General features: G+C 35.4%; 2 protein-coding genes across 2 annotated transcripts; both read right to left on the reverse strand.

Moving 5' to 3' along the window:
- Window positions 1-10,745: 10,745 nt before the first annotated feature.
- LOC140508995 (olfactory receptor 8G50-like) lies at window positions 10,746-11,678 on the reverse strand. The gene has a single exon (XM_072616909.1). The coding sequence runs from the start codon at window positions 11,676-11,678 to the stop codon at window positions 10,746-10,748; it is 933 nt and encodes a 310-aa protein (XP_072473010.1).
- Window positions 11,679-19,221: 7,543 nt separating this feature from the next.
- Window positions 19,222-23,298, reverse strand: LOC140508996 (olfactory receptor 8G50-like). Its single transcript, XM_072616911.1, has 2 exons — window positions 23,290-23,298; window positions 19,222-20,145 (listed from the first exon to the last, which is right to left on the reverse strand). The coding sequence occupies exons 1-2, from the start codon at window positions 23,296-23,298 to the stop codon at window positions 19,222-19,224; spliced, it is 933 nt and encodes a 310-aa protein (XP_072473012.1).
- Window positions 23,299-72,089: the final 48,791 nt, after the last annotated feature.

Genomic DNA, 72,089 nt, shown 5'->3' on the forward strand with positions numbered 1-72,089 from the left:
GCACTAATCACTTCTGTTTTCACAGTGGAAAGAGGCCATGTCCCTTCTTCTTCCTTCTTTGGCTGGGTGTGTCTGAAGCAAGGGGCAGCAGTTTCTCCTACTTCACCTTAGGGCCAGGGGTTTGACCAGGTGCTGTACTATGTGCTTTGGATGCCACAAAGCCACACAGCACGGCTACTTTTTGGTTCCTTTCCACAGGTCTTGGCTATGGGCCAAAGTCTGGGGCAGGTACAACCTGGGTCCCCCTAAGCCCTCCCCCCACTGACTAGGTGCTTCTGGGAGCCATGGGAGAGCTGAGGAAGTGGAGCAGGCTCTTGGCAGAGTTCTGCCTTTCCTTTGTGGGCTGGGAGTGCTGCCGTTCTCTACCCAGCTGGCACTTAACAATGTGAACTGTGCCACTGCTCTGTGATCACTGTCACTGGCCACAGGGCCATGGAGTTTCTCAGCACCATGGGACACTCTCTTCTTTCCTTCCCACCTTCCCCCAAAGGGACATGACTAGCTTAATTTTATTCATTTATATTATTTGGAGAAAAGTGGTATCAATAAAGCCCAAGCCAGCCCCAAGGCCCTTCTTTGGTGTGAGCTGAAAGAAAAAAAAAAGATTGTAAGCTTCTTGAGGTCAGGGACTCATTTTATTAATTGTATCTCTACTGCTGAGTGCGATGTCTGGCACATAATAGGTGCTTAAGAAATGTTTATTGGATTGGAGAGATTGATGGTTTTTTATTTGGTGTTCAGCTTCAGCCTTCTTTAATTTTCTGGGAACTGGAATGCTCTGCATGTACTGTACTCCTTGCAAGACTTTGCCCATAGAGTCTGAAGTCTTCTCTGCCTGTCTCCCTTTGATGCTCTGGGTTGAAATTTTCTTTAACTTCACCAAACACAATTTCATTTGGTCCGTTTCCTAGATACTTATGGAGGAGGTTTGTTTGGTGTCTGGGCTGTACTACTTTCTTTCACTCCCTCATATTGATTCAACCACTTTTCCTTTTCTGCTTAGGGTCACCTAGGCTCAGAAGTTATTCTCAACTTTTCACTCATCCATAATGTGCAATCTATTGTTTTTACTTTCATGAAGTCTCTTAGATACCTGTCTCCCCATCATCTGTCATTTGGACAATTTAAATAACCTTTTAATTAGATTTTCAGCTTCAAGTCTCTCTGAAGGGGATGCTTCAGTCCAACAGTTCAGCTGTCAAAGTGATTCTTTTTCTAAAAATGATTGCATGCCTTTAATGAATAAAACTCACCAACTCCTTATTACATGTAAGATCAAATATAAAGTCCTCTTTTTGGCATTTAAAGCTCTTCACAACCTGGGCCCTCCAGTATTTTTAGTCTCCTTATACTTTACTACTTTCACAAATTCTGTGAGCTAACTATACTCTCCTAATTACCATTCCAAACACAGGATACTTCATCTCCCCATCCATGCCTGTGCATTGACTGTCATTTCCCTGGAGTGCTTAGAATTCTCTTCTTTTTGAATTCTTCCTTTTTGTTCCCTTGGATTCTTTCAAGACTTAGCTTAAATTCCTTTTGTTGAGCCATTTGCCAGTCCTTTTATCTGCTAGTACCTTCCCTTTGGAGATTAGGTTCCATTTATAGAAGCTAATGTAACACTTGTGTCGTTATTTCCATGTTGTCTTTCACAGTAAATTAATTGAAAACAAAGACTGCTTTTTTTCCCTTCTTCACATCTAGTACTTAACACAAGACCTGGCACATACTAAGTACTTAAGAAATGCTTGCTGGAGAACTGGAAATTGAAGGGGATGCCCATCAATTGGGGAATTGCTGAATAAGTTGTGGTCTATGAATGTAATGGAATACTACTGTGCTATAAGAAATGATGAACATGAGGACTTCAGAGAGGCCTGAAAGGACTTATATGAACTGTTGCTGAGTCAAATGAGCAGAACTAGGAGAACATTGTACACAGTAACAGTCACAGTGTGCGAGGACTGTTTCTGATAGACTTAGCCCTTCACAGCTGTCCAGGGACCTAAAAAATATTCCCAAAGGACTCAAGGCAAAATGCCATCCACATGCAGAGAAAGAACTATGGAATAAAACACAGAGTGAAGAGACTATTTTCTCTTGTGTTATGTTTTGTTTTGTTTTGGTTTTCACATGATTTCTCCAATTCATTTTATGCAACATGACTAATATGAAAATGTATTTAATAGGAATGTATATGTAGAAGCCATATGATTGCATGCTGTCTCAGGGAAGGAGGGGGAGAAAATTTAAGACTTATGGAAGTGATTGTTGAAAACTGAAAACAAATAAAATAATTCTAAAAAAATAAAAAAAGAAATGCTTTCTTCATTGCCTAAAAGAAATACATGCTCTTGTAAATGGAGAGATGAGTGACAGTTCAGCTTTTGTCCTCCATCAGTACCTAGTGACTTATATGTGGGAGTCATATTAAGGAGACTGAATTAGTTTTTGAGGTATGCTTCTATAGAAAGATTTGTGCCACAGTGAGCCAAATATACTTCACTTTCATTCCCAAAGTTTTCAAAATTTCTTCTCTCATTTTTTCTTTCTTTCAAATTTGAGTACATATTTATTAGTATGGAATCTCAGCATTTGGGGGAAATTTTTCACTCTTTTACACTGAACTTTTTCAGAATTTATATTTACATTCAGATTTATAAAATCTTTTTGACTTTGAGGGGATAGAAGTCTACTTTTCAGACTCTGGATAAGGATAACATTCTTATTTTGACTAAATACTCCCACGAAAACATCATCAGAACTTAGTAGTTCACTACTAGAACTTATTGTCAAAGATATTAGCACAGCATGACTAAAGAAATGCATCAGAAGATTTTCTAGGGAATTCTTCCTGGAAATAGGATCTATCAATACATTAATTGTAGAATTCACAGATTTAAGGCTAAAAGGCACTATTGAAGTCCAACTCCTTAATTTATAGGTAAGGAAAATAATGCCAAGGGAACTTTAGATATTTTCACAATGTGACGTAGGTTATATGTAGGAAATGATTTCTCACAAAGTTTTATGTTGCACTAAAGCAAGATTTCTTAGCTCTTTTTTCTCATAGACTCTTTTAGCAGTCTAGTGAAACCTAGAAACTTCTCTGTTAGAGAAATGATAATATTTTATTTATTTAATTTATATTCAGTTTTCAATATTCACTTCCATAAAATTTTGAATTTCAATTTTTCTCACTATCTTCCCCCTCCCCCAACCCCAGGATAACATGTATTCTGATTATCCTGTCTTCTAATCCACCCTCCCTTCTGTCACCCCTTTCCACTCTCTTATCCCCTTCCCTTTTATTTTCCTGTAGTGTAAGATAGATTTCTACATACCATTGCCTATATATCTTATTTCCTAGTGGCAGGTAAAAACAATTTTTAACATTCCTTTTTAATGCTTTGAGTTCTACATTTTCTTTCCCACTCCCATCTACTCTCATTGAGAAGGCAAGCAATATGATGTATATTATACATGTGTAGTCATGTAAAACACTTCTATAACAGTCATGTTGTAAAAGACTATATTTCCCTCTATCCTGTGCTGTCCTCCATTTATTCTATTCTCTCCTTTGACCTGTCCTGCTTCAAAAGTATTTTCCACTTCTCCCAATCTGCGATGTCTTCTTATCCCCCCTCTTCTATCTACTCCCCTCTACTTTCCTGTAGGGTAAGACAAACTTTCATACTGAATTGAGTGTGTGTGTTATTCCCTCCTGAAGCCAAATCTGATGAAATTAAGGCTCATTTATCCCTTTCATTTTCCCCTTCCTCCCTGACATTGAGAAAGCTCTTTCTTGCCTCTTTTATATGAGATGATTTACTACATTCTACTTCTCCCTTTGTCTTTCTCCTAGTACATTCCTCTCAACTTAATTTGCTTTTTTAGATATCATTCCTTCATATTCACCTTATCTTGCATCCTTTGACCCCCTTTTTCTCACTTTCTTTCTATAAATATATATAATATATATACATATACATACATATATACATCCACATACACACATATATTTTTATATACATATATGTACATATATATATGTATGTGTGTATGCAGATGTATTTGCATATTCCTTCTATCCTAATACTGAAAAAGGTCTCATGAGTTACAAATATCATCTTTCTAAGTAAGAACATAAACAGTTCAACTTTAATAAGTCCCCTTTGGTTTCTCTTTCCTGTTTGCCTTTTGTATCCTGCAACAGTAGCCAGAAAGAATTCAAGTACTAATGAGCCATAGTCAGCATCACACAAGACTTCTCAGTGACAACACTATAGGAGAAAAGAAATTGTAATAATATATTCAAAAAGGCAACAGATAAAGCCTTATATCCAAAAATAACCTACCCAACAAAACTGAGTATAATTCTATGTGGGAAAATTGACCTTTACTCTCTCTCTCTCTCTCTCTCTCTTTCTCTCTCTCTGTATATATGTATATGTGTATATATGTATATGTATGTATGTATGTATTCATATGCATATATATGTGTATGTATATGTATATATATATATATATATATATATATATATGCTGGAGTCAAAATAAACACTAAAAATTAATGAAAAAGCATAAGAGTCAAAACAAGGATTGACTGTTTTCATTCTAATAGGGGGAATATAGCATCAGAACATTATGATCTTCAGAGGTCATAGAAGAAGCATAATTAGACTCAGTGTCTGGTGTCTCTAAAAATAATAGAAAAGGAAGAAAAAAGTAGTATACTAGAGGAAAAGAGAAGGGGAAGATATTTTCCCATATTTTGGTATGACAGTAGGGCTCCATTCAAATGAAAAGGAGTAGTAGAGCAGTAGGTGACACAATAACCTCATCCTCATCTGGACTGGTCAACAGAAGACTGCACATCAACAGTTGGGGAAGAAATATATTTCAATTTATAAGGAAGGAAGAGAAAAAAGCAATTAATGAAAGGGTGTAACAAGAGGGAAGATATTTTAAGAAAGAGATTAGTATTAGGCAAAATAAACTCTAAGAAAGACAAGTTCTGAAGATGATTTAAAAGAAAATAAATGAATGCTGAGAACCTGTGATTTGATCTTAAGAAAAGGAAAGATAAGGGCAGGGAACAGAACCACATCACACCAAACAAAGGACTCATACTGTGCTCACTCATCTTTCATTAACTTTTTCTCTATAAATAGGATGCAGAAAATAGGGAACAAAAAAAAAAAGTACAGCAGAATGGGAAGAAGGGAAGCATGCCAATAAAAAACCCTATCTATGAAAATGAATGGGATTAACTAATTATAAGAAAAAAAGACAACAGAGAAATGAATTAGGAAATAGAATCTAAAAATATGTTGTTTGTCAAATGTCTCAAGAAAAACACACTTTAAACAGAATGGTTCACACAATTAAAATAAGATGCTGCAATAAAATCTATTATGCTTCAGGTAACGTAAAAGGGCAGAGGACAGCAATCATGATATCAGATAAATAAACAGCAAAAGGTAAATAATTAAAAGACAAAAACAAGGAAATTACACTTTGCTGAATGGTCCTATAGACAATAAACCAATCCCTATGCTAAATATATATGAAACTAAGTATATAGTATTTAGACACTTAAAGGAAATTTAGATCTTTAAAGCAAAAGCTCAATGTGTGATAGGAAGAAAAAGCACCATGAAAACAGTCATACCTCAATTTACTCTTTCCAGACCTAGATAAATCTAACCAAAATATTCTAGCACATTTCTGAATCATGAAATACAACAGACTCTCCATATGGGAGACAGAACCAAAGCATTTATTCAGACACCAGAAAGCGAAATTCATCATAGTAACCAAAATCTATAAACAATAACAATGCAGAGGACAGCATTTTCTCCAAATCATTCCCCTGCATGGCTTCCTACAAACCAGGTCACTTAAACAAATCACCAGCAGGCTCTCTTACACAAAATTACAAACAATCTCTTTCACTCATGCTAGCCAGCTACCTGTTTACCTGTATCCTTCCTTGCTCTGGCTGCTCTCATGACTCACTTCCTTTCAGCTCTGTACTTGCTCCACCTCTTCCTGTTCTACCCTTCCTGCTCCACCACTTCAGCAAACTCTTCCCACCACAGGCTTTATGTGACTCAAACTCATGTGATTTAGGCTTCCATGCAATTTGAGCAGGTCATATGGGTCTATTAATTTAAAGTATCATTACAGTATTTTATTTTTTCCTATTATATATAAAGATAGTTTTCAACATTCATTTTTGTAAGATTTTGAGTTCTAAATTTCCATATACCCATGACAACAAGCAATCTGTCATAGGTTATACATGTACAATCGTGGTAAACATATTTCCACATTAGCCAGGGTATGAAAGAAGAATCAGAACAAAAGGGAAAAAACAAGAGAAAGAAAAGAACAAAGTGAAAATAGTATGCTTTGAACTCCATTCAGACTCCATAGTTCTTTCTCTGGATGTGGATAGCATTTTCTATCATGAGGCTTTTGGAATTGTCTTGGATCATTTTATTGCTGAGAGGAGATAAGTCTATCAGAGTTGAACATCACACAATGTTGCTGTTACTGTATACAGTGTTCTCCTGGTTCTATTCAATTCACTGAGCATCAATTGATGTAAGACTTTCCAGGCTTTTCTGCACTTCACTAGCCCATTATTTCTCATAGCACAATAGTATTCCATTACATTCATATACCACAAGTTGTTCATGCATTCCCTAACTGATGAGGATTCCCTCAATTTCCAATTCTTTTCACCAAAAAAAAATTGCCATAAATATTTTTTTTTTTGCATGAGGGTCTTTTTCCATGTTTTATTATCTTTTTGTAATGTAAACCTAGTAGTGATATAGCAAGATCAAAGGGTATAAATGATTAATCCTTTGGGCATAGTTCCAAATTGTTCTCCAGAATGGTTGATCAGTTCAAATTTCACCAAAAATGTATTGGTGTTCCAATTGTCCCACATTGTTTTCCTTTGCTGTCATATTAGTCAATCTGATAGGTGTGAGGTGGTAATTCAGAGTTGTTTTCATTTGCATTTCTCTAACCAATAGTAATTTAGAAGATTTTTTCATATGAGTATATATGCCTTTAACTTTTTCTTCTGAAAATGCATGTTAATATCCTTTGACCATTTATCAATTATGGAAATACATGTATTCTATTAATTTGACTCATTTCTCTAAATATTTCAGAAATGAGTCCTTTATCAGAAACACTGGCTATAAAGATTTTTTCCCCAACTTTCTGCTTTCTTTCTAATCTTGGTTGCATTGGTTTTGTCTGTGCAAAATCTTTTAAATTATTGTAATCAAAATTACTCATTTTGCATTTCATGCTGTTTTCTCTCTCTTGCTTTGTCATAAGTTCTTCCCTTCTCCATAGATCTTACAAGCGAACTATTCCTTCCTTTCCAATTGGTTTAAGACCTTTTATGTCTAAATCATGTACCATATGTGGTAGGAGATGTTGGTCTATGCCTCATTTTTTACCATATTATTTTTCAGTTTTCTAGCAGTTTCTGTCAAATAATGAGTTCCTAATCCAGAAACTGGACTCTTTGGGTTTATCAAATGGTAGATTACTACAGCTATTTTCTTCTCTGTCCTGTGTACCTAGCCTATTCCACTGATCCACCATTCTACTTCTTATCCATTACCAAAAACTTTCAATGATTGCAGGTTTATAATATAGCTTTAGATCTGGTATGGCTAGACCACCTTCCTTAGGAGTTTTTCATTAATTACCTTCATAGACTTGACCAAGATAGATATTTTATATATAAAATATGTCTATTTCTACATACATACATGCATATATACATGCATACACATATTTGTGTGTATATACACACAAATGTATATGTGTATATTTCTCAGATGTACAAATATTAACTACACACACACATTAGGACATAAAATCTTTATAAAAGCAGAAAAGTCAAAATATTAAACATTACTTCCATAGACCATAATGTAATAAATGTAATAAATAAAGGGCTTTCAAAGAAAAAAATAATTAACTATATACTGTTATCCTAAAAAATGGTTTGCGTAAAAACAAATTATAGAAATAATAAAGAACTTAATCAGAGATATTTAAAAAAATGACACACCATGACAAAATTTTTACAACACAGCCAAAGTACTTCTTAGGGGGGAATTTAGACTTCTAAATACTTTCTTCAGGAAAAACAAAAACAATAACAACAGTTACATAGAACCTACTATGTACAAGGCAGAGTAATAAGAACTTTAGAAGTAATATATCATTTTGCCCTCATAGCAACTCTGGGAAATACACAAGAAAAAGAGCATGCAACTAAAAAAACTGGGAAGCCAATGAATTATCTCCCTCTCAAATTAAATACGAAAATAGAAATCTTAAACATGAAAAAAAATGAATATTTAAATTGAAAATTTAATTATCAAAAATATTTATTTATTGAAAATAATTCTTTAGATTAGTAAGTAAAACTAAAATCTTAAAAACAATAAAATAGACAAACCATTACATAGCTTATTTTTTATAAAAGAAAGAAAACTGAATTACTGATATCAAATTGAGAAAGGTTAATTCATATTAATGAAAAATTTTTTAAATTAGGAAATATTTTGCCCAATTATAAGCAGTAAAATTGACAATTTAAATGAAAAAATTATAAAAGTCAAAATGCCCAGATCAACAAAAAAAAAAAAAATAAAAGATAACCCAATTTTAGTGGAAAATACATCCAACTGTATGACAAATAAACTCCCAGTGTGAAAAAGGAAAACCTCTAGGACTAAATGGATTTTCAAATAAAATTTATATGCCATTGAAACATAGAGTCTCAATATCAATATGAAAGAAAGGAGAGTGGGGGAGAACAATGGATAAATATTCCTAATAATTGAAAACCAAGTATATTAAAATTTTAAATAAGAGAGTATTGCAATTCAGCACAAAGATTATAAACTATGGTGTAGTCAGATTTATACCAGGTTTGTACCAGAAATCAGGTTTGGTTCAGTGAACATAACTGACCATATTAATAAGAACAAATCATAAGTTAATGTCAAAAGATGCAAAAAAAAAGGTTTTGACAAGATACTGTTTATGCATTTTAAAAAATTAGAAAATACATTAATAAAATAGATATTTCCTTAATATAACAAGTAAAAGGGCAGTATTTTCTGCCATGGATATAAACTAGAGACCTTTCCAGTAAGATAAAGGGAGAGGCCAAGATTCCATTTAAAAAAAGCCAGACTGTCAGAATTCCAACAATGTTTGTAATGAGTACTTTCAGAAAACAGGAAAATGAAATTGGCATGCATCTTTCTTCCATTCATTTTTAAAGACTGTTTTTGCCTCTTTATCTCATGAGTATAGCAAGAAGTCTTCTTGTGATATTTTAAAGAGAGAGAGAGAGAGAGAGAGAGAGAGAGAGAGAGAGAGAGAGAGAGAGAGAGAGAGAGAGACAGAGAGAGACAGAGAGAGACAGAGAGAGACAGAGAGAGAGAGACAGAGAGAGAGAGACAGAGAGAGAGAGACAGAGAGAGAGAGACAGAGACAGAGATTTGGGTATCTCACAGGACAACTCGCTCTTTTCAATAACTATCTCTACTCTGTATAGCAGCTAGGAAAACTTCCCACTTAGGATCATATTTGGAGGTGGAATGTAATTTAAATGTTGCCTACCTGATTTCACAGATGAGGAAACAGAATCAAAGAGGTTGCTTGTCCACAGCCATACTGGTGGAAAGTGGCCAAGCTGGCATTCAGTCCAGTTACTCTGACTCCAAATCCAGCAGTATTTCCTCTGAACTACATTGTCTTTCTGTCCAAATTTTGTACAGTAAGGGAGCTGTGTTAAGGTAATTTTAGGAGCTATGTCTGGCTAGATTCATGTTACAAGTGACTGAGAAAATTTCCCCCTGCTGTTTTCTTGCTTATTGAGAGAGAAGTCTGGTGACTGACAAAATGTGTGTGTGTGTGTGTGCGTGTGTGTGTCCCCATCATTCTTCATAAAGCTAGAAACATAATTAGTGGAACTATATGATTGTTCTCCACTGCACATGCTGTAGGTTGGAGTATTATATTTCTACATAATGTGATCTGTATTTAGCTCTAGTAAACTTGTAGTAAAAAGCCTGATGTAATAAACCTTATGAACAATTATTTGGATTTTTTTTTAATCCTGATTAAGAGCAAAAGCATGAATGGTAGAATGTAACCCTTGACAGACGTAGCCTCAATGCCCACTTCTGGGGCACAAGTACATTCAATAAGGTTTGGGGGAATACAGGGCTATAAATATTTTTAATGTTAGCTAGATATTCCTGCTCAAGAGAATAGCAAGGTGATTGAAATTCCTGGTCAACAGGGTATGAAAGAGGGAACTGGGGACCGAAAGTAAAAGTAAAGCCTGGAAATTGTAACAAGCCTAGAATTGATAAAATAGGATTACAAAATGGTTTTGATTGTATATTGCACACGTATAGCTGCACAATAATTTTATTCTGAAAATATCAAAAAGCCTATCAGACCCAATGCACAGAATGTAGATATCACCTCATAAGTAGGACCAATCATTATTATTCCTCTTCCGAAATGCATTGAATTGTTGATGGAAAGATATGAGGGGGATAACAATAAAAAAAAAGGACTATGCTCACAATGGACAAACTCTCCAACTCTCCAGATATTATCATTGCATTCTCTAATCTCCAGTATGGTTACCCTCACATTTCTAATCTTCATCAGAATTTTTTTTTCTCCAAGATTTTCATTAATGCTACTTTGACATCTTTGTTCCTCAAGCTATAGATTAAAGGGTTCAGCATGGGCACAAGAATGGTATAAAACACAGAGGATACTTTCCCCTGGTCCATGGAACTAACTGAAGAGGGTTGTAGGTACATGAATGCTGCAGAACCATAGAAGATGGAAACAGCAATGATGTGGGAACTGCAGGTGCTGAAGGCTTTAAACCTTCCTTCAGTTGACTGGATGCGTAGGATGCTGGCAATGATAAAGAAGTAAGAGCTAAGGATGTATAGAATTGGAAAGATGATGTTAATTACACCAAAGCATAGAATGATCACTTCACAGGCATAGGTACTATAGCAGGAAAGCTCTAAGAGAGGATTGAGATCACAGAAGTAATGGTTGATGATGTTGTCTTTGCAGAAAAATGATCTGAGTATGCAGCCTGTCTGAGCAGTGGCAGCAACCAAGCCTATTATGCTCACTCCACCCAATAGCCATGAACAGACCTGATAGGACATGATGACATTATACAACAGAGGGCTACAGATGGCAACATAACGGTCATATGCCATCACTGTCAACAAATGACACTCAGAAACAATAAAAATGATAAAGAAATAGAGTTGAGTCATGCACTCATTGTAGGAAATGTTGTTCTTCTCTGACATAAAGTTGACAAGCATTTTGGGAGTTATGACAGTGGAGTGACAAAGATCAATGAAGGACAAACAACTGAGTAAATAGTACATGGGGGTATGAAGGTGGGAACTTAACCTAATCAACGTGATCATGCCCAAGTTTCCCACAACAGTCGCCACATAGATGCATAGGAATAAGAGAAACAGGAGGAGCTTGAGCTTTGGCTGGTCCGTTAATCCTGCAAGGATAAAGTCAGTAACTGTGGAATAATTTCCTGTGGTCATTTTCTGGATGGTATTTCTGAGGACAAGGGCAAAAACACATTAAAGAATATGGTGATGATTACCTGCAGACAAAGACGGTTCTCAAAACTGATAAAACTCATTAATTAAGGCTTTAATTTTTCTTTCCAATCTATTATTTTTTATATCTAGTGCCTCTTACTATCTCACAGTCCTATGGGCCATTCAAACACAAGAGAGTACCATTGCTGTCTTTCCTTCTGAGCGCAAGAATAAAAACTGTGGTGTTAGGTTAGTGAATGCACCACTCAGAGAAAGGGGCTTCTTTTCTACCCTTCTCCCCTTTTCAGAGAATCATCTCATACAACAAAAAACATTTTAAAGATAAAGAGAATAAAAATCACCAGCAATTCTTGAAAGTCATTCATCTTTTTCTAGCTCCTTCATGTGTATTAAGCTTTGCACAAACCACCTAGTAGTTACAATCCTGTTGACTGCAAAGGCAGTCATATCTGCCATTGTATGAACTATAGCTCTTCTCTCTGTTTTAGAGACAGAAAAATATTGTTGGGGTCAGGGGTGTAGTTCTGTGGCTTTCCAATGTATTTTAGGGAAACAGCTGTTGGCAAACAAGTCATCCCTTTTGACAAAGGAGTCATCTGGTATAGATGATACTATCCTAAAGGATTAGAGCTACTGCAGTTTCATACATTATTCTCAGCCTAAATGCTTTACTAACTCCAAATTAGTCCAACTTAATTAAAGATGTATTGAGCAAAATATAAAGGTATTTTTTGACCAAACTCTATAATACCATGCCTAGAGTTTTGGAAGGACAGATCATGAAAACTGTGTCAAACACTCACCATCCAGTACTGTATTTTCTATACTTTTTATCCACTTTGCCCCTGATTATCACCTCAAGCATATATCTTCTTGCTTAGTGGAGGTAAACATTGACATCAATTTAAAAGCAATTCCGAGGGTTTTGAGGTAGAGATGATTAATCCTAATTATAGCTTTGTATATAGGGTCCTCCACAGATGCAACAGATAAAACATAGCTTCTTAGTTGTAACAGAGGGGCTGGCTGATGTTACACGTGGGTTTTAGTCTCATTTTGAAGATTTTGGTGACTTCATTAGGAACAACAAAGATTGAGGCTTCCCCAGGGACTGACTTCATCTGGGATCCAGCTCAGTGAGGAAGACTCCCTAAGTATTTACTTTTCTACTCCCTTTGCTTTGATAAATCATTTAATACCCAATTGTTTTCCAGAATTCCTTGGGGAATAGGGAAATGGGGCAGTAATGCAACTCTACCATATCTCCCATGATGTGTTTTGGGTTAGACTCAGATAACATCAGAGTTCTAGGCCAAATGCTTACAATTCCCTTCCTAAAGGTCCTACTTAAATGAATTTAATTGATTTGAAATACATAGGAGTATATTAAACACATATTAAGAACAAGATGAGAGGAATTTTGCCGTAATCAATAGAATTTATCATTGTAGTCAGGAAAACTTGGATTCAAGGCTGCCTCTGTGACATTCTAGCTATACAATCCTGACCAATTCACTTAACCTTCAAAGCTGCCAGGGAAGCTTTAAAGCTCCAAGTTTTAAATCAGGTACCAATTTTACTGAGAGAGGGAGTTTCTTCATTAGAGTTCCCTGTATTGATGAAACCATAGATCTGGTCCACTTGAAAATGCAGAACACATGATGTATAAGGCTGGGGATGCAGATGAAAACAGACTCAGTTCCTCACCTAAGAAACTTATTTTCTACTAGGAGGAATACATATATGCAAATATAAATTAAATGTAAATATATTCAACAACAAGTATTTATTAAACAACTGTGATGCATTAGACACTGCATTAGGTTGGTTACTGGGCATTCAAAGACAAACATGAAAATAATCCCTACTCTCAAGGAACGTACATTTTACTGGGAGAAAATAATGCATGCCTAGGTAAGTAAATACAAAACAAGTACAACAAATACAAAATGTTTTCAAGGAGGAGTAGTTATGTAAGAGTGACCAGGAAGAGTATTGTGAGAGAGGCAACACTTGAACTAAGCTTTGAAAGAAACATAAGGATATCAAAAGGTAGAAGTGAAGAGGAAGTATATTCTAAGCATGGGAGATAAGTGTTCTGGGAAAATCTGAGGAAGCCAGAATAATTTCAGAAGAGAAAAACACTTTAGTCTAGGTCATCATGAACCCTTGAATACTGAACTTTTAATAATAATCTCCAGTCACATGAAACTAATTCACTAAATTTTATACATCTCCTATATCAATACATATTCTAGTATATATTCATGTAACTAAGTGCTGCCATGTTTTCTAAGATTTAATTCACTATCAAAATATGATGGAACATATTTATCCTACTCTAATATATGACATGATATGTTTGTCATGTATTATGTGATATATTTATTATGCTCCAATTACCATAAAAATTAGTCAGTCTTTCATTTTTGCTTTTAAATTGGGTCCCTGACTGACAGTTTTCCCTACAAACATATTCTACTCCAGAACAATTTATAAGTAGGCAAATAATTAAAACATTTTCAAAACCAAAATTTGACATATTAGTTAAATCTAAATTGTTAAGATTTATATTGTCAATTTCAAAAATGAAATAAGCAGCATATTAAATAGATCCAAAAGTAATTCACATCAAATGAAATGGAATAAAATAATTTTAAATATAAATTTTTGTGTAGAACTTTTATCTATTACATTTACAATAAATACAAATTTCAAATTCTAACTAGAACAAATTAAAAAAAATGTATGGGAATGGACAGCAAGAGAGAAGAATGACCATTCTGTTATAGAATTCATAGTACCAAGCAGAGGACAGTCATAAAATCCCAAAATGTACCCTCGATCCTAAGTATTGATTTTGAAGGATATAGAAAAAAATAAAGAGGAATCAATGGCCAAATGTTCTGAAGGAGAACCTCAAACAAAACTCTCAAAAATCAATCTAGCAAACTTACTCCAAGATAGAGGGACTTTAAAAAAATTCAATAAAAGCATGTATCTGAATCAAAAAGCAAGACTCACATACAGTGGGTATACTCTAAAATCCTTTCCAACAGATATGGGAGTTAAGCAAGCAGCTATCCCCACTATCATTTGATATGGTTCTGGAAACTCTAGCAACAGAAATGAGAAAAGAGAAAAAAAATAAAAGAAGTAAATGTAAGTAAAGAGGAGATAAGAGTATTTCTGTATGAAATATGGAAGTTTACTTGGAAAGTCTTAGGGAATCAACAATGAAGCTAATCAGGGCAATTTATAGCTTTAGCAAAGTTGCAGTGCACAAAATAAATTCTCAAAAATTAATAGCACTCTTTTGCAATGATATCAAAAGAAAGGAAGAAATAAAAAAAAGGGAAATCCCTTTCCAATTAACTAAAAAAATACACATCTTCCAAAGCTCTCAAAGTCTTATATATATTCAATTACAAAGTGTTCATTAAAGAAATAAAGAACAATTTAAATAACTGGAGGAATAGTCAGCACTCCCCTTCATGGAAATGGGAGATCCATGGGGTTTACATATGTACATGTTTGGGGGCTTTTTCATTGCATCAATCAGTTAAGGTGTCTTTTTTTTACTCTCTAAAAAAGTGATATTTATTAAAAAGATGGCTATGTGGGAGAGGATGAGGGATACTTGGGATAACTATGGTGATTTAAGAAACAGAAAAAAACAATAAAACTTATTTTTAGAAAAAGTAAAATAGCTACTAAAAGCACAGATTGCAGTATTGTAAATGGAGTTCTATCTTCATGTTAAAAAAAACAAACCCTCTGTACTAAAGTAAATGTAAATTTCATCTTATTGGATTTTGTCTGCTGTTGTAGTCTATCCATATAATTTTGGTTGCAGATTCTGTCATCTTTCCTTTTATCTATGCAGCCCAGTCCTATGTCAACTTTATGTTTCATGAGCATGACATCTATACTTTCCTATCAGTAATTGATAAAATGTTGAATGGAACATGGTCAGTGATAGATCTCTGTAAAACTTCACTAAATCCTAATATTCATAATTCCATTAATCATCATACTTCACTAGTTATTTTTACCACTTCTGGACACATCTAATTGTGCTATCATTTAATCCACATTTTTGTTTCTTTTCCACATGGAGACCACTAAGAATGTCAAATGACTCACTTAAAGTGAATTATTGTATATTTTAGAAAATATCCATATTTACCCTTCTAAAAATTTCTTCCAAAAGAAAAAAAAAGTGTCTCACATGCATTTTTCTTTTTAAAAAATCAATATATTTTGGATCATAGTGACCATGATTTCCTTTTTTAAGTATTTTTGAAACCAGGTGCTGTATAATTTTGCCAGGAATTGATTCCAATCTCCCTGAATTATAATTGAAGGATACATTTACTAAAGAATTCAATTTAAATAAAATTAGTTCAATTCTAGAAATGAATTCTTCCATAAAAGGACAAGCCTTATGCACAGATGAAATGTAGATGACTCCCGTAAAAAAAAAAAAAAAAAGATACCTTAATCACCCTCCTTGGAGAAAGACATGGCCAGACATGCCTCCTGTGCTATAAAAAAACTATTGATTGTTTCACTGCAGAATCCTCTCATGAGATCTGGTGAAGACAGATGGAAAGTTCTGTATTACCATGGAGTTCTCAATCACTGACCATGTTTCTTTGTTTGTCAAGTGGTCAAAAGTCTCCAGAATGCTACATTGTCTTAAGTCCCTGAAGAATCCCCAAGTTCAAAGCTGTGTCTTGACATTTCTTAGCTTCCACTTAACACATTCTGTCATCTTTCCTCACAGAGAGTTTTAATGATGAATTTTGCTTTTTTTACATTATTAGTATTTATGGGTTATATTAATTCAGTGAAAGTCTCTGTAGCAAAGTAAAATTATTAAGCAAAATTAACAATATATTGACTACATCTGAAAATGCATCCAATATTCTCACATCTGTAGTACCTCCATCTTTACATTTTTAGATCATTTATGAACATAACTCTATTTTTCTTTCTCTCACATCTACCTAACTAGAAAATTGACAAGCAAATTTCTGGCAAAAAGTATGTCTTGTCAAGTAAAACAAAACAGAAAAGAAACTAGTTCTATATAAATATATGTGTACACATTATATATTTGTGTGTTTATATATACACATATGTATATGCACATACTATATATTCATATAGTGTGTATATATGATGTGTTTGTGTAAGAGTATGTATGTATTATATAAATGTTCATCTTCTCTTTCAGGCAATGGATAGTATGTCTCTTCTTCATTTTCTGAAATCATAGATGGTCATTGCATCATTGGATCGTAGTTCTTATAGCTCAAAAATTGTTTCCTTTACAGTGGTATTACGATAGTATGCACTGTTCTTCTGGTTCGCCACATTTCATTCTTCATCTGTTCAAAAAATTTTCAAAATTATTCATCTTATAAAATTTATGATATATGATGCAAATTTTTCATATGATCCTGCTTGTATCACACTGTACCAGGTTTTCTATGTCTCTTTGAAATCATCTATTTCCTCATTTCTTGCAGCAAAATAATAGTCCATTGTATGCATATACAATGAAGATCTCAAAATAAGTTGTATTACTTCACCTTAACTGAAACAACAAATTGTGTAATGCACAACTATAAGAGGTTTGAGACAGTACAGTCATGAAGTAGGTAGAAAGGGATAATCTAGAAGAACTCAAACATATTAGAAATATTAAGAATCAAAAGTCTTAGAAAACAGTAAGGTTTAGTGAAAATTGATTTCACGATTGGGCCTGGAAAAAGTCTGCCTCCATAGTTGCTGCATGTAGAGAGAAGAGATGCTTTTCTTTTCCTATTCTTTAGATTTCCAAAATAGTGGAGCTCATTTTTTGGTAATCCCAGAGAGTTAGTAAGTTTTTTTTTTAAAGTCTTAATATGACCAGCATTTAAAATAAAGCTTTTCAAATTCCTGTGTCTGAGGCTTTTTTTAAAAACAAAGTTTATGAATACCACTTCTAGGACTGTATCCTCAAGAGATCATAAAAATGGGAAAGGGTCCTCCATGTATAAAAATATTTATAGCACCTTTCTTTGTGGTGGCCAGAAACTGGAAATCAAGCTGATACCCATCAATTGGGGAATGGCTGAATAAATCATGGTATATGAACGTAATGGAGTACTATTGTGCTATAAGGAATGATGAGCAGGAAGACTTCAGAGAGGCCTGGAAAAACTTATATGAACTGATGCTGAGTGAAAGGAGCAGAATCAGGAGAACTTTGTACACAGCAACAATACAATGTGTGAGGAAATTTTCTGGTAGACATAGAACTTCATTGCAATGCAAGGACTTAAAAAATTCCCAGTGGACTCTTGAGGCAAAATGCCTTCCACACCCAGAGAAAGAATTATGGAATTTGTTTGCAGAATGAAGCAGAAGATTTTCTTTTGCATAATGTTATGTTTTGTTTTATGATTTTTCCCATTCATTTTAATTCTTCTATGTAACATGACCAAGGTGAAAATGTATTTGATAGGAATGTATGTGTAGAACCTGTATAAAATTGTATGTCATCTCAGGGAGGGAGTGGAGAAGGAGGAGGGAAGAACAGGGATTGATAAGGAAGTGATTGCAGAACACTGAAAGCAAATAAAATAATTTAACAAAAAAATAAAGTTTATGCTACTACTCTGTCCATAATTCTCTAATACTTTCAAAAAAATGATAACGGAGATTCCAACATTAGGGTGCCCTCTGTGTGATGTCCAGAGACAATCCTTTCTCAGCACAGAATTTCTACAGTGGGGAGCCAACTTCAGTGGTCACACTTCATAAGCCACCATAACATGCAGCTCTTCACACAACAAGACTCTAGTCAGCATTGTAGTATAAGAGAAAAAAGTAGCTCAAGAATCAGGGCCTAAACTTCTTCATTTGTAAAATGAGGGGTTTGGATTAGGAGACAGATTAGTGGTATATCCAATAGAACATTAGTCATTGAGTCAAGAAGATGAGTTCAAATCCAACTCAACACTTACAAGTTCTGTCACCCTTAGGAAGTCATAACCACTGTGTGCCTCAGTTACCTCATTTGTAAAATGGGAATAATAGTAGTATCTACCTCCAAAGTTGCTGACAGAATAAAATGAGATATTTGTAAAATTATTATAAACTAAAATGTTATCCATTTCTGCCATATAGCTGTCATAAAAATCCAGACAAGCAACTGCTTAAAACAAAGGAAAATTATATACTCATGGGGTGGCTTCACAGTTACCTTGCTCTTTGATCCTAAAATTCCAGTAATTCATCTCTTTAATACATGACATTATTATTCATCATTAGAGCTTCTAATTGTGATTCAACCACAAGAGTTTGCTTGCATAAGAAGGGAAACAAGCGGTTGGGGAGATAGAGGAGAGGGGTTGTGAGGAAGGGCATGTGAGTAGATCCTGTCACTTGAGAAGACAATATGATCCAGCCCTTTAAAAGGAAAACAGAACCAGCAAAGCCTATAAGTCAATCACTAGTGACCCACTGTTCATGAGAATACTCTTTTCTCTAGAATTTTCTTCAGTGCAATCTTGACATCTTTATTCCTGAGGCTGTAGATCAGGGGATTCAGCATGGGGATCACTATGGTATAAAACACTGAGGACACTTTCCGCTGGTCCATGGAGTTGGTAGAAGGCTGCAGATACATGAATGCAGTTGATCCAAAGAATAAGGAAACAGCCATCATATGGGAGCTGCAAGTGCTGAAGGCTTTAGACCTGCCTGCAGTGGATTGGATGCGAAGAATGCTTATGAGGATGAAAATATAAGAGCTAAGAATAATTAAGGTTGGGACGAAAACATTAAATGAACAAAAAGCTAGAAGCACTACCTCATTGATGTAAGTACTGGAGCAGGAAAGCTTCAAGAGGGGAAGAACATCACAAAAGAAATTATTGACAATATTGTCTTTGCAAAAATAAACTCTAAGCATGCAGCCTGTGTGAACTGTGGAACCAACCACAGCCATTGTACCCACCCCACATACCAACCAAGAGCACAATTGATAAGACATAATGACATTATATAGTAGAGGGCTACAGATGGCAACATAGCGGTCATATGCCATCACTGCCAACATATAGCATTCAGCAATTATAAAAATGATGAAAAAATAGAGCTGAGCAATGCACTCAGGGTAAGAGATGATGTTCTTCTTTGACACAAAATTCACAAGCATTTTGGGGGTTATGACAGTGGATTGACAGACATCAGTGAAGGATAGACAACTGAGGAAATAGTACATGGGAGTGTGAAGATGGGAACTGAGACCAATTAAGATGATCATTCCCAGGTTCCCTACCATGGTGACCAAGTAGATCCCTAGGAACATGAAGAAAAGTGGAACCTGGAGCTCTGGTTGGTCTGTTAAGCCTTCAATAATAAACTCAGTCACTTCAGAGTGATTTTCCTTCTCTTGATGTTGGACCTGTGAGATTGAAAAAGAAGTAGCACATTGAAGAGGATTTTACCCCTCCCTTCCTCCACACATAAAGGAGGTGTATACAGAATGAATCACTCTAAATCCTGGAATCTGGACTGTTTGGGTCTTGGGGGCCTATCGCCCCTATCACTGGTCACTATGTGAGAGTTTCAGCATCATTATGAGCATATCTTATTATTACTGTGATAGGATATGTGAACAGAAGTACTGGAAAAGAGACATACTCAAATCTTCCTTGTTCTACCCAAAGGAAAAAACACATATTATTGATAGTTGAATCCACTGACAACAATGAGAGGTCAGGGACAAAAGAAAGGAATGACTTCTATCTCTATATTTGTCCATTCATTGGGACAATTGGGACAATAAAACTTATTGTTCAGATTTCTGAAACTATACAGAAGCAATCTCTGTTGAACATTAAAGATGACTGGTTTCTATTAGGATGGGAACCATGGCTTCAGTTACTTTTTCAAAGAAAAGAAAACAGATTCTTGAAGAGAGTCAATTGATGTCCAAAGTCATTCAATGAAAACACAAAAGCCTCTGTTGAAGCTGTTATCCAGTGACCTAGGGGATTGAAGCCTCTATGATTCCCACTTTCCCTGATATTTCTTTCTTCCCCACAGATGCAATTCTAGATCTACGCTACTTGGTTTATTAATGAGCCAATAAAGATAAACAAGTGAGATTTCATCAAGAACTGGGATCCCATATAGGAGAGTTTGGTCAGGGATAAGGGCAATTAAGTTAAGACACTCACCCTCCACTGCTGGAACTTCATTGAAAGAATCTTTGCAATACGTGGCAATGAAGTCAGTAATGGTAATCTTCATACACCCTTTTGCTTCCTTTTGTTCTGTTGAAATACAAGGATGGTCCTCAATTTCTTAACTGCCCTAGGACTTCCAAGAAATGAAATTTTTAGTTTTACTTTAACTCAATGGTTTTCTCTAACTTTAGGATGCAACATATTGTCCCTCAACCTCACTGGAGCTGTGGGTTGATGGCATATTAGAGTTTTTGATTTATAGATTGTTTCTAGGGACCTTATTAGAAACTCATAGAGTTTGCTCAATGTTTTATCTCTTCAGGGATGCAGGCTCTTCAGGGAATAAATCATTGTTGTTTTCATTTTGTTCCACCGTCACCCTTCCTCCCAACACCCAACAGCTCTCCCCTAAACAGGGACCTCTATTAGCAACTTGGCTATTTAGTAGTTTTCTTTATGGATTAGTCTTTTTCTCATAATCTCTGAAGTTCTGGAAGTGAGAACCACACAGAACAGATACCAGACTGAGTTTATAACTATCTGGCTCCCAGATATATAATACTTTTGCAAATTTGCAAATGATGATAATTTTAAAAATCCCAATTTTCTTTTTTTGAGGAAAAGTGAAACTGAGGAAAATGAAAACCTTTTCAATAAAATTTTAATTAAGCTCTTTTTACAAATTTAAAGTCAGTTTTAATTTCAATAAATAAAGCATTCATTTATATGCTCATTTGCTCACAGTGTTCAGAATTTTCTTTACTATATCTATGATTTCATTGGCATGAGAATTTCTAAGTAGGATAACAGCTTTTATCTTACAATAAAGAACTTGCTCTGTAATGTTCCCAACTGGACCTCCAGTTCATGACCCTGTGCCTCACTAAATGGAGAGCCCATTACACAGAACCAACTTTAAACACCCAGCTTCCCATTTTCTTGCTATGCCTTAGAGCAGAAGTGCCATATATAAAACTGCAACACTTCCTAGCGCACAGGAACCTGATTAAATGTAATTGGACAATATTTTTCAAAATCAAGAAAAATATAATGGAATATAAAGATGCTACCATGTAGTTTTTTAAGTCAATATACAGCCCAAAGAGGTCTTTTTGAATATTTTAGTGATCCTAATTTCATTTTGATTATAATGCCTCTGCCATACAGAGCTACCCCTCTTGACATGGCTCCTCCTAACTGGACTTAAAGCTCCAACCTTGGGTCTATGTTGATTGATGACAGTTCACTACATTTAGCTGACTCCTAATATCAAGTAGTACCATCTTCCTACCAAGCCATTGTGCCCATGGACATTTCCCTAAACCCTGCTTTCTACATCTTTTTCTGCAAAAATAAATCAATAGATGTTATCATTGCTTCAGTAAAGGGTGGATCATTTCAACCCTCTAACTCCACTCACCATCACTGTTATTTACTAAGACAAAATTCTCCTCCCTGGGTACTAATCCCCCATATATCTTTTCTCTCTGATTTGAATGTAGCTTCTTCAAGAATAAGGACTATTACTATACACACACACACACATACACACAGATATGTGTGTGTACTCATTCATTCTAAATTTAGGGAATTTCTGATACACTGAGAGGTTAAGTAATTTGCCCAAGAACAAACAGCCCAGTTTATGTTGGAGTCATAACTTGAACTCAAGATTCCAGACTCTGAGACCAGCACCCTATCCATTGCATCATGCTGTCAATTGTGTTTGGTATATTAATTTTTAAAGTACTTAAATCAAATTATAATTAAAAGTTAAAATTCTGTGATTGAATGATATAGAAAGGTATAATTTTTTTTAAACAAGTGACCCTGAAACTTCAAGGAATCTGGCACTTTCTAGTGCTCAGTGAAGTCTTCAGAAGACCTGGATTCCAGCTGCATACCTGACAATATATTTATAACTTTAGACAAGTCCCTTAACCCCTCTGGACTTCCTATTACTCATCTGCAATAAAATAGAAATTGGATTAGAGAGCTCTGAAAAACTTTCTTTCACTTCCATAGCCATGATCCTAAAATCCTCTGATCTGTAATATTTATTTGTAATTACTTGGAAAAAGGAAGGAAACACTTGAGAACAGAAAATACCACTATGAAGATAAAAGAATAAAATGTTATTGAATTTTTGACTGTCCTCTATATCATCAAGTAGCTACAGAAAAAAAAGTTAAGGGAAAAATCTGAAAAAAAAACTTTAAAAACATTTTTTTTATAATGGTCAAAGAATACACCCTTTCTAAGCATGTGACCTGGTTATAGCCAGAGATATGGGAGAAAGACAGGGAATAAGCTGCAAATTTTGTATTTGTAGCAGGAACAAGGACCATTCTGTACACTCATATTGACCATTTCTGCTGGGTTGTACAGAGCATGAGCAGGTTGTAACTGCTTGTTTCTAGATATTACATTGAAGGTAAGAGATGTTTAATTCTGGACATTTACACAACCTTATAATAAGAGGTGACAAAGAACCTCCTAAATGGCTGTTGAACTGGAAGAGTTGATGATCTTTTAAAAGTAGAGGTAACTTTGTTCTGAGACTTCTTGATTGTATCTCTCTAGGTAATGAGATTACAAGGAGGGATCCAGATGGATGGCTCTTCTCTACACTAATATCATGCTGACTCTGCTGCCACACCCCATGTGATGTGTGGATTCAATTAGACTGGCTTGTGCACAGGGTCCATAGTGGCCTTTGACCTTTTATGTTTGTTTTTTTCTGTTCTTAGATGTATGAGTACTCTGAGATGGACTTGCCCAGAAGCCCTGGTGAGTTCAAAAAAATCTGAAGGTCCCATTAAATGTTCCATTGATGGAGCCAAATGATAATTATAATGGTGCCCACTATAGCAACAGTAACTGGATGCAAGGGAAGCATCTGCTTTGGAAATAGAAACCAAAATCTTATCTGTTTGATCACAGCATGCCTAATGCAGAGGTGAAATCGAAATACCTATCAAGCAGTATTTTATAAATGTAATGTGACCTAATGACACTTTAAATATCATCATCCCAACTTATTGTACCAAGTTATAAATTCTTACTGAATCAATGCTGATACCTGAGATTTTTTCATGGTTAGAATATTTTCTCCTGTATAGAACAAGCAACCTTCCTATATATAATTTATATCATATATTGATTATCCTTTTTCCTTATGCTTTTTGAGGAATGTGTTAACATTCTGAGTCATAGCCATTGCTGTAATTATCATTTTTTTCAGTGATGGAGTTTAATAAGACAATAAGTAAAAAATGGGAACTTAATTCCTTTACTTAGAGGAAAGTTCCACTAGTAATTAATTGATTCAAAATGATATGACTGGGTTAAGGACAGTGAGGGGCAAATATCTGAGTCCTATATTCACAACAGCGATGTTTCCAAGCTGATGAAAAGTGAATCATTTGTTCATGAACTTCCTATGAATTAAAATGACCTTTCCATGTAATTTCATCTGCTCCTATACCCCCCATTTATCACTATATGAACATTAAGTAATGAGTAAAGAAATATTTATTTAGATAGAATTATGAACTCAAAAAAGAATTAAGACTTATATAATTTGGTATCTGTCCAAGATAAGAATGAAACCTGTTAAAGAAATAAAGCTAATAAATAACCAAGAAATATCTGGGAAATAGAAAAATGCCACAAAATTATGTCCTAATTTAAGTGTTAGAAAGTGTAAGAACTTTAACATAGTTTGAAGAATCCAAAGAAAACTTTGTAGAGAAGATTGAATTTGAACTGTGGTTCAAAAATTAGTTAAAATGTGGACATTCAGAAAGCAGAAAAAATAATACTGGTGATATGAACAGAATAAGCATTGGCAAGTAGGTATAAGCCACTACTTGTTATGGAGACTTAGAAATTAATTATGCTCATAGCTTGCAGTAAAATGAAGCATGCTACTCAGGAGGAAGACCATTCCAAAGTAAGTGTTGACATGTGAAAGGAGACATTAGACAAGAGTAACAGTAGCAGGGGAGCAAGGATCCCTGTTACAATTCCAGTGCAGAAAAGAGTGTTCATGGACACTCACAGACAGAAGCACAGTCCAGGAGAGTAGTAAAAACACCTGTCCTTAGATCACACCACCTTGGAAAAACTGAAAGCTTACAGACCCCCAAAACTGTCTTTGAAAACATCTATACAAAAATCCTGAAGCTTGCTTCACACTGGAAGCAGAGCCCCACTTTAGCAAAGAGTTCATAGTTAAGAAAGAGGTTGGGAATATGAGTAAATAACAAAAAAAATTTTGACTGCAGAAAGTTATTACAGTGATAAGGAAGACCAAATAAATAGCCAGGAGAAGACAACAAAGATAGAATTACTATATCCAAAGCCTCCAAGAAAAATATGATCCCAGGTCAAGAAAAAGGTAAAAAATTTCCAAAAAGTAAGTAAAAGAAGTAAAGGAAAAATAGGAATAGAAATGACAGTGACACAAGAAAAGCATGAAAAAAGAGTCAATATTTTGGTAGAGAAGACACAAAAAGTACTGAAGAAAGTGCCTTTAAAAATAGAATTGGTCAATTAGCAAAAGACACTCAAAAATTCACAGAAGAAAAGAACTACTTAAAAACTAGAATTGGCTAAATGGGAAAAGAGATACAAAGCTCAATGAAGAAAACAATTCCTCAAAAATTAGAATGGGGGGAGGGCATGGAGCCAAGATGGTGGAGTGAGAGCAAATACTCACCTAAGCTCTAAAACAGAATCCTTCAGATACATCTACAAAGAGAATCTGAACAAATTTTAGAGTGGCAAAATGCAATAGGAGTCAGAGTGTGGCAGATTTCCAACTCAAGACAGCTTGGAAGGTCAATGGGAAGGATGTGTTGCCTCAGGCTGGAGGTATAGCACACAGGCTATACCAGCATGGACCCCACCATAGCATAGTCAAGCAGGAGGCCCTCGGCTGTCTGAAGCAGAAGCAGCATGGCAGATTCTCAAACATATCAGCTCAGGATGGGAGTCCAGTGAAAATGAGCAAGAGAGAACCACAAAACCCCAGGTAACTGCAGGAGCCATTTCTGAGACTAAGAGCCTGCAGATTAAAGATCTGTAAGTCATCTATTTGAAATTCTTGGAGCCAAGATGGGGGAGTGATCAGTAAATGATATCTGCCTCCCCTTGGTGACCTTGAAAAACCCAGAGAATATTTCCCCAGGAAAAATCCTGAACAGTGGGATCAGCTAAAGGGGATTTTGTAGCCCATAAGGCTAAGAAAATCACAAAGAGGGATCACTCTTGCTGTGGCTGAAGGAGACCAGTGCAAGATCAGAGCTGTTCCACACAACCCCACCTCAGCAAACGGGGAGGAGATCCTGAGCCCCAGGGAGGTGAAACCCACAATCATTAACACCAGAACCCCAGGTATGCTTCAGCACAGCCAGGGAAATCGGGAAGACACTGGCACAGACAGGGTTCACCAACCACTGAGTTTGCCTATGCCCAAGCTCAGGAAACTAAACCTCCCTTGGCAAGACCACTGCTCCTCCATACTTAATGCAGCTAGCTCCAGGGTACCTATGGGGAAACTCAGAAAGAATTCACCTGGCTTCTGCTTTGGCACACCAACCAGCTCAGCATCAACATTCTAGCTTCTAGCTGAAAGAACTGGAGGCCACAATACACAAAGACCCAAGTTTTAAGCACAAGACCCATGGGACAGACTCCCCTGTGTCCTAGAAGCAAAGACCCAGTTTAAAAGCCAGGAAAAGGATGATCATCATGAGCAAGAACCAAACCAGAAAAGAAAAGACCATTGAACCTTTCTGTGGGGACAAGGACCAAAACATGAATCCTAAAGAAGTCGGCATTGAGACTGTACTCCCATCTGAAAGTTCAGAAGGGAATATAAACTGGTCTGAAGCCCAAAGAGCATTCTTGGAAGAGTTCAAGAAGGATTTTTAAAGCCAAATTAGATAAGTAGAAGAAAAACTGGCCAATGATTTCAAATATATCAAAAAAGAAGTCACTGAAGAGGAGAGCTCATTAAAAAGGAAAATTGGACAAATGGAAAATGAAGTACAAAACCTAACTGGAGAAAATAACTCCTTAAAAGGAACAATTGGGCAAATGGAAAAGGAAATGAAAATGTTAACTGAAGAAAACAATCTATTAAAAAATTAGAATTGGACAAGAAGAAGCTAATGACTCTATGAGACATCAAGAATCAGTCAAACAGAATCAAAAGAATGAAAAAACAGAAGAAAATGTAAAATATCTCATTGGAAAAAAACAACTGACCTGGAAAATAGTTCCAGGAGAGAAAATATAAGAATTATTGATATAGCAAAAAGCCATGATGAAAAAAAAAAAAGAGCCTGAACAATATCTTCCAAGAAATCATCAAGGAAAAATGCCCAGAGATCCCAGATTCAGAGGGCCAAACAGTCATTGAATAAATTTACCATTCACCTCCTGTAAGGGATGCCAAAGTGAAAACACCAAGGAACATCGTTGCCAAATTCCAGATCTATCAAGCGAAGGAGAAAATACTGCAGGCACCCAGAAAGAAATAATTCAAATATCTAGGAGCTACAGTCAGGATCATATAAGGCCTTGCAGCTTCTACATTAAAAGATCAAGGGGGGTTGGAATATGATATTCCCTAAGGTAAAGGAGCTCGGGCTAAAACCAAGGAACAATTACCCAGCAAAAATGAGCATAATATTTCTGGCAAGGAGTTGGATATTCAATGAAGTAAGGGATTTCCAGACCTTCCTGATGAATAGGCCAGAGCTCAATAGAAAATTCGATCTTCAAACACAATTCTCAAGAGGCAAAAAAAATGTAAATAGTGGAAAAAAAAATTTTTATCCAATATAGACAAACTGTTTACATTCCCATACGGGAAGATGAAACTTGTTAACCTTGAGAACTGTGTATTTATTGTGATATTTAAAAGGGATATACATAGACAGAGGGAGCTGGTGTAAAGTAAATGATGTGAAGATAAAGATGTGATTTAAGCAGGTGAAGGGATTGTAAAAGGAGATGTGAAAAGGAGGAAGCAGAAAAAGGTAAATAACATCATGAAGTGGCACAAAAACACATTACAGTAGAGGGAAAGAGAGGAGGGAGAGAAGCATCATTTGAGATTACTCTTAATCTGATTTGATTCAAAGATGGAACAACAAACTCAGTTAAGTATAGAAATCTAACTAGGTTTTTGGCATTAGGAGGGGAAAGAGGAAAGAAAAGGGAGGAGAGGTTAAAAGGGAGAGAATAAGTAGTAAGGGAAAAGGGGAGTAAATGGGAGGGGAGCTGGAAGAAGGGAGGGAAGCCTGAGGGAAGCAGTGAGCAAGAATTAAAACTCTATTTTGGAGGGGAAGGGAGAAGGGAGAACTAAAAGCATAAATGGGGAGAAAGAGGATGGAGGGAAAGACACAGATAGTAATCATAACTGTGAATGTGAATGGGATGAATTCTCCCATGAAATGGAGACGGATGGTAGAATGGGTTCAAAACTATAATCCAATAATATGTTATTCACCAGAAACACATTTGAAACAGGGGCATACACACAGAATAAAGTTAAAAGGGTGGAAGAGAATATATTGTGCTTCAGTTGATGTAAAGAAAGATGGAGTAGCAATTCTAATCTCGGACAAAGCAAAAGCAAAAATAGATCTAATCAAAAGAGATAATGAAGGAAACTATATCCTGCTAAAAGTCATCTTAGACAATGAAGCAATATCATTCCTAAACATATATGTTTGAAGTTGTATAGCATCAAAATTCTTAGGGAAGAAGTTAAGGGTGTTCTGGTTGGGGGCCTCAACCTTTCTCACTCTGAATTTGATAAAAACTAACTTCAAAATAAAGAAGAAAAAAGTTAAGGAGGTGAATAAAACTGTGGACAAGGTAGATATGATAGATCTTTAGAGAAAATTGAATGGGGATATAAAATAATATACTTTTTCTCAGTAGTACATGGCACCTATATAAAAATTGACTGTGTACTAAGGCATAAAAACCTCACATTCCAGTGCATAAAGGCAAAGATAGTCAACACATCCTTCTCAGATCATAATGCAATAAAAATTATATGTAATAAAAGGCCACAGAAAGATAAGCCAAAATTAATTGAAAACTAAATAATTTAATGCTAAAGAATGAGTGGGTTAAACAACAAATCATAGAAACAATCAACAAATTCATTCAAGAGAATAACAATAATAAGACAACCTACCAAAACTTATGGGATGCTGCAAAAGCAGTACTTAGGGGAAGTTTTATATCTTTGAATGCCTACATAAATAAAATAGAGATTAAAGAACAGGGCATGCAGCTGAAAAAGCTAGAAAAAGAACAAATTGAATATCCCCAAGTAATTATCAATTTGGAAATACCAAAAATCAAAGGACAGATTAATAAAATTGAAATTAATAAAATTATTGAACTAATAAATAAATCTAAGAGCTGGTTTTATGAAAAAAATAATAAAATTGATAAACATTTGGTCAATTTGATAAAAAAAAGAAAGAAGAAAACCAAATTACCAATATCAAAAATGAAAAGAGTGAACTCACCTCCAATTAGGAGAAAACTAAATCAATGATTAGAAATTGCTGTGCTCAACTTTGTCCATAAATTTGACAATACAAATAAGATCTGATGAATATTTTAAAAAATATAAATTCCCCAGATAAACAGAAGAAGAAGTTGAACACTTAAATAACCCCATCTCAGAAAAAGAAATTAAAAAAAACATCAATGAACTCCCTAGGAAAAAATCTCCAGGACCAGATGGATTTACAAGTGAATTCTATCAAACATTTAAGAAACAGTCAATTACCGTACTATACAGACTATTTAGGGAAAATTGCTGAAGAAGGAGTCCTACCAAATATTTTTTATGATACAAATATAGTTTTGATACTTAAACCAGGGAGAGCCAAAATAGAGAAAAAAAAATTATAGACTAATTTCTTTAATGAATGTAGATGCAAAAATTTTAAATAAGATATTAGCAAAAAGAATACAGCAACTTATCATGAAAATAATACCTTATGATGAGGTAGGATTTATACCAGGCATACAGGACTAGTTCAAGATTAGGAAAACTCTCAGCATTATTGGTCACATCAACAACAAAACTAACAGAAACCATATGATTATCTCAATATATGCAGATAAAGTTTTTGACAAAATACAACACTCATTCCTATTGAAAACACTGGAGAGCATAGGAATACATGGAACCTTCTATAAAATAATAAGAAGCCTCTACCTAAAACCATCAACAAGCATTATATGTAATGAGGATAAGGTAGATGCATTTCCAGTAAGATCAGGGGTGAAGCAGGGATGTCCATTATCACAACTGTTATTCAATATGGTACTGAAAATGTTAGCTGTAGCAATAAGAGAGGAAAAAGAAATTGAAGGAATAAATATAGGCAAAGAAGAAACTAAGTTATCACTCTTTGCAGATGATATGATGATATAATTAAAGAATCTCAGAGAATCAAATAAAAAACTACTTGAAATAATAAACAATGTTGACAAAGTTGCAGGTTACAAAATAAACCCATATAAATCATCTCCTTTTCTATATATTACTAACAAAGCCCAACAGCAAGAGATAGAAAAAGAAATCCCATTTAAAACTATGGTAGAAACTGTAAAATATCTGGGAGTCTACCTGCCAAAACAAACTCAGGACTATATGAGCACAATTACAAAACACTTTTTGCACAAATTAAGTAAGACCTAAGTAAGTAGAAAAACATCAGTTGCTCGTGGGTAGGCCGAGCTAATATAATAAACCTGAAAATCCTACCTAAATTAATTTACCTATTCAGTGCCATACCAATCAAACTACCAGATAATTATTTTCTAGAGTTAGAAAAAATAATATCAAAGTGCATCTGGAAGAAAAAAATTTCTAAAATATCAAAGGAACTGATGAAGAGAAATAGTAAGCAAGGTGGCCTAGCCCTATCAGGTCTCAAATTGTATTTTGAAGCAGTAATCATCAAAATCAATTGGTACTGGTTAAGAAATAGATGGGTAGACAAGTGGAATAGATTAGGTACTCAAGACGCAGTAGTCAATATATCAATTTACTGTCTGATAAACCCAAGGACCCCAGCTTCTGGGATCAGAACTCACTGTCTGACAGCAATTACTGGGAAAACTGGGTAACAGTGTGGAGGAAACTGGGCATAGACCAACGCCTGACACCATACAGAAGAACAAAGTCCAAATGGATGCATGATCTAGGTATAAAGACTGATACAATAAACAAATTAGGGGAGCAAGGAATAGTGTATTTGTCAGATTTATGGAGAATGGAGAGTTTTTTGACTAAACAAGTGACAGAGAACCTTATGAAGTTCAAAATGGAGAATTTTAGTTACATTAAATTGAAAAGTTTTTGGACAAACAAAACCAATATATTCAAAATTTAGAGGGAAGCAGAAAACTGGGAAAGAATTTTTGCAACTAGTGTATGTGATAAAGGCCTCATTTCTAACATAAAGAACTAATTCAAATATACAAGAATACCAGTAATTCCCCAACTGATAAACAGACAAAGGATATAAACAGGCAGTTTTCAGAGGAAGAAATTAAAGCTATCTATTGTCATATGAAAGAATGACCTAAATCACTGTTGATTAGAGAAATGCAAATCAAAACAACTCTGAGTTACCACATCACACCTATCAGATTGGGTAACATGACGAAACGGGAAGATGATAACTATTTGAGAATATGTGGGAGAGTTGAAACACTGATTTATTGCTGGTGGAGCTGTGAGCTGATCCAGTCATTCTGGAGAACAATTTGGAACTATGCCCAAAGGGCTACAAAAATGTGTATATCTTGGTTTTGTCTTAGAGGAAAAGAGTTTATACTTTGTGAATTTAACCTGGAAATATGCATGCATATCCATAGTGACTACTGTGAGTACCCCATTGGTATTACACAGGGATATGTAGAAGAAAATGGGCTTTGCTTACAAGGTATTGTGTTATATGTAAAGGTAGAGACAAATTGCTAGACGAAAAGGTTCAGCTGATAAAGGAGTTAGCTGATTTGCATGACAAGCTTTTGATGCTACACTGTCAGAACTTTCAGAAAAGAGAGCAAAAAAATATTAGGTGGTAACAGAAAAGAAAGTTGTGCAAATGTCTCAGGAAAAGAACAGAAAAGTTAACAAGAGAAAAGTGCATGCAACCCTTGCATCAGTGGGGCCTGAAACGGACCCAAACACCTGGGAGGAAGACATAGGGGAGAAAAATGAAGCCAATTCAGATGAAGAGACTTCTAGAAATGTGGACGTACAGTCAATATTACTAAAGAAGCCAGAATACTGAGATGGGGGGTGGGGAGCCCACTCAGTGTTTATGCAAGTAACTAATGATTTTACTCATTAGGAGGTTGCAAACATATTAGACTGATTCACCCAAAAAAATTGAAGAATCTTTAATATGTTGCATAGTGATAATCAGTGACAAAGGGGTCAGAGGAATATGGATAGATAACAGAGATTGTTTGATAAATTGATTGAAATTCATAGGCATTAGTAAAAATCCCTCTATTCAACAAACTTTTAGGGATTACCATATTCAAGAAGGTAACAATAGAACTAATTTGTTAGCTTTAGCTGCAGAGAAATGCAATAAACAGTATCACATTGTCTCTGTGTGGCCTAGTTAAGATAGATTCTGTTATTCCCTTAGAGAATACTTACCAGAAAGTTAAAAGAAGAGGTAATGAAAATGTCAATAATGGTGGGAGATGCAGATTCATATCCTAGTACTCTGTTAATGGTTCCTCACAGAAATATAATAGTGAAGACTGCTCCTCCTCCTTATAAACACATAATTCTAACTATTAATTGTGGAAATAGGGCACCTTCTTTCAGAGGTGCAGGATAAGATTTCACAGTTAGGTGGCATAGAAGAATGGGGAAAAGATAAATTTCTTCAAGAGAGAAAAGAAAACAGCCAGCAGATTCAAAGTCAGATTAGATTAGCAAGGAGAAAAATGTTTGCTGCATTATTAAGAGCAGGGATGGATTATTGAAAAATAGATGGCATTCCAACTAACAAACTATATAAAATGTACCAGAAAAGGGACTTAATATTAGATGGAATAGGGAAATAAAAACTACCCCTACAAATCCTCCTGAATCATTGTATCCAAGTTTGTCATACCTGAAAGGAGAATAGGAAATTGGCCAAGACCCAGTTCAGATTAAAGAAGTATACAGGATTATAAACCCCTGTAGAGCCAATGCGATATTCATAGAGCATACAATGACCATGGATATCCCAGCACAACTCTGAATGGCAAAATACAGCAGAGTTTCCATATGGAAGACAGAACCGAAACATTTATTCAGATACCAGAAAGCCAAATCCATCATAGTAACAAAAATCTATAGACAATGACAATGCAGAGCACAACATCATCCTCAAGTTTTCCTCCTGTTAGGCTTCCCACAAAACAATTCTGTTAAACAAATCACAAGCAGGTCTCCTTAAACAAAATTGCAAACAAGTTCCTTCACTCATGCTAGCCAGCTGCCTGAATTCTTCCTAATTCTTCCTAGACTCTGACCAGTTTTCTCTCAGGTCTGCTCTAGCTCCACCTCTTCCTGTTCTACCCATTCAACAAATTCCTGTTATCACAAACTCCATATGACTCAGACTCATATGACTCAGGTTTTCATGTGACCCAGGCAAGTCACATGGGCCTATTAATGAATGGGAAATATCTTCCCATTTAAATTACCATTTCAATCCCATATCAGTTTAACTATACACTGGAAAAAATGGATCAACCACTGTAGCTAGGGCATTAATAGATACTAAGACAGAGGCCTCTTTTATATATAGAAACCTATTGCCATCTGAGGACTGGGAGGGATTAAAATACCAGTCAGACAAGTTAAACTAATGATGAAAACTGGACAATTACCTGATAAAGAATATACAGTGGTAATTGTACCTGTTCCTGAATATATCACAGGGATAGATATATTGAGAAGTATGACTTTAAAGTTGCCTCAGGGGAGATAGCAATTTGTAGTAAGGAAGATAAGAATTTATGAAGTTCTAGTGGGTAAAATAAAACTGGACCTAGTCACTTTACCTGAAACTTCTGAAGTGATTACTCAAAAACAGTAGCACATACCAGGTGGGCAAGATGAAATTACTAATACTATAAAGGAATATGTTGAGGCATGAGTGTTATTCCTAACTGTTCAATGGAATAATCCTGTCTGGCAAGTTCAAAAGTCCAATGGGACATAGGGAATGACAGTGGATTATAGACAATTGAATAAAGTTACTCCCTGCTTGTGTGTTGTTGTTCCAGATACTGATACCTTAAAAGAAAAGATCCAGAAATATGATGGGACTTGCTATGTAGTTAGTGATTTAGCCAATGCTTTCTCTACTAACCTAATAGAGTCTAAACAATGAGACCAGTTTGGTTTCACCTGCTTGCCACAAAGATATCTGTTAATTAGAAAACAGCAAGCACATAAGATCTGAAACATTGAGTATTAGACTGTAGTGCAAGATGTCTTAAAACTGAATCCAAGAACACCTGGTTCAGGTGGATATGATTTACATTGTTTGGAAGATTTTTGTTGGATATATAATAAGGAAAATCCCTACTGGACTATATATGAGAATCCCTAAAAATTCATTTTAGATGGATATTACCTAAATCAGAATTCGCAACTCAAAGAATACATGTATTAACTGCAGTAATAGTTTCTAATTATTTGGAAGAAATTATTGTGGTATTTCAAAATTTAGGTGAGGAACCTATATAGTTTTCTAAAAACAAAGGAAGAATTCCAAAAATTATTATTCCTCATGAAATAACACCCCTTGTGAAAACTGACCTTCCTTCCAAAATAACTAGCAGAGAAACTGAAGGCTGGAGTTCTACTGATAGAATAAAATTGGCAAGTAAATGAGTAAAATGGAAGTCAGACAATGTTCCAAAGGCTTCAGATAATACAGTACACTGGAAAGATAATAGTGTAACTGTTGTTTATTCAAGAGAAGATGATTACCAAATTATGCCCTTAATTCATGTATTTTACGATGAATGAAGTTATGATAGTGGGGTCATGGACTCTATAAGCACAACTGATGCTATATTTACCTCGCTTCTGTTGATAGTCCCCTTATTTTGGGGGGGATCTTTGTTTGTTTAACCTGTTTGCTAGATTTGTCTCCTACAGGCTTAGTTCCCTCCACTTGAAGATGACTGACTTCTTAAGTTGGATGTCACCCTATGTCCAAGATTAAGCTACATCACCCCTGGACCTGGCCTTGAGCAAGCTCCAGATAGCAACTAAGAAACTGAATAGGACCTCTTGAGGCACGGACAGCTCTATGACCAACCTCAGAACAAAGTAGTTTTAGAAGATGAGAGATTTGGGGTTCCATGTGTTTGAGGGGGAAATGATGAGGTACTTGTGCCTAAGCCCCACCCTAAGATATTATATTATGTGTTTATTTTGTGTTATCCCTTTTATATTGTTATGCAAGTGATATTGATAAAAGTTACCTCTATAGTCCCATAGGACTATGTAATAGACATGAAAGATCTTTTGGCTACATGTAATGTTAATGGATTAGGAAGATCTTCCCTATCCATTAATATGTCTATGGGACCTGCTCTGAGCTCTGGCTCAACTCACAGCTGTGTTACAGCCAGAGTCACTCTAATGGCAATTTAAATGGGAAAATCTTTCCCATTCATTAATAGGCCCATGTGACCTGCCTAGGTCTCATAGAAGCCTGAGTCACATGAGTCTGAGTTGCATGGAGTCTGTGGTGGAAGGAGTTTGATGAACAGGTGGAACAGGAAGGGTGGAACTAGAGTAGAGCTGAGAGCAAATTGGTCAGAGTCTAAGAGTTAGGAAGGATGGAGGTAAGCATGAATGAGAGAGTTTGTGATTTGATTAATGGAGCGGGTTTGTGGGAAGCCTAGCAGGGGGAAGGTTTGAGTATGGTAGTGTGCTCTGCATTGCTTTTGTGCATAGAGTTTTGCTACTATGATGGATTTGGATTTCTGGTATCTGAATAAATACTTTGGTTCTATCTTCCATGCTGAGAGTTTATGGTATTTTGTGATTCACATCTGTGCCATGATATTCATGGCTGTTGTATAATCTATGAATATCACATTGTTGCTATAGTCACATGAAACCTGAGACACATGGAACCCACTGTAGAAGGAGCTTGCCTACAGGAATTTTAAATGAAATGGAATGTTGGAGAGAGAAGAGAGTCTTAGTGGGTCCAGGGAGGAATTTTGCCTAGGAGAACTTGTTTGTGAGGAGGCCTCTCAGAAAGAATGCTTAAGATATCAGAGCTCTCTGTATTGGGGATGAGCACATTGCTATATCTTACTTCCTACTATCCTAATAGTGATATTGTAAAAAAAAAATTTGTTTTTGCCTTTGAGGAAGAGAGTTTATTATATTTTCTGAATCTCCCCTGGAAATACTTATGGATCTTCATAGCAGATGCTATAGGTTTTACATTGGCATTACACATTAGAGCATATTGTTAGATGTTATAATGGCTCTCTATGTTAGGGGATAATTTTAGGTAAAAATTCAATATGAGTGAAGAAGGTATATCAGATAGCTTGGCACAATCTGATTTAGTACTTACTCTCAGATTGTTTCATCACCCTAAGGGTATGTTTTAAAATATGTTTTAAAATCCAGACTTAAGTGTTCCCTTGGAATACTATGCAAAATCTTTCTTCCACCATTACCCTTGATGATGGGTATATGGTAAGAGGAAGTTATCCCCCAGGAGTTGAAGGATGCCTCCATTGTCCATCTCTACAAAGGTAAAGGAAATAAATTGTCCTGCAACAATCACAGGGGGTCTCTCTCTTAGTCATTACTGGCAAAACTCTTGATAGAGTCCTTCTTAACAGGCGGATCTTTCACCTGGAAGATGGGCATATACCTGAGAGTCAGTGTGGCATCAGAAAGGGCTGAGGAATACTCAATATGGTGTTTGCTCCTCGACAACTCCAGGAGAAATGCCAGGAGCAGAACAGAGGTCTATACACAACATTTGTAGATCTGACCAAGGCCTTTGACACTGTCAGGGCTTATGGAAAATTATGTCAAAATTTAGTTGCCCAGAGAAGTTGATCAGTATTGTATGTCAATTTCATGATGGCATGTTTTCCTGGGTTTTGGATAGTGGACAATGCTCTCAAGCCTTGCCAGTCACTAATAGAGTGAAACAGGGCTGTGTACTTGCTTCTACACTTTTTAGCATGATGTTTTCAGCCATGTTGTCAAATGCTTTCAATGAGGATGAACATGGCATGAAGGTCAATTACTCTATTGATGGTAAGTTCTTCAATTTGAAAAGGCTACAATCCAAGACCAAAGAGGAGGGAGTATTGGTGCATGATTTTCTATTTACAGTTGATTGCATACCCAGTGCAGCCTCTGAAGCTCAGATGCAACAAAGTGGATCAATTCTCTGCTGCCTGTGCTAATTTTAGCCTAATAATCAACACCAAGAAAACACAGGTGTTCCACCAGCCACCACCACACCATCCATATGGATGGAACCATTGATTACAACAAATGGAGAAGTTTTGAATGCTGTGGATAAGTTCACTTGCCTTGGTAGTATACTTTCCAGGGATGTACACTGACAATGAGGTAGATGCATATATTGCCAGAGCTAGCTCAGTGTTTGGGAGGCTCTGAAGAAAAGTTTTGGAGAGAAGTGTTATTAGACTGACTACCAAACTGAAGATCTAGAGAGTCGTAGTGTTGACCTCATTGTTATATGCTTGTGAAACATGGACAGTCTATCAACTCCATGCCAGGAAACTGAATTGCTTCCCTTTGAGCTGTCTTAGGAAGATTCTGAGGATCACCTGGCAGGATAAGGTACCAGACACTGAAGTCCTTGCTAGAGCTGAGCTGCCAAGCATTCAGACTATGCTTCAAAGAGCACAACTCCAATAGGCTGGCCACATTATTAGAATGCAAAATATGTGCTTGCCAAAAAGACTATTTTATGGAGAACTCTCAGAGTGCATGCAATCACATGGTGGTCAGAAGAAATGATACAAGGACATTCTCAAAGCCTCTCTCAAGAACTTTGAACTTGACTGTGCAACATGGGAGATACTGGCACAGGACTGCTCGGCATGTCATGCCCACATCAGAAAGGGTGCTATGCTCCATGACAAAGCAGAATTGAGACAGTGCAAAGTAAATGTAGGATGCACAAATTTGGAGTACCCACCCCAAAAATTCATATGGGCTATCTGTGCCCAACCTGTGGTAGAGCATTCCTAGCTCTTATTGATCTGATCAGCCTTAGACAGACACATTGAAACTCTACTTGGTCCTCTTTGAAAACAAAGGACAACAACTAACCAACAAACCAACCAACCCTTGATGATGACCTGGTAGTATGTGATTCACAAGCTCAGAAAGCAAGCACAGAAGTAGCAGTTCATTAGCAACAGATGAGCTTCTTAGCAAGATAAACCTATTCATGTGATGCCTGTTGTGCCTTCCATACTTTTCCCTGTTCATCCTAACTCTAAACTCGATGTAATAATGCACACACACACACACACACACACACACACACACACACACACACACATACATACACACACATCTTTAAAGGGCAACAGAAATAAATACTGACTTCTTTTGATGAATGTGATACAGTATTTAAAATGTAGACTCTCATTTATGCTGCTTCTCAAGTATAGGCATCCCTTGTGATAGCGAATTAAGAAATATCTTAAAAAGGAAGAAATGGAAGAGGAAGAAAGGAAAGAGTCTGTTGCTTTATTATTACCCGGAGTTTAAGGCAGGGAGATTTGTTGGGATTCCTAATAGGATGTGGTTATAGCTACTCTGGAAAAAGCATATCAAAGAAATTCATAGTTAAATTGTGCAACTGATTTTGCCAGCTGAAACCCATTTTGGTCCATGGAGGCAGTATTGATATAATTATTTTCAGGGACTATATGAGGAATTTGGGAATTCCTCTATATGTACACTGTACCTGCAGATTTAATTACCTTTATTGACGTGAACAAACATGTCAATGACTGCCTAGAGCAATAGTTTCCACATTTTTTGATCTTGCAGCCTTAACAGTAAGTTTGTTGTTACTTACTTAACACTAAGTAAGTTTGTTGATCCAGCACCCTTACTGTAACTGTAATTATTTATTTATAAATTAGATAAGTGACCTTCTCTACTAATATATATTTGAATTAACAAGCAAGTTAACAAGAATTTATCAGTGCCTGTTTTCTTCTAGGCACTGTGCTATGTACTGGGAATACAAAGAAAGACAAAAAAGGTTTCTGCTCTCAAGGAACTCACTATTTAATGGGAAAAGACAACCTGTAAACAACTATGTACCAAAAAGATAAATACAAAATAAATTGGAAGTAATCCATGGGGATGGGGTATGAGGAGTGCTTGCACTAAAAAGAATCAGGAAAGATTTTTTACAAGGTAAGAACCATGCATACAAGGTGAACTATATCTTAATCTTGAAGGAAAACCAAGGAAGCCAGGAGCTGGCGATAAGGAGGAAGAGAATTACAGGCATGCAGAAAGTCAGTAAAAACACATGAAGTCAGGATATAGAATATGATGTACAAGAAGTAGCAAGGAGGTCAAAGTCATTGAATAATAAAGTACATGGAAACAAAGTAGGAAAAAGTGTGAGAAGATTGTTAAGGTAGGGGATAGGTTATGAAGGGATTTCAATGCAAATAGATGATTTTTATTTGACCTTGGAAGTAATAGGAAATCACTCAGCTTCATTGAATGGAAGAGAGTTACATGATCAGACCTGAACTTCTTAAAGATCATTATGAAATTGAGTGGGATGTGAATTGGAGTGGGAAACACTTGAGGCTGGGAGACCAACCAAAAGGTTATTTCAATAGTCTAGGCATAAGGTAATGAGGATCAACTCCAAGATTGCTATGGTGTTGGAAGAGAGGAGGTGTATATGTGAGATATTATGAAGGTAACATCAATAGGACATAGCAACAGATTGTATATAAAAAAATTGGACTGATAAAAAGAAATTGAGGATGACACTTAGGTTATAGGCTTTGATGATTGGGAGGGTGGTAATACCCTCATATATAGTAAGAAAGTTAGAAAGAAGGGATGGTATGTGGGAAATGCAATGAGTTCAGTTTTGGATGTTTCATTTAAGATGTCTGTGGGATATCCAATTTGAAATGTGCAATAGAAAGTTGAAGATGTAAGACCTGGATCAGGAGAAATGTTAGGACTAGCTAAATAGAGTTGAGATTCATCAGCATAGAGATGATAACTGAATCTATTGAAGCTGATGAGTTCACCAAATGAAATAACAGAGAGAGGAGAAAAGAGCCTAGAACATTATAAAATACATGGGAAATTGAAGTTAAAAAATGAGATAAAGATGAAATAAACAACATGTAAGAATAATGTATCTTCATTGATGTACAATACCTTTTTTGTCCTTAAATAAAATATTAGAATTACATTAAATAAACTAGTATTTGTATAAGAATAACATAACTGAATATGTTTTGTTTTCTTCGGAAATCTTACACTTTGTGATAATGTAATGTAAAAGGCTGGTTCTAAATTAAATTAATTTCAACTCTAGGTTTCAGTGGATGCCAAAACTGGGGGAAAACCTCAAGAACTTCAGAAAGACAGAGTTTCAAATGGAAGAAGTTCATCATTGGCTGCATTTACTAAATAATAAAACTAACTTTTAACCCCATCCATAAAAAATTGAAAAGTTTTTTTTTTTATTGTGTTTTGACTAGCAAGTTTCCTTTGTCCTTATACCAATCAGTTGTTATTGAACATTAATTAGTTGGTGTTGTATGATGTAATTATATGTGTTATGTGTATGTGTATCCCTCTGCTACAAGGGCCAATTGTATGGGACTCTTCTCATTGATGGAGTCTGTTTACTTAGTGCTGCGCTCTTGTGTGAGGGACGGAGTTAGTGGGACCTGGAGAAGGGACAGATCCTTGCCTTCTGACTTCCAGCTTCATAAGAGAAGTCATGACCTTCCAGAATCTCTTCACATCCCTAAAGGGAAAGAAAGACTAGAAAGAAACAAATATTTAGAGGATCTGGCAACTTCTATTATATTCCTATCCCCAACTTGAAGTTTACACTAGAGAATGAGGAATTTTTCCTTAGGTAAGATTTGAGATTTTGTCTCTTAGTTGAGGTGAGACATTTCAGTTTAAGTGATGTGAATACCAAAAGATTCAAAAGACAGTCCGTTGCCCTTGAAGAGCTCACAATCTAATGGGGGTGACAATAAGTAAACCAATATACACAAGCAAGGTATATATATATATATATATATAGCATAAATAGAAAATAATTAAGAAAAGAAAGGCAATCAGATTAAGAGGGCTTGGGAAAGTTTTATCATACAAGGTGGGATTTTAGCTCAGATTTGAAGACAGGGAAGCCAGGAAACAGAAATGAGAAGAGAGAAGATTCCAGTCATGGGGGACAGCTACAGAAAACACCCAGAGCCAAGAGACAAAGTGTTTTGGTCATGGAACATCAAGTAAGCTAGTGTCATTGGATCCAAGGGAGAAGATTGGAAAGGTAAAGAGGAAGGTGACTAGTTTATTAAGAACCTTGAATACCAAAGATTTTTTATTTGCTCTTGGAGGTGATAGGAAACTTTCGAATTCATTCAGTAGAGGGGTGACATGATTGGATCTGTGATTTAGGACAATCACGTTAGTGATTGAAGAATGGATTGAAATGGAGAGATACTTGTAGCAGACAGACCTATCAGCATGCTGTTACAGTCCAAGCATGACGTGATGAGGGCCTGTACCAAAGTTGTGGCAGTATCAGAGGAGAGAAGGGAGAATATTTGAAAAATGTGGCAAAAAATGGACAGGACTTTGCAATGGATGGGATGTGAGAGGTGAGAGAAAGTGAAGTTGAGGTTGATATCTAGATGGCAAACCTAGGTGATTAAGAGGATGATAGCCTTCAGTAGTAACGGGAAAAGTAGGAGCAAGGAGAATTTAAGAAGAAAGATAATGAGTTCACTTTTGGACAGATTGAGTTCAAGAAGTCTATGAGACATCCAGGTCTGGAGAGGTTAGGGCAGGATAGATGGATTGGAGAATCATCAGCATAGAGATGATAATTAAATCTGAGGGAGCTAATGAGATCACTAAAAGAAATAGTATAAAGGGAATAAGGGAGAGTATACCCTGAGGTTAGTAGACATGACCTGGATGAGACTAGCAAGGGAATTGAGGAGTGGTCTCATAGGTAGGAGGCAAACCAGGAGGGAGTGGTGTACTGAAAACATAGATAGAAGAGAGAAAGATCAAAGTGCCAGAAGTTTCAGAGAAGTCCAGCCTTAATGCAAATGATATTGATAAATTTGCATATTTTGACTCCTTGGATAGCTATTATAAGATCTCCATTGGTTTTCTCATGTTGTGGTTAATAAAGACATATTTCTCAGGACTTGAAGTGTCAGCTTTGCCACTCTTTTGTTCGCTTATGTCCCCATTAGTAGTATTATCTTCCACCAGTAGTTTCTTTATAGGAATTCTTTGTAAGTTCTTCATTTCTTGAAACAAACTCATACAATTAATTCACAGTGAAGGATGGATTGAAATACACATAGCCCAGCAAATTTTGAATCTATGCCTTGGTTGGCCACTTCCGTGTGGTTCAATGCTAAAGGGCTTATTGTCATTTAAATCCATTTAAATGCAGATGTGTAAAATATGATGAAAATGAGTGAATGAGGTTATCTTCAATTTTCAGTCCCTCTACAATGTGGAATTCTCACTCTTCCTAAGGATACTACATATACCAACCAGCTTGACATATTGACTGAGTAAAAGTGCCACTGTCAAACCACCTTCAAAATAATAGCAAAGTCTACTTTCTTTCTGACATTTAGATAAGACAAATGTAAATGCAATATAAGTTTCATCCTTACATACCAATGGATCATTTGCACCCTCTAGGTGTCATCTTAAAATCTTCACCCCTCCACATCCAATCTGTTGTTAACACCTGTCAATTTTACTTTTGCAATATTTTTCAAATATTCCCTTTGTTCTCTGATACTGCCACTACCCTCACACAATCCCTCATGACCTTGTGCTTATAATGTTAAAAAAGCCCACTGGTAGGTCTGTCTGCCACAAATCTCTCCTCACTCCAGTCCAATCTCCACTCAATCACTGATGTGAATTTCATAAAGCACACATTTGACCATGTCATTCAATAAACTCCAGTAGCTCCCCATCACTTTTAGAATTAAATATAAAATCGTGTGGTTGGTTTTCAAACCCTCCATAGCATAGTCCTTCTATCCTCTACCAATCCACACCCACCAGTCCAGTCCTCTTACACCTCACATTCTCTGAACTCAGAACATTCTCTTGAATCCTGGCCAAAACATTGGGCAGTACACTAGCCTTCTTGCTGTTCTATGAGTAAGACACTCACACCTCTTGAGTCGAGGCAGTTACTCTGCCTGTCCCCCTTGTCTGGAATGTTCTCCTTTCTCACGTCTACCTACATCATTTTCTGTCTTCCTTCAAGTCCCAACTAAAGTTCCACCTTCAACAGTAAGATTTTTTCCAATCCCCTTTAATTACAGTGCCTCCATTTAAAAAACGAAACAAAACATTTCAAACTTATTGTTTACATAGCTTGTTTGAATGCATTTGTTTGCTAATTGTATCCCCTATTAGACTGTATGCTCCTTGAGGGCAAGGGACTGTCTTTTGCCTCTATTGGATCTCCAGTGTTTAACACAGTACCTGGCACGTAGTCCTTAGTAAATGTTTATTGACTATCTGATCAAAAAGGCAGTAGTGCCTGAGGCAACATTCAATTCCAGGTCTTCTGACTAGAAGAATTAGGTTCAATATACTACAATACATTGCTTCCTAAAAAGAATATACCATCAAATCATTTGGTTATCAGAAGCATCCCCTACTCATGCATGTGTGGATGGAGTACTTAAAAGGTATTGCAGTTCAGGACTTGCTATATACTATTTTCTCAATGTAGTGTTCTTGATTATCCTTCCTCATTGCACCAGGATCTCTGGGGTGTGCAACACAGAAGACTGATTAAAAGCATGAGAGTATTTTGACTGACTTGTTCCAGTGTCGCGGGAAATTAGATTGCCCATAGTTTACCTATGAAGTAGAATGTGTCTCAATGAGTGGTCACAGCTAAAGGGAAAAGTTTGTAAATTGGGCTGATATGGCAGAAATCATTTATCAGTACCTACTGCTAACATTTTACCTTGATGATATTGTTATCTGCTTCTGTGAATTATTCCAACTTTTTGGGACAACAATTTGGATTTATGTTAAGAAAATGACCAAAATATCCACATTCTTAGGATCAGACATAGAGTTGTAATGTATTTAAAATAAGAAATTCAAAGATTTCTTTAGTGTCAAAAAGCCTAAAAAGAGTAGGTACACATCTGTCAGTTAAAAGTCAAGTCAGCTATAATATATAAATAATTGAATATAATTTTGCATAATATAAAATACAGAGAAACAAGGATAGATGAACTGATGCAAAGAGAAGTAATTAGAAACAGAGAAGATATATTTAAAGTAATGACTATAAATATAAAGAACAATTAAAAAGACAATAGGGAGTGCTCCACAATTACAATGACCAAGTTTAGATCTGAAGAAGAGAATTGAAAAGGCACTTTCTTCCCTTCTTTGCAGTGATCGGAGACTACTGGTATCTCTACCAATACTACATATGCCACTACATTTGGTTCATTATTTCTTATAGCTTCTGTTTGTTTGTTATCTTTTTTTTTTAATTGTGAATGACTTTCTGAATGTGAGGAACATTCTTATAAATGTTATAAATGAAGATAATGTAAAAACAAAATATATCAATAAATATTTTTTTTAAAAGTGTAGAGGATGAGCTTCTGTCAGAGTCCAAGAGTAATACTTCTACCTGCTGCCTAGATCAGGAGTTTGCTTCCCACATGGGACCAATATATCTTCCAATGTATCCACTCACAATGAGAATTATTCCAATTGTTAGGATAAGCTCTTTGAGCTTTGCCAGTGTTGGTTTTAGGCAGTCTGATCAGGGAGCCAGTAAATAACGTTAAATTTCCATCAATGGATTAATAGAAATTATGGTCAGCAGCAGTACTCTAGAAATCTCAGTGAAAGAAGCTCATAGGATTGTAGGATTTAGAGCAATATTGAAGTCCAAATTTGTATCTAAGGTAATAGATTCAAGTATTCAGGCCAGATGGAAAGCTTGACTTTCCTTGGAACACTGAAGAGCCAGGAACCAGATGCAATATTAAAACTGGAGGTACCAATGTCTCATCTAAAGGTAGAATTTAAAGGAGCATTGATTCAACACTTTCTCCCCAAACCTTCAGACTTTCAGTGTATCTGTCTGTTCTTGGCCCTTGACTCTGGCTTGCACGTCAACATGATCAACATGTCAATAGATCAACATGATCTTAGCTTTGGTAACTGGTACTTTGTTATTAATTTGCCGTGCAATTAAAGGCTAATGACATAGCAACAGAAATATAAGAGTGAAGGGTAGAAAATTGTTTTAAAGTTTCCCAAAGTATGTTTTAGGAGAGAGGTCACATCTAATTTCTATTTCTAGTTCAAACTTTACCAGGCTGCCATTAGTTACCACTCTCAGCCTCAATTTTCTTATCTGTACCCCCATCAATTCTTGTGCCTATCCTTATAAAATGCATCCACAGCTTGAACAACCACAAGGACTTTTGGAAACAGGAAAGGCTGGCACAAAGATAGGTCTCTATATGGCACACACTTTATTTTTTCAAACATATTGTTTTTTACCTTTTGTCCAAGGTCAGAGACTTTATTGGTTACCTGTCCTTAGAATGAGGAATTTTCCAACACACTTAGCTAAGATGTCTCTGAGGATACTTTTAAGTGCCAGTTCCTTCCCCATTGACTCTGAAAATCATTCACCTGGGTGAAACAAGGAATATGAGAAATGATAGAAAATGGTTCTCTCTTATCTACAGTCAGCAATAAAGATTCCCCAGTACCAAGAGAGGTTTGAATTATCTGGGCTTTAATTTAAGGTTCTTTGTTATAAATGCAAAAACTGGCCTCTACAAATGTAAGTGGTTCATTAATATTCACCACATTCAAAAATATTTTGAATGAGACTGCCTTTAAGTGGGTTTTCTAAATCTAGTTAAAGAGACACTAGAGACAGTTGTGATGTATAATGTATACACCCGAGTATAGTTTGCACTCCATGTATAAGTTTGCATTTGAGATTCTTTCCTTAGAGAGTTACATAAATCACTTAGGGTGTTTCTAAAGCAAACTCACAGGAACTTTTCCCAAATATTGCTCAAATCAAGTCCCTCTAAGGATCCTAGAGAAAGTATAACTTTTAAATTAATCACTAAGGTCTTCTTATCCTCAGAGGTTCAATAAAATTTTGCCTTGTGGGATTAATTTGAATGTTGGTTTTATCAATGAGTTACTGGTCCCTATACACAGGGACATAGGCCAACAGACTAGAGATTGGGAATTTTAATGACTTTTTCTGCAGTAGTGGAGTTTTACAGATTCTAAATACTGGAATTTTAGAGAAAAGAAACAGTTATAGAAGAAAAATCAAGAGTTTATCTAATTTAACTCTCAGACATGGAATTGAATTTTATCATTTAAAACTGTTTCCTAGTCAAGCCATTCCACATGTGACCTGATCCAGTGTCTAAGAATATTCAGAGGAGGAATCAAAGTCCTTCATTTAGTCTTATTTCCACATTGTCTTACTGCTTAACAAAAAAGGGAAAAAAAACAACCAAGAACCACAGCGAAGAAACTGGTGCTACCTATCAGTGGTATTGACTGAAAAGCAACAAAATGTAACAAAAAAAACCAAAATGATAAATCTATTTACATATATGCATAAATACACGTTTTTAAATGAATGAACAATCAATACATAGAAATTTTCTATATGGCAGACACTGTATTAGACCCAAGAATACAAAGACAAAAAATAGTCCATTACTTTAAAGATTTTACATTGCATCATGAGTTGAAATATGTTCTTTTCTAATTATACACATGCATTTGTACATTTGGATCCAAGTATACATGAAAACCTCCCCATTCATTTGGATGTCCTTGGAATCCAAAGACTCAGGCTCATAAACTAAAATAAAGAATAACTAACAGGGAGGGAAATTTTAATTCTTAATTATTTATTTGCCCATTCCCCCTCCTCTTCCTCCCTTAGTGGAAATACTTTCTTTCGAAATATCAAAATTTTTCATGCTTCAGGAACCACCGCAGCTTTTGCCTTGTCAATGAAATCTCTGAATATTCAATTATTACCAAATGTGGTTTTCCCCCTCAATATAGCACTTATTTGTGCAATATTATACAATGTTTATTTTTCCCATGAGTATTAATCTTTTCTCCCTAAATCTACTATGATCTCATTCAGTCTTTTATCTTCTTCTCTACCTCATTTTCTATATTTTCTACCTATCCTTCAAAAATGTATTGAATTATTCGCTGATGATCATAAGGTAAATGGGCAGGTATGTAGCAGGACTGAATAATCCCTGAAGAGTTATTTTCACACTGAGAATTCACAGGCACAAAATTTTCTACATCTATCTTGGCATGTAAATTTTCTCAGGACAACTCCATTTCTTCCCTCTTCATATGAGGTCAGATAGTTCTAGTTTTCAAACTTCACATCTGGTAGAGCATAGGAAATTCTTATAACAGATCTTTCTTTGGAGCATTGAACAGAATGCTTTAAAATATATTTGAACTTTTCATTCTGATTCTCAGTTCTTCTTTGCCTTTTCATTCATTATTAAAATGAGCCTTTTAGGTATTTGCTTGACACTGTGGGGGACAAAAAATGCTATTTTTTCATTTTACTGTACTGTTTTCCTGCTTTTACCAAATAGAATAAAACTCAAAGTTTCCACATTGCTTAGAAGTGAACATTTTGTGAATAGTTACATTTTGGTGTGATCTTTTCTCAGTTTTTCTCAGTTTTGGTGTCTTAAACATTTGATGTTTATGAATACCAATTTTCTGCTGCATATTTTCCCCTCCCTGAGTTTTCATCTTGCCTGTTAAACCACTTGTTAATCTCTCCTTTGCTGGTGTATCATCTATTTTCCATCCCCTAACTACAAGACTCTGACCTAGGCCCTTTAATTTTCTTTCAAATTAGCTTCCCATCCTCTATTTTAGGGATCACATTGACTCTCAAGGGTTCAATTATCATCTCTACATGGTTCATTTTCAAATATGTCCATCACTAGTCTCTCTCATGTACTATTCTCCCACATCACTTTAGGGCATGCATAAGTGAAAGTTCTGTAGATATTTAAGAATTAATGCATATAAAAAGTCCATTTTCTTCCCCCCCTCAAAAAAATTACAGCCCTCTCCTTGACTTCTTTAATCCTTTTGAGGGCACCCAAAGCTCTTTCTAGTCTTCTAGTTTTATGATTTTGGACTGACCATCTCTCCTTCAACCCCTTAAAGCAATTACCAAATAATTTTCCTTTTATACATTCTATTGAAATTTTATGTTTCTTATGTCACCATAGTATACTGTGGATCCCTCTCTCTCTCCCTCTGTGGCAACCATGCCAAATGATAAATAGTCTTTTAAAGAGTGAAATAAAATGTCAGGAAAACAGGTGGATTCATTTTTAAAAATCTGAATATCTGTACAATATGTAATACCTGTATCCTTTTCACCTCCACGAAGAAATAGCTTGAGAGTGTCTACTTATATTTCTTTATTTAAATCCTACTTGATCTTTGTAATTTTTTTATAATTATTTTTCATTTTTTTTGGTGTGTCATTACTCTTTTTTAATAGTTTTATTTGTTTATTTTTATATTTTGACATTCATTTCCACAAAATTTTGAGTTCCAATTTTCTCCCCATCTTTCCCCTCCCCCTATGCCATAACACCTTGCATTCTGATTACCTCTTCCCTCTCCCTTCTATCACACTCCATCCTTCCCTTATCCCCATCTTCTCTCTTTCCTTGTAGGGCAAAATAAATTTCTATACCCCGTTACCTGTATTTTTTATTTCCCAGTTATATGCAATAACATTTCTCAGCATTCATTTCTAATACTTTGAATTCCAACTTCTCTCTCTCCCTCCCTCCCCACTGATCCCCAATGAGAAGGCAAGCAATTCAATCCAGGCTATATACGTGTCATTTTGCAAAAGACTTCGATAATAGTCATGTTATGTAAGACTAAGTACATTGCCCTTTACTAACTGTATTGCCCTTATACCACCATGTACTCCCCTTTTTTTCCTACTCTCTCATTTGACTTTGTCCCTTCCCAAAAGTGTTTACTTCTAGTTACTCCCTTCTCCCACTTGCCCTCCCTTCTATCATTCCCCTCACCCCACTTGTCCCCTTCTCCCCTACTTTCCTGTAGTGTAGAATGCTCCTGGGAATTCATCAGGCCCAGGACACTTTTTCTTGTGTAATTCTTTATTCTCAGCTCTATTTCCTTTTCTGAGATCAGGTTATTTTAGATCTCTACTGATCTTCTGATAATTGAGGTATTTTATATTTTTACAGGTATTTTATTTCCTTTGTGTTTGCAGTTTTGTTACATAATGGCATAATGTATTCTGATTATTCTTTTTAATTCAACTTTTGCAATGATTTTAATTTACTTATTTGATACTTTATTTTATATTATTGATTTTTCTTTTCAATCATATTTGCTAAGGGCCTCTCAATTTTATTTGTTTTTTCAAAGAACCAGCTTTTAACTTTACTCATTATTTCTAAGGTTGTTTCTTTTTTTAAAATGGTATTTCATTTTTCCCCAATAATAGGTCAAAATAATTTTTAGCACTTATTTTTATAAGATTTTGAGTTCCAAATTTTTCTTTCTCCCTCCTTTCTCTCTCTTCTCCCACAAATAGTAGGGAAGTTGATATAGGTTATACATGTGCTATCATGTAAAACATATTTCCACATTAGTCACAGTTATGAAAGATGAAATAGATAAAAAGGGAAAAAGAATAAAGGAAGTGGAAAAAAACCATGTTGATCTGTATTCAGAGTCCATCAATTCTTTACTTGGATGTTCATAGTGTTTTCCTTTGTGAGTCCTTTTACTTATCTTGGATGGTTGGGTTATTCAGGAGAGCTGTGTCATTCATAGTTATCTTCACAGTGTTGCTGATATTGTGCACAATGTATTTGTGGTTCTTTCATTTTGCATTATTTCATACAAATCTTTCCAAGTTTTTCTGAAATCTGCCTGTTCATCATTTCTCATTGCACAATAGTATTCCATTACATTCATATATCACAATTTGTTCAATCATTCCCCAATTGATGGACATCCTCTCAATTTCTGATATTTTGTCACCACAGAAAAAGTTGCTATTAATAATCTTGTACATGTGCATACTTTCCCTTTTTTGTGATCTCTTTGGGATGCAAACCTAGAAATGGTATTTCTGGATCAAAAGGTTGCACAGTTTTAGGGCCCTTTGGGCGAAGTTCCAACTTGCGCTCCAGAATGGTTGAATCAGTTCACAAATCAACCAATAATGCATTAGTGTTCCAATTTCCCCACATCCTCTCCAACATTTATCATTTTTCTTTTTGGTAATATTACCCAATCTAATAGGTTTAAGGTGGTGCTTCAGAATTCTTTAATTTGCATTTCCCTAATCAATAGTGATTTAAAGTACTTCTTCCTATGCCTATTTATAGCTTTAATTTTTTCAGCTGAAAACTGCCTGTTCATATCTTTTGATATGATATCTTTGGGGATTGGCTTGTATTCTTGTCAATTTCTCAGCTCTCTGTATTTGAGAAATGAGGCCTTTCTCAGAGATATTTGTTATAAAGATTGTTTCCCAGCTTTTTGATTTCTTTCTAATATTGATTCATTGGTTTTGTTTGTGAAAAAGATTTTTATTTCAATGTAATCAGAACTATTGTTTTTACCTTTATAATGCTATCTCTTATTTGGAAATGAATTCTTCCCTTCCACATAGATCTGACAGGTAGAGTATTCTTGATTTTCTAATTTGCTTATGGTATTATTCTTTATATCTAAATCATTTTGACCTTATTTTTCTATGTAGTATGAAGTATTGGTCTATACCTAATTTTGTGTGACTATTTTCCAGTTTTCCCAGCAGTTTTTGTCAAATACTGAAGTCTTATTCCAAAGGCAGAGGTCTTTTGGGTTTATCAGACAGTAGATTATTATGGTCATTGACTACTATGTCTTGTATATCTAATCTATTCCACTTATCCAACACTATTTTTTTGCCAGTAACAGATAGTTTTGATGATTACTGCATTATAATATAATTTAAGATGCGATATGGCTAGGTCACCTTTCTTTACATTATTTTTTCATTAATTCCCTTGATATTCTTGACTTTTTGTTCTTCCAAATGAATTCTGTTATTTTTTTTGCTCTATAAAATAAATTTTTGGTAATTTGATTGTTGTGGTACTGCATAAGTAAATTATTTTAAGTGATATCATAAATTTTATTATATTGATGTGACCTACCCATGAACAGTTTATATTTTTCCAGTTGTTTAGAGCTGTTAGTCTTTGTTTGAAAAGTGTTTTGCAATTGTGTTCATTTAGTTCCAAGGTTTGCTTTGGTGGGTGGGATCCCAAGTGTTTTATATTGTTTACAATATTTTACATGCAGTTTTTCTTTTTATATCTTGCTGCTGTGTGACTTATACATGGGAGCTACATTAAAGATACTGAACTAGTTTTTGAGGTATGCTTACTTATGCAAAGACTCATGCCATAGTTAGCCAAATATACTTCACTTTCATTCCCTAAATTTTTCAAAATTTCTATCATTTTTTTTCTCTTTCAAATTTGAGTGCACAACCCTTGGTATAGAATCTCAGCATTTTGGGGAAGATTTTTATTCTTTTACACTTCACTTTTTAAGAATTTACATTTACATTCACTTTTATAAAATCATTTTTTCTTCAAGGGGACAGAAGTCTACTTTTCAGACTTTGGCTCTATAATAGATAATATTCTTATTGTGGCTAAGTAATCCTACAAAAGCATCATCAGAATGCACTGATTCTGTGCTAAAATTCATTGTCAGAGATATTAGCACAACATGATTAAAGAAATGTATCAGAAGATTTTTCTAGAGCATTCTTTCTGGAAATGGGATCTATCAATACATTAACTATAAAATCATAGATTTAGGGCTAAAAGGCACCATTGAAATCCAGTTCCTTAATTTTATAGGTAAGAAAGATAAGGCATCAGGGAGCTTTAGATAGTTTCCCATTATGATACAGGCAAATGATTTCTCGCAAAGTTTTATGATGCATTAAAGCAGGAGTTATTAGCCTCTATTGTCTCATGGACCCTTTTGGCAGTCTGGTGAAGCCTAGGAACTTCTCTGTTAGAGAAATGTTAATGTTATTTATTTATTCATTCATTCATCTATCTATTCATCTATTTATTTATCTTCAGCTGTCAACATTCACTTCCATGAAATTTTTAATTGCAAATTTTCTCCGCATCTCCCCCCTCTCCATCCCGGGACAGCTTATATCTTGATTACCCTTTCCTCCAATCTGCCTTTGCTTCTATCATACCCCTTTTCCTTATTCTCTTCCCTTCTGTTTTCCTGTAGGGTAAAATAGATTCCTTTAGCCCATTGCCTATATATCTTATTTCCTAGTAGCATGTGAAAACAATTTTCAACATTCATTTTTAAAGGTTTGAGTTCCACATTCTCTCCATTACCCCCTCCCAATCTACCTTTATTGAGAAGGCAAGAAACTTGATATAAGTTATAAATGTGTGGTCTGGCAAAACACTCCCATAACAGTCATGTTGTGAAAGACTATATTTCCCTCTATCCTGTCCTATTTTCCATTTATTCTATTCTCTTCTTTGACCTGTCCCTCTCCAAAAGTGTTAGCTTATGATTACTCCTTCCCACAATCTCATGTCCCTTCTATTACCACCTCCCCCTTTTATGCCCTTTGCCCCTACTTTCCTACTGGGTAAGATAAACTTGCATACTCAATTGAGTGTGTAAGATATTCCCAACTGAAGCCAAATCTGATGAAAGTAAAGCTCACTTATTTCCTCTCATCTTCCTTTTCTCTCCTCTATTGTAAAAACTCTTTATTGCTTATTTTGTATTAGATGATTTACTACATTCCATCTCTCCTTTCTCTTTCTCTCTGTAAATTCCTATCAACACAATATTCTTTTATAGATATCATCTCTTCATATTCAGCTCATCCTGTGCCCTTTGCACTTCTCTCTCTCTCTCTCTCTCTCTCTCTCTCTCTCTCTCTCTCTCTCTCTCTCTCTCCATACATATACTTACACATACAGACATATAAATAACTATATATCTATATTTGCATATATATGTATATATATACACATATATGTATATACATATATATATGTATGTATGTATTCTCTCCAACTTTTCTAATACCAAAGAGAAAGGTCTCATGAGTTACAAATATCATCTTTCCATGTAGCAATGTAAGCAGTTCAACTTCAATACATCCCTTATGATTTCTCTCTCTTATTTATATTTTCATGCTTCTCTTGATTCTTGATTTTCAACAATGAGGAAAGAAAATATCTCTTCACAAAGAAAGTAAGAATCTCTAGTCTATTTCTGTTTCCTCTTTTGCTAATTTCCCCAGCCAATTATTTAACTTTTGAGCTCTTTGTTATATGAAGGGCTCCAGAAAAAGCCTCTGCTTTAGCAGTGTCTGCTGCCACTCTGGGACTTGGATTGGACCTGAGACTGGGGCTGAACCAGGCTTCCCTCTCAGCCAAATGAGAGACCCTTCCCACTGACCTTTGAAGCTGTCTTAACATTTGTGGGTTAAGAAGATTGGAAACCACAGTAACCACCAATGATTCAGTCCCCTAAGGTCTGCTCCAACTCTCTCTGTGCTGGCACAGCTCATACAGAACTGTGTTCTACTCTCAGTCCAGTGTGATAGACCCTTCCTGTCTATCTTCCAGATTATCTTGGACTGGAAATTTGCTTCAGTCTGTCATTTTGTGGCTTCTGTGGCTCTAGACTTTGTTTAGAGTCATTTTTTACAGGTTTTTGATGGGTGTAGAAGGAGAGCTCTAGTAGGTCCCTGCTTCTAGTCTGGCATCTTGGCTCTCCCACAACCATGATGCTTTTAAATGCACAAAATAGAAATAAATAGGACAATGCAATCATAGATTAAGGGCTTAAAAAGGCCATAAAGGTTTACATAGTTCCACTTCTACATTTTACAGATGAGGAAACGAACCCAGAGAAATTAAACAACTTACTCAGTGTCACCTACATAATAAACATTGGAGGCAGGATATGAATCCAGGTCCTAAGCCTGCAGTCAGTATTCTTTTCCTTGTTCCATCAAATATTCTTAAGTTCAGTAGGTACTATAAGACTTTATGCATTTTTTTAAATACCTAGAACTAGAATTCAAATTCATTTTTTCTGTCTCTAATCCAATTTTATTGGATGGCCCAGGGGAGCTGAAATAATTCTTTCTGACTCCTATTATGCTACATTGTTGGGTTTTTCTTTTGGTTCAGTCACTTTAGTTGTGTCTGATTCTTCATGACACCATGAGGGTTTTCTTGGCAAAGATCCTAGAGGGATTTGCCATTTCCTTCTCAAGCTCGCTTTATAGATGAGGAAACTGATGAAAACAGAATTAAGTAGTTTGTGCAGTGTCACACAGCAACTGTCAGAGTCAGGATTTGAACTCAGGAAGATGAGTCTTCCTGACTCTAGGCCTGGCATTTCGCATTGTACCATCTAGTTGCCCACTCTATATTTACTGGAAACTAAACAGAAAGCTTCAAAACCTAACAAAAGCTTTGCTTTAATTTAAAGATGACTAACTTGATAGGCTAGGAAAATGACAAATATTGGAGGAAATGTGGAAAAATGAGGATATGTAGGTACTGTTGGTGATTTGTGAACTGGTCCAACCATTCTAGCGAACAATTTAGAGAACAATAACTAAAGATCTATAAAATTGTGCACACACTTTAACCCAGCAATAATTATATCTCAAAGGAATCAAAGAAAGATGAAAATATCCTTTTGTACAAATATATTTATAGCATATTTTTTTGTAGTGGTGAAGAATTTGAAATTGAGGGGATGCCAATAAATTGGGAAATAGCTGAAAAATTGTGGTTTATGATTGTGGTGGAATGTTATTGTGCTAAAAGAAATGATGAGCAGGGTGGCTTCAGAAAAACCTAGGAAGTCTTTTATAAACCGATGCAAAGTGAAGTGAACAGAATCAAGGGGACATTGTACAGCAACAACAGAAATTGTAACAATGATCAACTGTGAAAGACTTATCAACTTGTATCAAGACAATGATCCAAGACACTTCCAAAAGATCCATGGTGAAAAATGCTATCCACCTCCAGAGAGAGAACAGGTGCAGTCTGAGTGTAGAATGGAGTGTACTTTTTTTTTTCCAAATGATTTTTCTTGGTTTTTTTGTGTATTTTATTTTGCAATATGTCTAATATTGAAATGTTTCTCATGACGTCATGTGTATGATCAATATCACATTGCTTGCATTCTTAAGAGGTGTAGGAATGCAACAAATTTTATACGATGACAAACTTTTTTGAAATGTAATTAGGAAATACCTAATGAAATAAAATATATTAAAAAAGCAAAGGTTCTAGTGTATCTCTACTGCATATAATGCTTTTGGATTCAAATAGATGCTTTTTGTGAATTTCTATCTGTATACTTCTCAGGAGTTAGCATAGCTTTGCGGTGTTAGTATAAAGTAGTGTGTGTGTTATCAAAGGATCATCAGTGGAGATGATCATGTGGCTTTGGATTATTTGGTATTTAATATAATTATGTTGATTGTTTTCCAAATATTAATTTATCCTTACCACCTTAGTATAAACCTTACTTGGTCATCATAACATGTTTTCTTTTTTTTTGAAAAAATCATTATAATCTGTTTGATAGAATTTTCATTGAAATTTTTCTGATAATGCTCGTTAATGGTATTGACTCATAGCTTTTTTTCTGTTTTATTGTCCCTTGATTAAACTATTAGGTCTATATTTGTCTCATAAAAGAATTCTGACAGGGGTTTATTTTAAAAAATAAAGTATGAAGTATGAGTACTAAATTCTTTCAAAGTTTGATATAATTCTCCTTTGAATCTCTCAGGAGAAGGTATGTTTTTTTTGATAGTTCTTTTACAGCTAGAACTATTTCATTTTATGAGATTGAGTTATTTATAGTCTCTATCTAGGCCTCTGATTGTTTGAATATGTCACATTTTTGAACATATTCCTCTATTTCCTTTTTGTTCTCAGCTTTGATAACATGTACCATATAGTGTGTTGATTATTCTTTTTATTTCTTCTGATTTTGCTATGATTTTTCCTGGATCTTTTGATATTTTGTTGATCTTATTTTTATGTCTTTTTCATTTTCATCATATTAACTGAAGGTTTTTCATTTTACTATTTTTCTCAATGAAGCAACTTTTAGTTTTCTTGCTTATATCTATGTTTATTTTTAATTTCAGGTTATCTATTGTTGACCTGAAAACTTGGTTAGAGAAAAGGCAACAGGCTAAATGCATACATTTTATGATTTAATTAATTAATCAATTCCCCATAAAGAAAACAGTTACATAGCGCTATGGAGTCAGAGGTGACTCTGACTATCTAGCACAGAAATCATCTGTCTTAAGAACATTTTGCCATGAGAAAGAAACTCTCCTAATTAAGCAAATCATAAATTCAGTAAGACAGGACAATTAACAAAGCAATGTTAGTCAGGCTTTGGGATTTCAGGCTGGGTAAGCATATGTCCCGGTGATAAGGAAAGAAACCCCACCACTAGTAAGTGGCAGGCTTCCTCCCCTAAACAGATAATTGACATGGGAAAGGGTAAACAATGTTCAATAGAAATTACGACCTAAGATGTCTATATTTTCTTTACCATTAATATGCCATAACATAGTACATGTCTATAGATAATAAGATTCAAAGGAAAGTCTCGTTATTCAAGATATAGTGTCTTAGGTTAAAGGTCTCCTTAAGGAGTGTAGAGTCGGCCTTGGCTGGCTTTTGCTGACATAGGAAGAGGCACCCTCTGAGTTTGCTTCAGAGAGAACAAAGAGATTATTCCAAAATTTTATATTAAACATTATCACTATATACCTCATAATTCTTCATATCTATTCTTTGTTATTATTTTAAAGTTATCTTTGTTGGCTTTCTAATACTTGACAATGTATAGTCAGCTCATAAATACTCTCTTTTTCTATTTTATCACTTAATTCATAGGGTATGATTCCCCTTTGAGGATTGTTTTAGATGCATCCTAAGAATTTTGTCATTTTTTAATGATTGTCATTTTCTTTTACACAGTTAAATCTCCAATTCAGTTTGTAGCCTTTGTGGTCACAGAACCAATTATTACTTTGATTGTATCATGATCAATAAAAGATGCAATAACTCTTTCTCCCTGTTTATATTTGTCTGCAATATTCTTATTCCCTTCTATATGGTCAGCTTTTATAAAACTTCCACATCATGCTGAGAATAGGCATACTATTTTGCTGTTCCATTTATAACATCAGTCTCTTAACTCTAGTTTCTACAACATTTTGTTCAGTTCCTTATTTTTCCTTCAGTTTATCTTTCTGTTAGAGTGACGAAAAAATGAGAGAGATTGAAGTCTCTTGTCACTTCTATTTTACTTTTGCTCAAGTCATGCTCCCTTTATCAATGTGGAAACTAAGCCATTTGGGGCATATAAGTTCATCAGTAATATTCATTTGCTCTTTCTGGTTCCATTAGCATAATGTAGTTTCCTTATTGATCCCTTTTTGGTTCTTTTGAATGTTGGTGCTTTTTCAGATAACTTGTCTGCCATTGTTTATTTTTGGATTCATGATGCATAATATTTTGCCATCCTCACATCTTTGTTTTTATATTTTGTTGTTTTTGTAAGCATGTTACTTCTATACAATGGACTGTAGGAATTTTTTGTATTCAATTGGCACTTCTTTTTATGTTATTGGATTGCTTTATCCATTAACATTTAAGGTTATAAGAGTGAGGCTTATATTTTCCTTCTGTTTCTAATATTTTTAAAATTAAGTTCATTTCTCTCTTCTGCTATAAATTCAGTGTTATTGGATACCACATGTAGTCTAATGGCATGAAATAGGTTGAAAGAACAAGAAAACAAAAAGTCCCACCATAAAAAGTTGGTTTAGTGACAGAGTTACTGAAGATGTGAACCCCTAAGCAGAGAATGACTCCAAAGCATCTACATGCAGAGACCCTAAAAAAATACCACTTGGTAAAAAGTATAACCAGAATTCCTGGAAGAAATAAAGTAAGAATTCAAAAAGAGCTAAAATTTATTTTTTTAAAAAATGAAAGAATTAACAGGATTAATCAACAGTTTAGAACAAGAGGTACAAATACAAATAGCAAGAAAAAATTTCATGAAAATTAGAATTTTATAAATATTAATGACTCCATGAGAAAGTAAGAAATTTTAAAACAAGGTGAAAAGATTTAAAAAAATAGAAAAAAAAATTTAAGGTACCTCATATCAAAACAACTTACCTCAGAAATATATTGAGGAGAATTTAAGAATTATTGGACCTTCTGAAAATCATAACCACAAAAGGATCTTTCAATCATTCATAAAAGAAACTTGCCCACATTTCTCAGAGTCAGATTGAAAAGGGCAAATCAACTGTTTACATTCTGAAAGAAACTTATAAATGAAAACTCTCAGGAACAGAATCCAGACCAGAATCCAAGTGAAAGGAAACAATACTGAAAGTAGCCAGAAAGAATTCAAGTACTAATGAGGCATAGCCAGTATCACACAAGACTTTTCAGTGACAACACTAGAGGAGAAAAGAAATTGTAATGCTATATTCAAGATGACAAAGGATAAAGCCTTACACCCAAAAACAACCTACCCAGCAAGACCGAGTATAATTCTATGTGGGAAAATTGACCTTTGCTTAGAGGAGCTTACAAATATTCTTGATGAAAAGACCAGGGATTGGCAGAAAAATATTATGCTGGAGTCAAAAGAAACACTAAAAAATATTGAAAAGGCATAAGAGTCAAAACAAGGATTGACTGTTTACATTCTAACATGGAGAATATAACACCTATCCCCTCAGAACATTATGATCACTAGAGGTCATAGAAGAAGCAGAATTAGACACAGGGTCTGGCATCTCTAAAAATAATAGAAAGGGAAGTAAAAAATAGTATGCTAGAAGAAAAGGGGAGAGGAATATATTTTCCTATAATTTGGGTGTGACTGTAGGACTATTCAAGTGTGGAAGACATTTTCTACTAGGAAGAATACACATATGTCAATATAAATGAAATGCAAATACATTCAAGAGCAAGTATGTATTAAACACTCATGATGTACCAGACACTATATTAGGTTGGTTACTGGACAGTCAAAGACAAACATGAAAATAACACCTGCTCTCAAGGAACTTACATTCTACTGGGATAAAATAATGTATGCCCAAGTAAGTAAGTACAAAACACGTACAACAAATACAAAGTGGTTTCAAGGGCGGAGTGACCAGGGATGTGGGATAGACCAGGAAGAGTATTGTGAGGGAGGAAGCACTTTAACTAAGCTTTGAAAGAAACTAAGGATTTCAAAAGGTAGAGGTAAAGAAGGGGTAGATTCTAGGAATGGAGATGCGTGCTCTGGGAAAAACTGAGAAGGCAAGAAGAGTTTTAGAAGGGAAAGAAACTTTAGCCTAGCTCATCATGAGCACTTTAAAAATGAACTTTAAACAATAAACTCCAGTAACATCAAATTAATTCACTAAATTTTGTATACTTCAACTATGAATATATATTCTAATTAATATTCATGCCCCTAAATATGACCATGTTTTCTAAGATTTGAATCATTACCAGAATATGCTGGACTATATCCTACTCTGGACATATGATATTGTTAAAAATATGTTTGACACTGAAAAGCATCAAGAAAAAGTTATTTAAGTAGAGTTCAGAGGAATTGCAAACCTTGGTCAGGGTGAACTACACTAGTCTTCAAAAAAGGGGAGAGAGAGAGATACGGAAGTGAGGACATTTTCATAAAGTTGGTAGAGGACAGATCCTCCCATCAGAGGATGAAATGATCTGTTCTCTTTTGGGTCACACTCTTTTGACACAACCAGTGTATGTCACTAAGCAAGTGCAGTTGGATTTTTAGATGGCCGTGGCAGTGACTTCATGTTCTCCTTGCTGATAGGCTTTCCCTCAAACAGCTAGCTAGTCAAGCCTGCACACAAGTTTATGACTGTGCTAGGTCACAACTCTTATTAACCAATTGAGAGTTTTGACCCCATAGAAATGGAATTGTTTATTTTGTTTCCCATAATATAATATAATTATGTCATATATGATATGATTTATTTATCATACTCCAATTACCATACAGAATTAGGCAGGCTTTCATTTTTGCTTTTAAATTGGGTCCCTGAGAGACAATTTTTCCTATGAGCATATTCTACTGAAGAATAACTTGTAAATAGAAAAATCATTAAAACACTCTCAAAACTTCAGTTTGACCTATTAATTAAATTTAAATTGGTAAAACACATATCATCAATGTTTAAAATGGAGTAAGTACCATACTAAATAGATCCAAAAAGTAATTCACATCAAATGAAATAGAATAAAATAACTTTAAATATAATTTTTTTGGTGTGTAGAACATTTTATCTACTTAGTTTATTGTAGAGACAAATCTCAAATTCTAACTTGAACAAACTAGAAAATGTATGTGAGTGGATGGCAAGAGAGAAGAGTTAGTATTCTGTTATAGAATTTGTAATAAGCAGAGGATAGTCATAAAGTCCTGTAATGTACTCTATTTCCCAAGAATAGGATTCCAAGGATATAGAAAAAAATAAGGAGGAGTTAACGGACTAATGTTCTGGAGAACCTCAAACAAATGATTTCAAAAATAAAATTAACTAGCTAACTTCTACAAAGTACAGGGATAGAGGAACATTTAAAAAGATTTCCAAAAAAGCAGCTGTCTAAATCAAAAAGTGAGCTTCACATGCAATGGGGATACTCGAGAACCTTTTCCAATATATATGGGAGTGGAGCAAGTGTCTATCCTCACTACTATTTGATGTAGTTCTGGAAACTCATTAAGCAATGAGACAAGAGAAAGAAAAGTAAAAGAATAAAGGTAAGTAAAGAGGAGATGAGTGTTTTTATATGTCAGAAATATGGAAGTTTACTTGGAAAATCTTAGGGAATCAGCAAAGATACTAATTGAGATAATTCATTGCTTCAGCAAAGTTGCAGTTTACTAATTAAAACCTTAAAAGTCAATAGCATTTCTTTACAATCATCACAAAAGAAGCAATAAAACAAAGGGAAATCCCTTTCCATATAGCTACAAAATATATGAAACATCTAGGGTTCAACCTCCCAGAGCACACAAAAACCTTAAAGAAATAAAGAAAAATTTAAATAACTGGAGCAATATAGTCAGTGCTCCCTTTCATGGAGACAGGAAGTCCACAGGATTTATATAATGTACGTTTGGGGGCTTTTTCATTGTACCTATCGGTTATGATGACATTTTTTCTCTCTAAAAACATGTTATTTATTACATAGGATGGCTTTAAGGTAGAGGCAGGGGGAAGGATACTTGGGATAACTATGTGATTCAAGAAACAGAAAATGTCAGTAAAAACATATATTTAGAAAAAGAAAAATACATGCTAAAGGCATAGGCAGATTATAGCATTTGTGAGTAAATGGACTTCCTTCTTCATGTAAAAAAAACCTGTGTGTGTATGTAGATTTCATAGCATTAGGTTGTGTCTGCTGTTTCAGCCTGTCCAGATAACTTGGGCTGCAAATTGTCATCTTTCCTGTTAACTATGCAGCCCAATCTTATGTCAAGTTTACATTTCATAAGAATGACATCTATGTTTTTCTATTGGTTATTGATGTTAAAGAACACAACCAAAGACAGATTTCTGCAGAACTTCACTAAAGTCTTATAATTGTAACTCCGTTAATAATCAGACTGTAGTAGTTACTATACCAAGTTTGGACACATCTACTTTGCTATTATTGAATCCATATTTTTGTTCCTTTTCCACATGTAGACCAATAGGAATGTCAAATGATTCACTTAAATGGAAATATTCTATATTTGTGAAAATACTCATATTTACCCATCTAAAAATATTTCTAAAGAAAAAAGTTTGTCTCACAAGTATTTTTCTTTAAAAATCAATACATTTTGGATCATTGTGACCATGACTTTATTTTTAAAAGTATTTTGAAAGCATGTTTTTGAATAATGTGCTGTACAATTTTGCCAGGAATTGATGTCAAACTCTCTGGATTATAATTTGAAGAAATCATTTGCTAAAGAATTCAATTAAAATAAATTTATTTCAGTTCTAGAAGAAATGAATTCTTCTGTAAAAGGACCAGCCTTATGCACAGATGAAATACAGACTTCTCCCCTAAAAAATATTGGCTAAGGAGTTCTTGATCACAGACCATGTTTCTTTGCTTTGCCAAGTGGTCTGATGTCCCCTATATGCTACATTGGCTTAAGTCCTTGAGGAATCTCCAAGTTCAGTGCTGTATCTGGGCATTTCTTAACTTCCACTTACCACATTTCATCATCTTTCCTCACAGAGAGGAATATACAATACCTAAATATTTGTTGCATGAAGATTCTTTTTGTTTTTAAATTTTATTGATGATAAAGTTTTATATGATGATGAGTTTTATTGATTTTGTTTTTGCAGTTTTAACATTGATGGATTATCTTCATTCCATAAAAGGTCTCTGTAACAAATTAAAACTATTAAGCAAAATTACCAATATATTGATCTCATCTGAAAATGCATGCAGCATTATTGCATTTCTAGTACCTCCACCTTTGCATTTTTGGACCATTGGACCATTTCTAAATATATAAATCTATTTTTCTTTCTCTCACATCTACCTCACTTGAAGAAAAGAAAAAACAAAAGAAAAGCATTGCCCAGCAAAACAAAACCAAAAACAAATTGGCTATGTATAAGTATATGTGCATGTATGCATATTTATTTGCCTTTCTACCTCTCTCTCTCTCTCTCGCTCTCTCTCTCTCTCTCTCTCTCTCTCTCTCTCTCCTTCTATGTATACAGTATATATACTCTCTCTCTATATATATATATATAAATACATATATATATCTACACACATGTTTATGCATGTGCTTTATATACATAAAATATATATGTGTATATATGTATGAAATATGTTTATGTGAAGTGCATATGTGTGTATTATGAAAATGTGTGTCTCATTTTGCACTTTAAGTTCATTACTTCTCTGTCAGGCAGTAGATGGTATGTTTTCTGATCAATCTTCTGGAATCATGGATGGTCATTTGATCAGAGTTCTTATAGCTCAAAACTTGTTTCTCTTTACATTGTTATTATTATTGATACACTGTTCTTTTGGTTCTCCACATTTTAATTCTTATTCTATTTTAAAAAGTGTTCAAAAATGCTAATTTTGTAAAATTGAGGTTATAATGCAAATATTTCATATGGTTCTAGTCATATCACTGCATCATTTCATTTAAAACTATATCTTTTTGAAATCATCTATTTCCTAATTTATTACAACAGAATAATATTCCATTGTTTACATATATCATAACTTATTTAGCCATTTCCCAATTGATAGGCATTTGTTTAGTTTATAGTTTTTGCCCTCACAAAAAGAGATGTCATAAATATATTTTAACATATAAAACCTTTTTTCTCTTTCTTTGATTTTTTTGGCTATAGACCTAGTAATGACATATGGAAAGGTGACATAGATATAAAAAGTCACGTCATAAACAAGTTAGGGAAATATGAAGAATATTACTTATTAGGTCTAAGAAAAATTCTTGAACAACCAAGATTTACAGAGGATCACAGAAGAAAAAATGGATGTTTAACTATTTAAAATTAAAAAGGTTTGGTACAACCAAATTCAGTAAAGCTAGTTACTCTGTGAAAAAAATCTTTGTATCAATTTTCTCTAGTGAAGTTCCCATTTTTAAGATATTTAAATATCTATGTGCACAGAGATACAAGAATATACATATATTTCAAACATATAAGACTAAAAACCATTCCCCAATTGATAGATGTTATGAGACTATAATTACTCAGCTATCAAGAGAAGAAGTCAAGGATCTCTATAATTATATGACAAATACTCCAAATTACTACTACCTAGAGAAATGCAAAATAAAGCAATGTCAAGCTTCCATTTCACACTTATCAGATTTGTAAAGATGATATAAAAGTAAAATAATTAATGCTGGAAAAACTGTGGGAAAACAGACACTTCGCTGCTCTGTTGGTAGTCCTGTGCATAGGTATGACCAACCTGGAAAGTAGTTTGAATTATACATCAAAAAATGCAAAACAGTATATTCCATTTAACTCAACTTTACTACTGTTAGGTCTACAGACATACAGACTCAAAGCCATCTGATGGTTGAAGATTAAGGTCTCCACATTCCTGAATTCTTTGCAAGCACTTATCTAACACAACTATATCCAACTTTGTTTTTGTCAGCCAGGCCCATTGATTGCTTCTTCCTTTCACTCAAGGCATGTCCATGTATGAGGTATCAGAAAGGAAGGTTCATGTGGTAGTGCAGGACATTAGGGTCAGGGACAGTGGTAGCAGATGCAGTAATTGGTCAAGCTGAATAATAGTAAGGACAATGGACAATGTTTGTAGGGAAAAGAATACTATCCTTATCTTTACATAACCACATTTGATCTACAAGGGCTACAGTGAAGGTCTCAAAGTGGTTTTATTTCATTTAAACTGAAATAGCAAATTGTGCAATGCACTATAGAAGGTTTGAGACAGGAGAGTCATGGAGTTGATAGAAAGGGAACAGCTGGGGGGGGCGGAGCCAAGATGGCGGAGTGAAAGCAACGACTCACCTAAGCTCCTGGAAAAACTCTGGATATATCTGGGGGGAGAGTCTGACCAGACTTTGGAGGTGTAGAATCCAGTGGGAGATGGACTTTGACAGATTCGGAGCCCAGGCTGGACTGGAAGGTCCACGGGAGGGATCTGTTCCGCAGGGGTAAGACCCCGGCGCACAGCGCAGCGCGGTCGGCGCGGCAGGGCGGAGGCGACCCGAGGGGCCCGAGAGTGGCGGGCGAGACCAGCGGAGCAGGAGATAAGCCAGGCCGAGCCAACGATATCAGCGCAACAGCCTTTGAAATCTTCAGCCTAAAGACGGGACTTCAGTGGGTCACTACTTGAACATCCAGGAGCTGGGATGCCGGAGTGATCAGTAAGTGCTCTCCCCTCCCCCCCGATGACCGTGAGGGAACCATAAAATTCTTCCCCAGATTAATCCTGGATCAGTGGGAACAGCAGAAGGGGGTGGGTGGTCTCATAACACCAGAGGCTGGAGAGGTGGCAAAGGGGGATTCTTCCTACCGGGGTGGAGGCTATCTGGAGGGACAGACGACCCAGGGCAGAGAAAAATTCGCACTGAGACCCAAGCAAGCCTCAGCCCGGGAGACGAGCCCCAGGAGGGGCGGGAACACGCATTAGCCTCTAGGCGTGCCCCAGCCCTCCAGGGGAAAGGGAAGACAATAGGGAAGCTGGGATCACCATCCCCGGACCTTGCCTTTGCCTCAGGCCAGCTGAGGAGATAGCCTGAGACCAGACCACACCTCCCACACACCTATCAAGCTAAACCCAGGGTTGATCTGGGAAACAACAACAACAACAACAACAACAACAACAAAGCCTGCTTTTAGCCTAGACAAACATCAACTCAACTTGAAGATCTGTACCTTCTGACTGAAAGAACCAAAAGCTACAACACTCAGCCAACATCATGAATCGGAAAAAGCAGACGAAAAGTGAAAAAACCATAGAATCTTTCTATGGGGATAAGGACCAAAACACAAACACCAAAGAGGTTGGAGCTGAGACTGTACTTCCATCTGAAACCTCAGATGGGACTATGAATTTCTCGCAAGCACAACTAGATTACCTGGAACGTCTGAAGAAGGATATAAAAGAAAAACTGGCCAATGATTTTAAAACCATAAAAAAAGAATTCACTGATGAGAACATCAATCTGAAAAAGAAAATTGAAGAAATGGAAAAGGAAGTTCAAAAATTAACTGGAGAGAATAATTCCCTAAAAGGAAGAGTTAATCAAACGGAAAAGGAAACCCAAAACCTAATTGGGAAAATTGATCAGATGGAAAAGGAAACCCAAAACCTAACTGGGAAAATTGGTCGAATGGAAAAAGAAGTACAAAAATTAAATGGAGAAAATAGCTCCTTAAAGGGAAAAATTGGCCAGATGGAAAAGGAGATGCGAAAGCTAACTGAAGAAAACAATACGATCAAGATTAGAATTGGGCAAGTAGAAACTAATGACTCAATGAGGCAACAAGAGTCAGTCAAACAAAATCTAAAGAATGAAAAGATGGAAGAAAATCTAAAATATTTAATTGGAAAAACAACTGACCTGGAAAATAGATCCAGGAGAGAAAATCTAAGAATTATTGGCCTGCCAGAAACCCATGATGAAGAAAAGAGTCTGGACAATATCTTCCAGGAAATCATCAAGGAAAACTGCCCAGAAGTACTAGACTCAGAGGGCAAAATAGTCATCGAAAGAATCCACCGTTCCCCACCGGAAAGGGATCCCAAACTCAAAACCCCAAGAAATATAGTTGCCAAATTCCAGAGCTATCAAGTGAAGGAGAAAATACTGCAAGCAGCCAGAAAGAAACAATTTAAATATCAAGGTCACACAGTCAGGATCACACAGGACCTTGCAGCTTCTACATTAAAAGATCGAAAGAATTGGAATCCAATATTCCGTAAGGCAAAGGAGTTGGGACTCCAACCGAGGATCAACTACCCAGCAAAGTTCAGCATAACATTTCAGGCAAGGAGAAAGTCATTCAACGAAATAAGGGATTTCCAGAGCTTCCTGACCAAAACACCAGAACTCAATAGACAATTTGATCTTCAAATGCAGGTCTCCAGAGAATCATAAAAAGGTAAACAGAGGGGAAAAAACAAAAACAAAAACTTGCAACTCAATTAGGGCAATCTGTTTACCTCCCTGTAAGGGAAGATGATACCTGTTAATCTTGAGAACTGTGCAGCTATTATGATAAAAGGGATATATGTAGAGGGAACGGGCATAAAGTAAATGATGTCATGGCAAAAATATGATTTAAGTATGAGAAGGGAATGTAATAGGAGGTGTGGAAAGGGGGAAGCAGAAAATGGCAAATTATATCACAGGAAGAAGTACAAAACCATAGTAGAGGGAAGGAGGGGAGGGAGATGAGCATTGTTTGAGAGGTACTCTCATCTGATTTGTTCAAAGGAGGGAACAATAACCTTAAGCAGATAATCCTAACTAGCTCTATAGGTAGTAGGAGGGGAAGGGGGAAGAAAGGGGAGGGTGGCTAAAAGGGAGGAAAGAAGCAAAAAGAGTAAAGGGGACTAAAAGGGAGGGGGGCTAAAAGAAGGAGGGGAAGGCTGCAGGAGGAGGGGGAGAAAAGTGAATACTATTGAGGAGGGGAAGGGAGACGGGAGAGTTAAAAGCACAAATGGTGGGAAAGAGGGTGGAGGGAAATACACAGATTGTAATCATAACTGTGAATGTGAATGGGATGAACTCTCCCATAAAACGGAGACGGATAGCAGAATGGATTAAAAGCCATAATCCAACAATATGCTGCTTACAAGAAACACATTTGAAACGGGGGGATACACATAGGATAAAGGTCAAAGGATGGAGCAGAATATATTGTGCCTCAGCTCATGTAAGAAAGGCAGGAGTAGCAATCCTAATCTCAGACAAAGCAAAAGCAGAAATAGATCTAATCAAAAGGGATAAGGATGGAAACTATATCCTGCTAAAAGGCACCATAGACAATGAAGCAATATCATTACTAAACATGTATGCTCCAAGTGGTATAGCATCCAGATTCTTAGAGGAGAGGTTGGGGGAGTTGAAGGAAGAAATTGATAGCAAAACTATACTAGTGGGGGACCTCAACCTCCCCCTCTCTGAACTAGATAAATCCAACCTCAAAATAAACAAGAAAGAGGTTAAGGAGGTAAATAAAACTCTGGATAAGGTAGATATGATAGATCTTTGGAGAAAATTAAATGGGAATAGAAAGGAATATACCTTTTTCTCAGCGGTACATGGAACATTTACAAAAATTGACCACGTACTAGGACATAAAAATCTCACAATCCAGTGCAGAAAGGTAGAGATAATCAATGCATCCTTTTCAGATCATAATGCAATAAAAATTACATGTAATAAAAGGCCATGGAAAGAGAAACCAAAAATCAATTGGAAACTAAATAATCTAATTCTAAAGAAGGATTGGGTTAAAGAAGAAATCATAGAAACAATCAACAACTTCATTCAAGAGAATGACAATAGTGAGACAACGTACCAAAACTTATGGGACACTGCAAAAGCAGTTATTAGGGGAAGTTTTATATCTCTGAATGCTTACATAAATAAATTAGAGAAAGAGGAGATCAATGACTTAGGCTTGCAGTTGAAAAAGCTAGAAAAAGAACAAATTGAAAATCCCCAAGTAAATACCAAATTAGAAATACTGAAAACCAAAGGAGAGATTAATAAAATTGAAATAAAGAAAACTATTGAATTAATAAATAAAACCAATAGTTGGTTTTATGAAAAAACTAATAAAATTGATAAACCTTTGGTTAATCTGATCAAAAAAAAGAAAGAAGAAAACCAAATTACTAACATTAAAAATGAAAGGGGTGAACTCACCTCCAATGAGGAGGAAATTAAAACAATAATTAGAAACTACTTTGCCCAACTTTATGCCCACAAATTCGATAATCTAAACGAGATGGATGAATATTTTAAAAAATACAAATTGCCCAGATTAACAGAAGAGGAAGTTGAATACTTAAACAACCCCATCTCAGAAAAAGAAATTGAACAAGCCATCAATGAACTCCCTAGGAAAAAATCTCCAGGGCCAGATGGATTCACAAGTGAATTCTATCAAACATTTAAAGAACAGTTAATTCCAATACTACATACACTATTCTTGAAAATTGGGGAAGAAGGAGTCCTCCCAAATTCTTTCTATGATACAAATATGGTTTTGATACCCAAACCAGGAAGAGACAAAACAGAGAAAGAAAATTATAGACCAATTTCCCTAATGAATATAGATGCAAAAATTTTAAATAAGATTTTAGCAAAACGAATACAGCATCTAATCACGAGATTAATACATTATGATCAGGTAGGATTCATACCAGGACTACAGGGCTGGTTCAATATTAGGAAAACTATTAGCATTATCGACCACATCAACAACAAAGCTAACAAAAACCACATGATTATCTCAATAGATGCAGAAAAAGCTTTTGACAAAATACAACATCCATTCCTACTAAAAACATTGGAGAACGTAGGAATAAAGGGAACTTTCCATAAAATAATAAGCAGTATCTATCTAAAACCTTCAGCAAGCATTATATGCAATGGGGATAAGCTAGATGCATTCCCAATAAGATCAGGGGTGAAACAAGGTTGTCCATTATCACCACTATTATTCAATATGGTACTAGAAATGTTAGCTGTAGCAATTAGACAAGATAAAGATATTCAAGGAATTAGAATAGCCAAAGAAGAAACTAAGTTATCACTCTTTGCAGATGATATGATGATTTACCTAGAGAATCCCAGAGATTCAAGTAAAAAATTACTTGAATTAATAAACAACTTTGGCAAAGTTGCAGGGTACAAAATAAACCCACACAAATCCTCTGCATTCCTATATATTAGCAACAAAGTCCAACAGCAAGAGATAGAAAGAGAAATCCCATTTAAAGTTGGGGTAGACAGTATAAAATACTTAGGAGTCTACCTGCCAAAACAAACCCAGGGACTATATGAACACAATTACAAGACACTTTTTGCACAAATAAACTCAGATTTAAGTAAGTGGAAAAACATTAGTTGCTCATGGGTAGGCCGTGCTAATATAATAAAAATGACAATTCTACCCAAATTAATATACTTATTTAGTGCCATACCAATTAAACTATCAGACAATTACTTTCTAGAGCTGGATAAAATAATATCAAAATTCATTTGGAAAAACAAAAGGTCCAGAATATCAAAGGGATTAATGAAAAGAAATGCTTGGGAAGGTGGCCTAGCGCTACCAGACCTTAAACTGTACTATAAAGCAGCAATTATCAAAACCACTTGGTATTGGCTAAGAAACAGAGAGGTAGACAAGTGGAATAGACTTGGCACTCAAGATGCAGTAGGCAAGGAATACAGCAACCTTCTGTTTGATAAACCCAAGGACCCCAGCTTCTGGGATAAGAACTCATTGTTTGACAAAAATTGCTGGGAAAACTGGATAACAGTGTGGCGGAAATTAGGCATAGACCCATACCTGACACCGTACACAAGAATAAAGTCCAAATGGGTACATGATTTAGGTATAAAGATTGATACCATGAATAAACTGGAGAAGCAAGGAATAGTGTATTTATCAGAACTATGGAGAAGGGAAGAATTCTTTACTAAAGAAGAGATAGAATGCATTATGAAATGCAAAATGGATAACTTTGAATACATTAAACTGAGAAGTTTTTGCACAACCAAACCCAATGCAACCAAAATCCGGAGGGATGTAGTAAATTGGGAAAAAATTTTTACAGCTAAGCTCGGGGATAAAGGCCTCATTTCTAGAATATATAGAGAACTGACCCAAATGTATAATCATACAAGTCATTCCCCAATTGATAAATGGTCAAAGGATATGAACAGGCAATTTTCAGAGGAAGAAATTAAAGCTATCTATAATCATATGAAAAAATGCTCTAAATCACTATTGGTTAGAGAGATGCAAATCAAAACAACTCTGAGGTACCACATCACACCTATAAGATTGGCAAACATGACAGAACAAGAAAATGATAAATGCTGGAGAGGATGTGGGAGAGTTGGAACACTAATTCATTGTTGGTGGAGCTGTGAGCGCATCCAACCATTCTGGAGAGCAATTTGGAACTATGCCCAAAGGGCTACAAAAATGTGCATACCCTTTGACCCAGCAATATCGCTACTAGGACTATATCCCCAAGAGATCATAAAAATGGGAAAGGGTCCCACATGTACAAAAATATTTATAGCAGCACTCTATGTAGTTGCCAAAAACTGGAAGTCAAGGGGATGTCCATCAATTGGGGAATGGCTGAATAAATTATGGTATATGAATGTAATGGAGTACTATTGTGCCATAAGAAATGATGAACAAGAAGACTTCAGAGAGGCCTGGAAGGACTTATATGACCTGATGCTGAGTGAAAGGAGCAGAACCAGGAGAACTTTATGCACAGCAACAACCACAGTGTGTGAGAGTTTTTTCTGGTAGACTTAGATTTTTGTAATAACACAAGAACTTCTGAAGAAAAAAAAAAAAAATCCCAATGGTGGACCTCAAGGCAAAAAGCCTTCCACACTCAGAGAGAGAAATATGGAAGTCACTCACATAATGTAGCAGATCATGTTTGTGTATGTGTATCTGTTTGTGTATCATGTTCTGATTTGTTATACGGATTCTTTCATTTATCTTAGTCTGACTACATAGCATGACGATAGTGAAAATATACTCAATAGGAAAGTATATGTAGAATCTATACAGAATTGTATGCAGTCGTGGGGAGGGAGGGAGGTAGTGGGGGGTGGGTGGGGAGGGATAAAATCGCAATTGTATGGCAGTGATTGTTAAACATTAAAAAAAAAAAAAAGAAAGGGAACAGCTAACAGAAC

The sequence above is a fragment of the Notamacropus eugenii genome, chromosome 5, assembly GCF_028372415.1.
Source record: "Notamacropus eugenii isolate mMacEug1 chromosome 5, mMacEug1.pri_v2, whole genome shotgun sequence".
NCBI classification, from domain to species: Eukaryota; Metazoa; Chordata; class Mammalia; order Diprotodontia; family Macropodidae; genus Notamacropus; species Notamacropus eugenii.

Bases quoted from the DNA above. Each gene is read 5' to 3' on its own strand.
- LOC140508995 (XM_072616909.1), bottom strand. From the start codon at position 11,678: ATGACCACAGGAAATTATTCCACAGTTACTGACTTTATCCTTGCAGGA.